The sequence below is a fragment of the Rhinoderma darwinii genome, chromosome 6, assembly GCF_050947455.1.
Source record: "Rhinoderma darwinii isolate aRhiDar2 chromosome 6, aRhiDar2.hap1, whole genome shotgun sequence".
NCBI lineage: Eukaryota > Metazoa > Chordata > Amphibia > Anura > Rhinodermatidae > Rhinoderma > Rhinoderma darwinii.
The window spans coordinates 23,957,282-24,018,229 of record NC_134692.1 but is presented as its reverse complement, the minus strand read 5'-3'; the positions used below and the strand labels follow the sequence as shown (position 1 = coordinate 24,018,229).

The 60,948-nt window shown below is 40.6% G+C and overlaps 1 protein-coding gene across 1 annotated transcript; it reads right to left on the bottom strand.

The window, feature by feature from the left end:
* Nucleotides 1-789: 789 nt before the first annotated feature.
* On the bottom strand, nt 790-27,805 carry GALNT5 (polypeptide N-acetylgalactosaminyltransferase 5). The gene is made up of 10 exons (XM_075831091.1): nt 25,934-27,805; nt 15,274-15,440; nt 13,505-13,624; nt 10,270-10,405; nt 9,598-9,717; nt 8,653-8,770; nt 6,611-6,934; nt 4,857-4,937; nt 3,604-3,765; nt 790-1,849 (listed from the first exon to the last, which is right to left on the bottom strand). The coding sequence occupies exons 1-10, from the start codon at nt 27,562-27,564 to the stop codon at nt 1,709-1,711; spliced, it is 3,000 nt and encodes a 999-aa protein (XP_075687206.1). The 5' UTR covers nt 27,565-27,805; the 3' UTR covers nt 790-1,708.
* Nucleotides 27,806-60,948: the final 33,143 nt, after the last annotated feature.

Sequence of the window (60,948 nt, the reverse complement as noted above, 5' to 3'; positions counted from 1 at the left end):
AAAGTTGCTACAAATGTAGACCATACAAAAAAAAAAAACAACCAAAATAAAATGTATTAGTAAATTCTGCAATACTTCATTTAAAAGAAAGAAAGAAATCTTGAGTTACAGTATGCATAACAGGACAGTACCTGCAGGTGGCGCCGTTTCCTTTTGCATTTTACATGATGGCCAAATACAGAATTTACAGAACGTGCTCTGTAACTCCTCCTGACGACTTTGAAAGCAATAATTTTAATTTTTTAAGACCATCGCAGTTAAAAACCCATATTTGACAAGAAATGTTAAACTTTGAGCACATAAGCTGCTTGCATGTGATATTGTCTGAATAAATCTTGTACTAAAATTCCATTGCAATTACTAAAATATCTTAACGAAGCTTAATTTTTTATTCTCTGGCCCGTTGAAAAGGCACATTAGGTAAATTGTAGTTAAGGTAATATTCTTACCGGGGGCTGTATTTGTGAGTTATCCCCTCCCTTCTGGTCCTCAGCTGTGTCATGTGACGAGTAATAAGACTCTCCAACTACCACAGCGTCTCGTGTGTGGACAGGAAGTCAGTTTCTCCATTTATTCCTATAAGACTCATATCGAGGCTGTGATAGGATGCAATAGAGAAACTGACTTCCTGTCCACACACGAGACGCTGTGGTAGTTGGAGAGTCTTATTACTGGTCACATGACACAGCTGAGGACCAGAAGGGAGGGGATAACTCACAAATACAGACACCGGTAAGAAGATTACCTTCACCACAATTTACATAATGTGCCTCTCCAATGGGCCAGAGAATACATTTTTTTTAGGGAGGGCTCCTTTAAAAGTAAAAAAAAATTAAATTAAGGGATAGGTGGCAGCTATGTAATAATAGAGGTCATTCAAACAGATGAATGTGCAAAAACTCAACAAAAGCGGTTTGTGGTAAGACAAAATCATGAAAAAGATATATCGATGACATAAAAACATGGCGGAAAGGCACAGAAAAGTAAAGCAATAAATCCAGTTTAAGGAAACGGCACACAAAAAACAAATAAACATTAGCTAAACATTGTAAAGGCTTTATGCTTTCATCTTCACTGTTACTGTATGGTTTTTACATCGTAGCAGTTGGTGGCTGTGATACATATTGGGCACCAGATCCTCTAGTGCGTCCAGGTGCTGACACAAAAATAGGACTAAGTCCAGCTGAAGGCAACCCCATTCGAAGCTGATTTTCATAAGTCTTGTCTATTTTCTTTCCTTACACATATCAGCTGGCATATGGGAATAGCAGGTGGAACTAATGCCTCATGTGAGCCAACAAAAATGAGAAAAACATTTTATATTTCCAAATAATTTTAGTTACTTTAAAAAAAACAAACAAAAACCCCAGCAACAAATCAATCAAAGACAAATAAATAATTTTGAGGTTCATACCAGGAACACATCAGAATTACCCAAAAATAAACTGTTCTTTGTAACAACAATGTCCATTATAGCTTAAACAACAAAATCAGTGAAAGTCCCAAAATTCCCATTCTTTTTGTGTTTTGGTCATTTTTCCAATTTTTCGGGAACCTTAATAAAAGTCTCTCCACAGTCCTGTTTACAGTCAGACCTAAGTTCTGTCTGTTTTAGAAATCGAAAAAAAACAAACAAGTTCTATGTAACCATGTCGCTCCATTCAGTGTTACGAAAATATAGAATATTCTTCAGAATGATTTTTCACCTTCATTGAGCAAAGTACGTCTCGAACTTCCACTTCTGAAGTTGATTTGTAGGGCTGCACACATTGATTCGCACTTGTCTATGAGAAGGTTCTACCTCCAGGCACATTGGATGCTTTGCATTTTCTAGAACTAAATGACTTGCCTGTAAGAAAAAAAAAATCTTATATCCAAGAGTCAAGGATTGGCAAAACCTGTAAAGTAGACGACAACATGGAGCAATTTGCCTATTAGAACCGAAGTTGGACATTGGAGGGAGGTCTTGCAAATGACTGGTCTATCAACAAGAATATATTAGACTGTGTGGTGTCAGTATTCTCTAACCACAAACTCAAAAGCCACCTTGGCTATGGTGGCCATTGTTTATGTCCCCTTAGCGGTTGTCATATACAGAAACGTATATGACGATAAATGGACCATGTGTCTGGTTCATGAGTCTCGGGTCAGGACCATATAACATACGGTAAGTATAATTGTCCAAATAATTTCCTATCGTTGTCCTTTGACTATGCAGGTGGTGTTTTGGGCACAGAAACATAGTCTGGTACATGTCTACAGATATCTCACGGACACCATTGTCCAGTCCTCAAGTCATCACATTCACTGCAAGAGCATTGGGACCAGTCCAGATTAGGTCATGGCACAGAGGTTTTCCAATGTGTTTGAATTTCCGTGTGTGATATTGGGTGATACTGCCATTAGCCGTCTATTTTCTGTCCATGCCCAGCCTTACTTGGATCGAAAATTGTGCCATGTAAGACCAATTTGTACAATAACGCTTGCTATAAGTATATACGAGGGTGAGTCGAAAATTATCCACACTCAGGTTATATTAAAACTTTTGTTGGCCGCACTGTCTTATCAGCGCTTTCCATACGAGGTCGCTGCCTCCCCAGTCACTGCCGTGCAGGTTTAAACGTGTTACGTCTGTTTATTTGTGACTACGGTGCGAAAAACAATGGCTGCCCCACTTGTGATTTGTATGAAATAAGAGCAGCGTGCAGTGTTTCGTTTTTTGTGGTCTGAGGGTGCGTCTAGTGCCAATATTTATGGAAGACTACAGTCAGTGTACAGTATGGATAAAGTGTTTTGTCGCGAAGAAGTGTGTATGAATGGATAGAAAAGTTCAAAGAAGGTCACACAAGTGTCAGCCATGAAGAAGGAGCCGGACGCCGTCCACGTCCACGACTGATGACAACATTGAGCGTGAACGCGAAGTAATTCTATTGGATAGACTGTCACATGTTTGGTCACCTGAAAGAAGCCCTACGAGGACGAAGATTCACGTCTAGTGAAGAGAAGACAGCAGTGCATTCGTGACTCGCAGCTCAGCCTAAAACATTTTCTTATGTGGGAATACGAGAGTTTGTTGAGAAATGGACAAAGTGTATTCAAAAGCAGGAGATTATGTCAAAAATTATCTATTTGTCTTTTCTGAAAGTTGATTAAAATAAATTCTACAGCCAGAGTGCGGATAATTTTGGACTCACCCTCATATATATATATAGAAAATTTGGGCAATCACAAGTAGCTGAGAGGATTAGCCTATGCACATGGCTCAAAAGAGAAAGACTGGTGGTTGAGCTGCTGCCAATGGCAAGTATAAACTGTGCTAAGTGAGATACCCGCTGAACAACTGGCAATGAACAGTGAATGCAGATGGCCTCTCAGGTGCACAGGACTATCAGGACTCCCAGCTGCAGATCTACAAGGTTGTGTTTGCTTTCTTAATCTTAATGACGCTTTTGTCAGGTTGATAATGACTCAGGGTGAAGCAGGGCTGGTTACCTGGCACAGGATCTGTAAAGAGTGGCTCACACAATGCAAATATCTTACCTGGGCGGACATATTGTATGTGAACTGCTTCCTTCTACAGAGTGTGAAACATTGTTTACTTACTAGCACAGGCTGGAACGCTGTCAGGGACCCGTGTAACCAGCGCAGGTTGCTGTTCAGGTTGTCGCATGGTAATACAGTCACTTTGTTTTTTACTTCGACGGACGAAATGCAAAGATCCTTTTGTTTAATTAATCTTAACCAGGTGAAGTTAAACTGCTGGTTCTGTGGTGAGAATAACAAGACATATTCCTTCACTACTCAGGTTAAAAAGGTCGCTATTTAAAGGAACTCTCAAGGAATACTGATACATTGTGTTATGTCTAGTGCAGGACCAGAGGGGGCGGAGCATGACAGGGATTCAAAGAACATCAAAAGAGAGAATCCCAGTGTCATGCTCCGCCCCTTCTGGACCTGCACTAGGCATAATACAATGTGTCTATTTAGCCTGGAGTGTGCCTTTAATAAATTAACCAGCAGAAATGGCTGCCACTTATATATATATGTGTATATATATATATATATATATGTTCATACAACTCATAAATCAATTATTACATTGGAGAGAATTTATTAACCAATTAACACCACTTTCTGGTTTAGAAAATGTTTTAGATTTTGGCGTACGCCATATTTGCGCTAAAATGTAGGCCTCTATACACTTTTCAAAAGTGCCTGTGGTTAACTGGAAGGTGGGGGGCACCACTGGAGCACCAGATTTTATTAGAATTGACATCATAGATTTCAATTTCTGTTATTAGAACAGCCCAAGATTCGCCAAATTTACTAAGAGGCGCGCGCCTTTTAAAAAATTTGGCGCATCTTCCTCCAATGCAAATCAATTTAAGACTGGCATATAAAATGACGATATTAATAAATATCTCCGATTGAGTTTTATTAAAATTCATCAGCAAATTCATCAGCAAATTCTAAGCACCCCCATAAATTAACTTTATACCCTAAATTAGACTATAAGCCTGTGCACCACGGGTTAAGATCTTAAAGTGACCCTCTACTGAGAAGGTCACTTTTCAGGAAATGTCAAGGGTTACAAAGTAGCGGTATTCAGATCTGCAAGCTATTATAGCAGTGGTCATGGCGGTGGATGTCCCCATAACTTCACACTGGGAAGTTGTAAGGTATGGCAGTCTGAATCCAACTCCAGGGACTGTTATTGATCTTCTATGGACAGTGTTCTGTCCCTACACCGCAATGATTTTAGTATTTACTAAAACAGACTTGTGCAGAGAAGTGTCCGGTTCCCTGTAAATTATTTATAATGATGTCATAGCGATGCAGATCCATAAATGACATACCTGCTTATTGGCATCACACGACTCAAGGACTACAGTTGAGTTTTGTAGAGATAGACATTTACCTAACGCAATGTTTTTTACCTGAAAGGAATATATTGAGATTTAATCAAGTGTAATAAATGAAGATAAAGAGCAAACATTACATATTAGAATTGTATACATTGTATACTTCCCCTATTGATTTGTTAAATTCTTGTTTACCTGCGCAGCAATACAAATTTTGATCTGATCGTCTTGAGGCTCATCAAGCTCAGACACTAATCTCCATTAATAATATGGAGGTTGTCAATGACCTGGTCCATTTACCAACTTCTATGCTCTATGTACTTACTTAAAGGTTATTGATCTTATCATAATCCCTTATTATATAGAAGCCGATCCGGAGATCAACTGATCGCAGAAGGCCTGGCTTCAAAACCCCCTGATGATCAGCTGTCATTGCTGTATCTGGCTATAGCTTTAATTTATAGTGGGCATGACAGGGGAAATATACTATTACATGCTGGCCATGAAAAAGAATGTCTATCCAAGCAATACATCAATGGTCAGGTGTGCCAGAATAAAAGCCGCTGTTTGAAGCAGCTCTCCACTCTGGCTCATAGAGGAGGGGTCTTCATTACATCTATGTAACTTAATAATATTTTGACAAATCTAGCCCTAAAGGTCTATTTTTTTGGTTTTTTAAACGTGCTTTGTTTTCAAGATTATTCATCGGTACGTATAAGGTTGATAAAGTGGTTGATATATTGTTATTTTATAATAGTCATTTTAAGCCATTTCTTTCGTGTTGGTTAGAGATTTACTACATATCACCCGAAACTGTAATTCAAAGAGAAAAAGCTCTGCAAAGATGTAGTCTATTTATTACCTTAGCTGTACTCTAGTTCCCCCTAGTGGTAATTACTTATATTACACCAAGAAAAACAACAACATGCTTATTTCATATAATTAAATTAAAACAGAATTCTAATAATGTGACACATAAGAGAGCAGGTAAATGCTGGATTATCAGCACTTTTATATGATCAACCTAATATAAATTAGAATGGCAATAAATTAGACACATTTAAGTGAATGTATGACAATATATTTAGCTTCATCTTCCCTATGGATGTGCAGTCGGCCGGAGGAGATGTGTCAGAAGGGGTGGTTACGCTTGTTAATTTACCGAATGTTACCAGAACTATTCCCAATTATAAGTGGAAATGCCAAATTTTATGCAGAAACAAGACCCATGATATAAGCAACATTGCACAATGGATCCTTGCAAGGTATGATAGCAGGTGATACTTATTCCAGGCTTTAAAGGCTTTTCACAATAACATTTATCAGCTATTCACAGGATAAGCAAAAAATATTTCATCGCTGGGGGACCACCACGATCACTAGGACAGGAGTCCTGAGTCCCCCATTACTCCTCACCCATCCAGCCGCGGTGAAGTGGAGTTTGCATGGAGTGCTGCTGTTCCATTTAAACTTTATGGGACTGACTGAAACAGCCCAGCGTGTGCATGCCCAGCCGCCACTCCATTCAAATGCCGTCTATGGCACTCGGGTGGGTAAGGAGGAATAGCGGAATTTGGAAACCCTGTTCTACTGATCAGTGGGGGTCTCAGCGATCAAACATTTATCTTGTGGATAGATGATAAATGTGTTTGGTGATAAAACCCCTTTTATTTTATAGGATCATATGCCGTATATGTGCCATAAAATCACAACACATATAAATATAATTTTCTATGATAGGCACTCACCACTCCTTTGGCTCTGGCCATCGGGGCATGCAGATCTGGGTAGACATTGTCTATGTACCATTTAAAGCTCTTGCATTGTAATCTCTTCCTCAGATCCTTTTGCTCTGTCAGGTCACCAATGTTTGTAAGTTCCTGTAGAAGATGGTAACCATGACCATAGAAAAGCTCCTTGTAATCGTCCAGCCAGACTTCTGCGACACGAGCCAGGTTCCTCTCTACAGTTTTCACCCGATCCTTGGGGAATGAGTACGGGTTGTCATTCCTAAAGATATGGCCGACTCTGGAGCACGGGATGATCTCTATTTCTCCACCACACATCCAAACCTAAAATACCAGAGAAGTCAAATATATTTAAAGAAATCTCCACCTACATAATTTTTTTTTACAAATATAAGTTTAATATGATCATTTGAAAAATTGTGGTTTAAAGGTGTTGACCCATCTGGGCACTGTATTTTCATAAGTCCTTCATTCGTGATGGATTTGCGGCAGATTCGGTATCGAAAAACTGCAATAGAGTACTATACATATGAATGGAGTTTCCGAAACCGTATACACATGTAGCTATATTTCAACTGCAGATTTCAGGGCATTCTGTGGGTTTTCATATCAGCAGCATGTACTGTAAATTGCGTTGCAGTGGATTTTGCTGCAGATTTACAGTGGCTTTGTGGTAAATGTCTGAACTCACACTTAGGAGTTCCGAGTGTAGCAATGACTTATATGCTGTGTATAGCTTCTAGGGGTTGAACTACTGGTGTATGGGCATAACTGTGGCATTGGCACTTGTTAGTTCAGATCACTATGGAGCACATATGTAATGACAGCTATTAGCGGCATCCAATAAAGTGTGTGGTACCAGCTACTTGAAGAAGAACAACTATTAAAACAGCCTTCTCAAAACCCTCCTCCTCTACATAGTTCCCACATCTCCCCTGCAGTGATGCTGTGTAGCTGTCACCCGCAGTCACCACAATGGGGAGACAAATAACTATTCATCTGTAACCTACAGGAGAAGGCACTATGATTATGGAGGTTGTTTCCTGGGAAGGAGATTCGGCCTGTACAAGAAGGGTATGTGTGAAGTTTTTCTAGTCAGTGCGCATGTGAGGAGAACTGTTCTAGAGATAGCCTGTGTGAGCTGTCTACAGATAACTTGTGTGCAGAGGAGCAGGCCAGTAAGTACCCTGAGTGGGAGCAAAGCTGGAGCTGAGTAGACAAGGCAGCCAGATAAAGGGGATCAAAGTGAAGATCTGCGCTGGTGTGAGGTCTCCAGAAAAACAGTAGTCGTCCATACAGAAAAGAGCGTAATAGAAAGGGAGGTAAAGGGAGCAGCGTCCCAGACTATATTGTGAGGCCTAAGATGTCCCGTTGGATAATTCTGATATTATACTCAGTTTTATTGAAAGAGACTGTTCTGATACCAAGAGGGATTTTCCAAGGCATTGCAGCATCCTGATTATCACTGCTGCTAGGAGTAACGGACTAACTAGATATATATATACATATACACATATATATTCAAGTTGTTGCACTACTAAAGCTTGTTTGCATTCACAATAAATGCCTAGTCATTTGTCGCATGTCCACCTACACCTAACATGGCTGCCTGCAGCTCCTCCTGGCGATAACGGCTGATTGGCAGGGGCTATTTTTTTTTTTAAAAGGGGAAATCTGGCAAAACTCCTTTAAATCTTGCTAAACCTCTTTTGGCTTTAAGTTAAGATTATCCAATTCCTAGTATCCAGATTGTCTGATTTGACTTGTAGCACAAAGCTGAATTGACACTGTCCCGTCCATAGAGAAGGGCGCAGCAATTTGGTAGCAGTCATGCTAAGTTTCCACCAGGCTATGATTCTATAGATTCATTTTCAGAATATTCTGAAACTAAAGTTGATTAGTAAGCATTGGTTCATTTATGCTCAGGCCTGCAAGATATGAAATTGCTTTTGCACCCCTTTAACATTATCACTGTGCTGTATCAAATGCTATAAAATAGTAACAAATGGTAAAAAAAATTTTTTATTGATAGTGAAAAATACCTTAAATGATATTTCCATGTTTTCTCCTCCCCAAACATCCAAGCCAGGGTCATATGTACCAAGTTCATAGAAATATTTTCTATCAATGGAAAATAGTCCCCCAGCCATAACTGGACATCTGAAACATTAATAAAAAGAAACAAATAAGAAATGATATTATTAAATAAAGGATTTTGGATACAGTTTTTATACTCCAGCTCCAAAGCAGCGATGCATTACTACATTCTGAAGCCTCAATTGACTATTTATTGATCAAGCCCCTTCCTTGCTAGGTAATAAGTTCTACTAAATGTTTAAAGGGTAACTAAGCTTTTAGAAAACTTCATAGTGACATGTCAGAAGTTTTGATCGGTGGGGGTCCGAGCAATGAGACCCCCACGATCGCTAAAACGAAGTGGCAGAAGGGCTAGGGTGAGCGCTGAGCCGCTTGGTTTCTGATCGGCTTTTCTCGGAAAGTCGAGGTAACTGTGTATGGACTCAATAGAAAGTCTATGAGCCCGTACAGCAACTGCTCACCTTTCAGAAAAAAGCTGATTAGAAACCAAACGGCTACTCTTTAACTTCATTTTCGTGCCTATAGGGGGCAGTATTTTTAGACATTACGGGATTTTCTAAAGAAAGAGGAGACTCTGTTAACTACAAGAGTTTTCTATTTTCTCCTGAATATTTCAGGGCTAAGACACAAACAGTTTTGTGATTTCACCCACCAGATGCCATCATTAAATTTTTAAGAATGATCCTACTGTTCCTGTGGGCACAGAGTAGGTGCCCTCTTGCCATTTTATAAGACTGCCCTAAATATGATATATTGTAAATGCTGCTCCTATTTGCACTGGGTAGTTAATGAAAGATTTTGTGAATTGTAATATGAGGATTGTCTTCCAAAAAGAACGAAAGGGAAATTTTTTGTGGGTGGAAATTAAGAAAAGAAAGACGAATATTCACCTTATTGGATCCATGTCTGATATGTTATTCTTCTGGAGAACTTCTGTAGGGATGGGCTTCCAGCCAAAGTTCATCGGCCACGTGAAAATACCTCTCTGGAAGTTGTCCACAGTCATATAGCTGGATGGAAGGTAACAGTATTGAGAATCATAAATGTGATACATTGGGGGACGTTTATCAAAATGGGTGAAAACAATAAGCAGAGCAGTTTCCCTAAACAACCCATCAGATTGCTTTTTTAATTTTCAAAAGGGTCTATGGGAATTGGGAAACTATTCCACCTCCCTGGACTCGGACCTGACCAAAACCCCATACAGCAGCCACATATAGAAAAGGTTGTTGCGCATGTGTAGACTATCTTCATATTTGTGTTGTGGCTTCTGTCTTCATAATTGAAACAACCTCACCCTGCTAGATCCATCGCACAATGGATACCGCCGGCATTTGACAGACCCCGTTGACTTATATGGGGGCCATTGCAAATGAAATGCAGCCAATTGTTTTCAATTTGTATATGAGAATCTGAACAGGTTATTGTCATAGGAATATATAGGTTTTTATTTTCTGCTGCTGAGGGAGAGAAATGCCATAAATAATAATAAAATCTGAAAATAAATTGTCCATATAATGTCACTTGAGTCATTGCTATATCCACACACAGTGGAACATTACCTCATGTCCTTATCATTAATGACTTCAATAACTGGGCAAGCTACTTTCTTTCTGTTTACTCGTACTTGTTCCAGGAGAGGTTCTAGCCATCCAACATTACACTCAACGTGTGAGTCTAAGAACGTCAACACATCCCCTAAAAGATAAGGGAGTACTTTACTACACGTGAATATTTTACAGGTTATGTTCACACACTCTATTAGTGCGTCATGTAATATAAAGACTCTGTGTACACCTTTTGTAAAAAATTGTATCCAATGCATTTAAAATTAAAAATGAAGCAACTTTGCAAATAGTTTTATTAAAAAACAAATTCTTATTATTTTGTGTCTACAGCTCCTATACAGACCTATGCGTTTCCATGGTAACAGACAACAAACTCTGTGTAGTCTGATCGGGCAGTCACATTGTCTTTGATTGGTCCCCTAATTCTTACTAACATACATTTGTTAGGCAAGAAAAAAAGTAGGGGACGGATGGAAGTGTGTATTGCTGTAGGATCAGACTACATAGGGTTTGTTTGTTGTCCGTTACCTTAGAATGATATAGGCCTGTACAGGAGATACAGACACAAAACAAGTAAAATCTTTTAATTAGAAGAATTTGCCAAATTGCTTAATTTTTTATTTGATCTTATACATAACCTTTCACCTAATATATAAAACACCAAGTTTGTATAACATCTGGCCACTACAGTAAATGACTATAGTGACCAAAAAGCACCCCTAATGCCCAGTAATGCCCCCTTTGTCTGCACTTAACCATAAAAAGATGTGTTTACAAAATTTGGTTATGGCCCCAATCATATGGACGTTCCAATTATTCATTATTTGTTCGTCTCTCTGAACTGGCCATTTATAAACATGAATATTTGGTTCAGGTGTGAACTATTTAAAAAAATATAAAAAAATAATATATCTATACATATATATGATACAATACAATAAGTACCTACTGTTCCCTACATTGTATGTTTTCAATCATAATGGTATCAGTGATCTAAAAAATTTTTTATGCAAGTGGGATATTGATTAGCTTTGGTCAAGTTCACATCTGTGTTGACTGCGTTAGGAGCCTACATTGCAGATCCGGTCAAAAATCACAGACACATTGACTGAAATTCGATGGAACACATTAAAGTCAATGGGTTTCGTCAGGTGCTATTCGAATTCGTCATTTGATGGATTCGGTATTTCTATTATTTATGTTATGTTGACCCTATGACGGATCAGAATAACGGAAATACAGATGCAGATGTGAACTTCGCTCAGATAATTTACACTGTGATTATTTCTATTACGCATATTAAGCTGGATTGTGGCAGAAAATTATATCCTGATGCTTTACTGTATCTGTGGTTTTATATGAAGCTATGTAAATATTTTTTTATTTCTCTGAGGCATCAAAAATAAAAGATTAAGCAGCTTTGCAAATATTCTTGATTACAAATATCCTTCTATGCAGATCTATGTCTCCATGGTTACAGACTACAAACAAACTCCGTAGTCACGTGTTATTCTCATCTGCCCCCTCTACTAACCTACAGACAGTAGAAAAGAAGGCAGATGGAAGAAAGTAACACATGACTGCAAGATCAGACTACACACAGGGTTTTATTTATATTATGCAACCATGGGAATACATACGTCTCAATAGAAGCGGAAGACACAAAACTGGACAATATTTTCTATTCAAGACTCTTTGCAAAGTTGCTTTATTTTTCATTTTCATTGCATCAAAATGATAAAAAATTGGTTGCAAAGGTGGACATATTTGATTTAGAGAGTAATAATGGTGCAATAAGAAGGTGCAAAAATTACTTGAATTCAGCTCTGCTACATATGACTCGATATAATAGAAATTTGTCAACTAAATTAGGGGAACATTGAGACCATTCTTCACTTAGGTATCAAAATGTTCACATGAACAAATCCTTATTCCAAATGTTTACACTACGGAAGAGTTTCTAAAAATAATCTAGATATTCTTCTAGTGTTCATCTAGTATAGAAATCCATCAAACGTTCTTGACAATCCCAGACATACTGCACTAGTCTCTTAGTCAAGTGTATTGTGCCAGGAATTTCCAGGCAAAGCTCTATCAATTCTCGAATGTACTACTAAGAACTGGTGAAGAATACAGTACACTTCCAGTAGTCACAGCTCATACTTTTAGTCTAGATTAGGAAATGACGATCCTATGTCTGTTCTGCTGCTTTTGTAGATCTTGCTATAAGTATTCGTCCCAAAGCAACGATCATGAATTATTGGGCCAAGTATTGGCAGATATTGAGTGCTTCTAAAGATTGGAGGTAATTAAATGTTGGAACATCTCTGGTGCTATCAGCAGAACTTGGGGTCTCCTGATATGATTTCACTTTGTGGCCCAAACTTCCAAAGTTCTCTTTGTCGCTGTTCTGAAGATCCCTTGTTGTCCTCCAGATGTTAGCAGAAACCTGCAAGTCTACCTGAGCGGCATTGTCATGAGCCACCAACCCATTTTAAAAATGCTTTATGAGGGAATTCTAAATTAATAGAGAGGAGTTCCCAATTCAGGACACCCATCCAGAGTGGAGAGTAGATGCAAAGAGCATCCCTTGCACTGGAGGACATTCCACGCCCATACACTACACAGGCAGCCCATTGATTTCTAAGGGTACTGTGCAATGCTTCTTTTCTCCTGTGGTGGCGCTGCAGGGAGATATGAACAATTGAACGCAGATTACAGCTGATCGCTGGTATATACAGCGCTAGGAAACCAGTGGAGGTTTCTGCTGAGATCTGATGGAGGACGGTGGAGGATCTCGGAAGCGGCTGGGGGAAAGTATGTGAAACTCGAGGGGGAATTTGAAATTCTTGGTCATGTGGGCAATTTTGAACTTCCAGCAAGAGATGATTTGTCGTACAGTTACATCATTGTTGTAGACATAAGTCCAATGAGTTCACAGAAGTTTTACTGGAGGCAATAAAAATATTTACATGAAGAGAACATGACCCCTATTAGTATTTTCCTCTCCAGTGTAAAAAAAGGTTAATATGGAAAACCTTTCCTCATCACAAAGATTTTCAACCTCTAAATGATTTATTTGCCGTTCTCCCCACCTTCTATAATATTATTTAAAAAGAGGAGAGCAGCCATGTTCCTTCTCATACAAGACAATATCCTGCTCCATGCATATAAACGCTTGATAATTCCTGAAAGTGTAAACCCTACTAAACATAAAAAGTGTGATTACCTGTAGCAATATCTGCGCCTGCAAGTCTGGCTCGAATTAACCCATGTCTTTCCTTTAGATGAAGTATCCGGACCTTGGGGAACTTCTTTATGTACTCATCTAACTTGTCTTTGAGGTAGGCTACAGGGGACAAAGGACAAAACAAAACATAAAAATCATCAGGTAATGAAGGGACAGTAACTTTTGTATTTTCTCTTCTCTGTATTTGTATATGAGAAGACTTTATAAAAAAAATTCTTTATTTTGGAATTCTACGTTTCATATAGTGACTTCTGATCGGAAAAGCTGGGCTGAAGTGTGTGTGTGTGTTGGTGGTGGTGGGTGGGGGGGTCTCCATGGTGCAAACAAGAAGAGCTTCGATTTGCCTTGTACTTAAACTATGTAATTATCTATCTATCTATCTATCTATCTATCTATCTATCTATCTATCTATCTATCTATCTATCTATCTATCTATCTATCTATCTATCATCTGTCTGTCTGTCTGTCTGTCTATCTATCTATCTATCATCTGTCTGTCTGTCTATCTATCTATCTATCTATCTATCTATCTATCTATCTATCTATCTATCTATCTATCTATCTATCTATCTATCTATCTATCTATCTATCTATCATCTGTCTGTCTGTCTATCTTTTAATGGAAAGGTAATGGAGAGGAGATAAGCATATATTGTGGCTGCGGCTGCCACTTGGAGGCATTCTGGCTGGCAATGAGGGGGGCTATGGCTGACACTTTAGGGGTATTCTGGCTGGCAATGTGAGGCTGTGGTTGATACTAGGGTGGGGACATTGTGGCTGGCATTGCATGGGCGACACACTATTGTGGCTGGCACTATAGTACACACCTATGCTGCTGCAGACCTTGATTTTGATGAAAAAGCAGTTCATGGTACTGGACAGTCAATGAATGTCATGAAGCTCTCACTTCTTATTAAAAAAAAAAGAGGTTCCACAGCAGCTGAGGTGTATTTTTTAGAATGAATATTGTAGACTATAAATTATTAAGAATATTAGAAGTTACCTCAGAGTTCTAAAAAAAAAGTACCTGGCCTGCGGTCTATGCTGTTACAGAACTACTCCCGGTGACTTCTAATATTTTTATAATTAACAAAAAGGGGTACATTATTCTATCTATATTGTAAGCCTGTGGCTCGGAAATTACAGGAGGGGGTGTGTTTCTCACCTGGCTGGCTAAGATGGGTGAGATGAGGAATCCAGGAAAGTTGGGTTTCTCAGCAAAACTTAGTTAGAGGCTTTTGTTAAGTCTGATTTCTGGGCCTGGATTTCTTTGGAATGGCAGGTAGGATTGGTAGAAGGACATACAATTCCCTCCCCGCTCCAGTACAGGGTTTTGCCCTATCCGAAATCAGAACAGAAGGGCTCACTGGGCTATTTAGTGCTGCAGTGAATGCAGTCCAGTGTCAGAGCCTGGGAATCCACACAAGGATAGTGTGAAAGCCTGATCCAAGGAGCACTGTACTCATGATCTACCATAGGTCAGGAAACCTGCTGTTTAGTTAGTGCCCAGGCGGGCATTGTGTTTGTTTTGTTTATATGCGGCAAGTTTTATATGCGGGATAAGCACTTGTTTATTTTCCCACTGCAATAAAGCCAAGTTGGGACTTTAAACTTGAACGGTATCGACATCCTCATTGCCAACCACCTCTCTCCAGACACACAGGTCTTGACAATGTATATATTATATATTACACTGTTGCGATCGCCTCCGGACCCCACACTATGATCTGACTTTGTAAAACACTGACCTTTGGTGCTGAAATCGTCCACAAGAATAATCTCTTTGAGCAGATGAGCTGGAGATCGGTTGAGGACACTGAAAACAGAGCGGATGAGGGTGGACCACACCTCGTCCACAAAACACATGATGATACTGGTGTTGGGTAGATCATCGTGGACCAGCTGATCTGAGCACCTGAAAAGGAATACAGAAATTTATATCACGATAAAAGGACTATGTGTCTGGTTTATGTCTCTTGGGTCATGACCATATAACATACAGTATAATTGCCCAAATCTTTTCCTATAACATATGTTCATTTACTATCTCTACCAAGCTGAAATAGCAATTCCACACAGAGTATTTCCTTTCGCCTATCTATCTATCTATCTATCTATCTATCTATCTATCTATCTATCTGTCTGTCTGTCTGTCTGTCTGTCTGTCTGTCTGTCTGTCTGTCTGTCTATCTATCTATCTATCTATCTATCTATAAATTTAGAAGATAATAGTCCTATTACATGGGCCGACATGATCCGTGTAAACGAGCGCCGATCAACGAGAAAGCTGGTTGATCTGTGCTCATTTGCCCCTTTCACAATTGCTTATGCATAGGGACAAGCGATAGTTACTCTGATGGCTTGATCCCATACATTTTCATAATGTCGGCAGTGCATCTCTCTGGGAGATTTGCTGCCAACAACAATGATTTTTTTATCCGGCATAAAAGAGCAAGTCAACCGATGAACTAGCGTTTGCTCGTTCATTGGCTGATCGTTGCCCTGTTTACACAGGGCAATAATCAAGAACGAGCATTCATATGAAGACTCGTTTGCCCAACCATTGGCCCGTGTAATAGGGCCTTAACACATCTGCATTTAGAGAACTTTACATCATGCCAAGAAAAAAGTCCATCAAAGGTGTTGTCTAAATAAGACTACCCCTTTTCAAAACAAAGTTGCTGAGTCTGGCTTCTCTAACCCACGGCGGAGTAACCCACATTTGGCCACTCATTTCCCCTGCAGCAGCAGAGGTAAAAAAATGGCCGACCATTCAATGCCCAATGGGCTGGGTCCACCAGAGTGGGAGCAGCTTTTACAGAATGTCTCTCTGTTCTGGCTGATAGAGCATGTGGATGTCAGAGAGTTCTATTAGGGGATATATACAGGGGTTGTTTTTATAAGACATCCCCTTTAAGATGTAAAAAAAAAAAAAAGAACCCCAGAGTCACTGGGCATCCAAAATCTAGACAACTTAACGATACAAACATTCTCATAAAAGGAAAAAACTATATCAGCCTCTATGGTGTGTATGGGTAAAAAACATACGGTATATAGTGAGGATAGCTGATTTCTGAGCACCAGTAACTACAGGGACTCCCATTAGTGTAAAGTTAAATAGCAGCCCTGTGTTAGACTTCTATATAAGCAGGAGTTGCCTCGCACAATAGGTGGGATTGGATGTGTCACTTCACCCTGGTCATCGTGACATCATACATTGTGGGTGATAAGGTGGCAGCTTGACTCAGGTATTTGTAGTGACACATTTGCACCTGTACGTGATTTGGCCGTGCAATGAGTCACACGGGGAGATACTGCTATAATTAGCTAGGTTAGACTATGATAATAACTGGCACAACTTGTGATATCCCTATGGTTTGACATAGTACTGCATGCACATATGCCACGTTATCTTAATCAACTGGGTTATCATAATGCTCAGTATTTAAGTAAAATTGTCTCTCATGCCTTTCTAATATGCATCAGTTTTGCCTCTCAACACAGGACAGGGCTTAAAGGGGCTTTCTGAGATTTTCAATTGATTTGGGTCCAACCCCCTTTTATGGTTTATCCAGGCAGAGCGTCGTACATAGGAGTGTGGCTGTGACTGGTACAGCAGCTCAGCCCAATCAAGTGAACATGCAAAGCTGCAGTACCAGGCACAGCCACACACTCCAGCAAGCGCCGCAGCCCCTTCATTCTGATGACTGGTAGGGGTCAGGCATACACCAATCATACAACGATGCCCTATCTTAAGGATAGGCCATCAACTGAAAAGCCTGGATAACCCCTTTAAGGGATCGACTGAAAAGCCTGGATAACCCCTTTAAGCAGGTCAACCATATAATGCTGCCAGCAATAATAAACCCAAATCCACACACTTAATGAATATACCCCTTTGCCTCTTGAATTTCCTTCTAGCCCGCCCCCACCGTTAAACCTATGTTTAGATTTAACCCGTTAGTGACCGCCAATACGCCTTTTAACGGCGGCCACTAACGGGCTTTATTCTGATGCATATGCCTTTTTACGGCACTGCATCAGGATAAAGTAAACCGAGCAGGGAGCCGTCAAATCTCCCTGCTCTCAGCTGCTAGAGGCAGCTGAGGGCTGGGGGCGTCCCTGCTCTGCCGGGTGAGATCGATATAAGTATCGATCTCACCCGTTTAACCCTTCAGATGCAGTGTGCAATAGCGTGCACCGCATCTGAGTGGTTTTGGAGCTCCCTCTCATCCCACCGGCACCCGGCGATATGATCGCAGAGTGTCTGTGTCTCCAATGGCAGGCGGGGGCCTAATAAAGGCCCCCAGGTCTGCCTGGAGCGAATGCCTGCTAGATCATGCCGGAGGCATGACCTAGCAGATGCCTGTCCGTTTTAAACGGACAGGCAGCAATACACTGCAATACAAAAGTATTGCAATGTATTACAATAGCGATCGGAGAATCGCATATTAAAGTCCCCTAATGGGACTAGTAAAAAAGTAAAAAAAAAGTTTAATAAAGTTAATTTAAAAAAAAAATTTGAAAAAAAATGAAAAACCAAACTTTTCCCCTTACAACATGTTTTACTATTAAAAAAAAAAAAGAAAGTAAAAAAGTTACACATATTTGGTATCGCCGCGTTCGTAACGACCCCGACTATAAATCTATTACATTATTTAACCCGCACGGTGAACGCCGTAAAAAATGTAATAAAAAACTATGGGAAAATTCCTGTTTTCTGTGAATCCTGACTTTAAAAAAATGTGATAAAAAGTGATCAAAAAGTCGCATCTACTCAAAAATGGTACCAATAAAAACTACAAGTCTTCCCGCAAAAAAAAAGCCCTCACACAACCGCATCGGCGAAAAAATAAAAACGTTACGGCTCTTCAAATATGGAGACACAAAAACAAATAATTTTGAAAAAAAAGCGTTTTTACTGTGTAAGTAGTAAAACATACAAAAACGATACAAATTTGGTATTGTTGCAACCCGCTGAATAAAGTTATTGTGTTATTTATATCACACGGTAAACGCCGTTGATTTAAGACGCGAAAAAGAGTGGCGAAATTTCAGGTTTTTTTCTATCCCCCCCAAAAAAAAGTTAATGAAAGTTAATCAATAAATAATATGTCCTCCAAAATAGTGCTATTAAAAAGTATAACTTGTCCCGCAAAAAACAAGACCTTATACAGCTATGTCGACGCAAAAATAAAAAGGTTATAGCTCTTGGAATGCAACGATGGAAAAACGTAAAAATGGCTTGGTCATTAAGGTCTAAAATAGGCTGGTCATTAAGGGGTTAACCCTTATGCCATGTGACTGTCGTAGTCAATCAATGCAAGTAGCAGTAGACGCCACATCACCCCAGTGTGCACTGATTGGCTGACATATAGTCATGTGACTTCACTATGGATGTCATGTCACTACTTTTGAATCAAAACTAATGGGGGATCAGAGGCCTGCGGCGGGGACTGGGACACAACTCAAAGTAATTAAATCGCAAAGCTTTTGACCTTTTTATTGCTGGCAGCTTTATGAGGTTTAACAGGAATCTTAGCAAACTACTTTAAGGGGGTGGGGAGGAGTGAGGGAACAGTCAGGGTCCTATTATAACACACAGCGGAGAACTTGTTGGAGGCAATTTTGGAACATGACCACCCCACAAGACCCACAAAAAGAGGTAAAATTGGGAACGGTTCATATTAAAAAGTTACACACATGCTAATTCCAGCTTCAGTGTAGGATTAAAAAAGAAATAAAAAGATGAAAAAAAAAAATACATAAAAATAAAATGTATTCAATGGTGTTTATAAATCTTGTCAAGCAAAGCATATACAGGGTTACATACTTTGTATAAAGGCAACAAAGGCTTTTGGAATTAAGTAACTAAATGATCCATTTCAGGACTGGTAAAGAATTAGGGCTCTGTTCTTTGGCTCAGATGTTTCATTCCTCCAACGCTGTTTTACAATGTTCCTTTTAGATAAAAGGTGGGTTACATTTCGCTTCATTGTATCTGCAACAACAGTTTCCATGTGAATTCTCCGACTTCCATGTATTTAAGACTGCACAATTTCTCAGCACAGACAGAAGTCTAATTATATTTGATGGCGTGGTATATAACAATATTTTATTTGCAGAAAACAATAATGTTATAGGGGGCCTTCTATCCAAAACACTTATTTGACATTTATATCTAAAACAGAAAAGTTAAATGGCCCATGTTTCCCTTGTAAAAGTCATTTAGGATTATGTAAATATCATCCGTTGTAGCGTTTAATTTACGACAGTCTGACACTAGTAGTTCAGATGTCCTCTTAGTACATTTTGTGGGCCAAATCACTCTCCTGAGTATAATTGTGGCAATTAAGATGTGGGCATTGATGTGGATGGTGCTTTTTCTCCACTAGACTGTAACTACGATAAGAACTGTTGGTGGCACACAAGAGTTGTCTTAGTTAAATGTTATTAAAGGGAAACGGTCACCAGCATTTCACCTATTGAACTCTACTCACCCCTCGCTGGTCGCTGCTGTCAAAAGTTCATTGCCGTTATCCCCTCTCCTAAACTCCTCCTCCGACTGTAAATAACGGTCTGCAAACATTTTGCGCCTTTTGTGGTAATAATCCGGCAGTCTCGTTCATTCCTCTTCTTATGCCTGCCCACCGCCGAAAACTGGCCAGCCCTGATTGCCGAAATCTCGTCTGAGTCGTATAATCTGTCACCCTTCCCTGCTTTGTCCGGCCGTCAAATCTAGTTACTGCGCATGGGTGTGAACATCGATGCACAAGCACGGTATTTAGTGTGTGTTGGGGGGAGGCGAGGAGCTGTCAATCAAAAGTAAGGAGGCGGGTAAACTCGGAAAGGCTTGAGGGATGAAGATTTGACTCTTTTCCAACGAAGATATGACTCTTTTATGCTCATTAGCATACGACGCGGGAACACTGAAAAACTGAATACTAAAGGTGCAGAGCTACTTAGAAAATAATTATAGGCTACATAAAAATTATTTTTCACGCACTACCACCAGGTATTGATGGTTTAATAGGTGAAATGCTGGTGACAGGTTCCCTTTAAACACACTGATGACCATTTTATTTACACAATCTTAAGTTGTTCTTCCTGAAGGTCCCAGCCAAATGTCTGAAAGTGGAAGCGAGGGATAAGAATTAACAGCATTTAAAGTGTATAGGTCTTGTAAAACGTTGGCGTGTATGTCATAGTGACAGTTCAAAAAATTTCATTAATAGAGGTCTGCACATGCTTTCAAGTCTATGGGAGTGCCGTCAACGCTTAGCTCAGAGAACTCCGAGTCAAAAGCTTATGGGGCGTGAAGCTTGGACGAACACTATGGATTCTTCAGATTCTTCAGTCTATCAACTCATATATTCGGCTACAGGTGTATGTGGGCCCTTGGGCAACAGAGTCATAGTTGGCCCACAGTCTACATCTTGGCTTGACAAGTATTCATTTATGTATACACATGTCTATATATTGCCCAAAAAGCCATGGACTGCCAAGCCACTTGGGTTTGCCTGGTGCTGATGATGGCCCTGAGCCTCAGGTCGAGATCCCAACCATTAATACTTTTTGACATTTCTGTATAAAATAACTCAAGGTACAAGATGTACTCTACAAAACATTTATTTTACAAATTAATATGGTAGTAAAAAGACTTACGTTTGCATTAGATTGTGAGGCCAAACATTCTTGTCACACCTCTGCCCTCATTTTAGTGCCAATTTAACCACTTAAGTAGTCGGAGACAGACAGGTTGCAAAGTCTTACAACCTCCTACTAAAGGTTGTCTCAAATGACTCAAATGGCACATATTTAAGAAGTATCCAAAACTCATAACAGCTGAATGTACTACAAGGTGTAAAGTCATATCCCCCGATATAAAGGGATTGAGGTTGAGTTTTGAATAAACATTGAAAGGCTTGTAGGTCCTCCGTGAGTATTTAATGTTGTGAGGAAGAGTCTTCCAGACTGTGAATAGCTCAAGAGAAATCTTAAACTTGCATGGTAATATGTGACGAACAAAGAATAGAAAAGATCATTTGCAGAACAGTAATTCATGAAGATTGGACAGGAGAGCATTTAAGTGGGGTTTTTTAGGCTTCAAGTCGGTGTCTGAATTTTGTTCTTTGTTTGATACAGCAGGTAGCCAGTACTTGAGGCGTGGGCAAAGACGTGTATGAGTTGATTCACACAGTTCCATATAGATTGATACAGGAAAAGTCTATTTAAAGGAAGTCTATTGAGATGTTACAATAGTCAAGGTAGGAAAAGATTAGGTCGTGAGTTAGTATTTTAGTAGTATCGTCTCTGAAAATGGAACTGCGAAACCTTAAAGGGATACTTCAGACAAAACTAAACTTTCCCATGTGTATCATTATGGTATTCCATGTGTCAGTCTCTCACCTGTGATTTTTCTTGCTGCTTCTATCTCTATATATCAGACTGGGATGGTTGCTTAGCAGCAGTATGAATCAGGCTTGGTGACACGCTTTCTCTACTTCAGTCTATGGAGATCTATGTGTCACCCATCACAGGCTTCAGCAGTTCCTGTACCACACAAGTATTATACAGGGGGGGGGGGCAGAAACTTCTATCATCAGCTACCACTAATACTTACACGGGTTCCTGTCACACAGGTATAATGTAGAAGAATATAGTGCAGCTTCCCTGATTGTATACTTATGGTTACTCAGTTGTTTAGGAGAATATAGAGAGAATGATAATCACAGTGTCCCCCAGCATGCAGAAATGGTATGGTCTTTAGCTGGTCATGTGATGCTGTGCTAAAGCATTATAGGATTGATAGCAAAGCAGAGGGGAAGAGAAAGCTGGAGAAATCTAAGAAACAAGATGGAGACATTTTTTTAAAGCACAGAGAAGGCAGCAGTTCATAAAGTAAGTACAGTATACATAAAATAAGTGTAGAGTGTGGTATACAGTCAGGTGGGTAATGCAGACATGGAAAGTTGTGTTTCCACTGGAGGTCTTCTTTACTAAGCGACATGCCGAGTCTACAAGAGGTCTAAATGAAAGAGTACAAATAAAAAGCACCTCCAACTAGCGAGCTCTGTAAATAAGGATATGCACTGATAGCACACAGATTGCTCTGAGCTCCATATCAATGATTATTTGTTCTTGGTTTTTCTCACACACTGTATGTGAGGAACTTGCCTCTCTACACTTGTATTATTTTCTGAATTCTATATACTCCATTAACTAGTAGAAAAGTCTGCCCTAAAAACAAATACTCCACAAATGACAATGAGAAATCAACTAGTAAGCAATCAGAGAAACTCGTAAAACAAGAAAAACAAAAAAAAACCTCTGCTGCTGAGATGGGGGAGGGTGGCAAAGCTTAAAAGCATTATGGGTCATTATTAAATTAAATTAAGCAGTAAGCTATTAGATTACAACGACTCTTAGCACAAACACCACAAGGTATACTAACTATCTGTAAAGCTAGCCATGATCGATCCGTCCAGAAAAGGCAATAAATAACAAGAATCGTTATATCTATGTGACTAAAATAATTGATTCTGATTGATGATTAAAAATAATATGGGGCAGAGAGATCTTCTAGTCTGGACAAAAGCCCATTCAGAGTCGGAGATGTTTTATTCTGGCGCTTTCCCAATAGCATCTTGGTGGGGTCCATCATGGACCTTGACAGGGGCATTTAGAGCAATTCATTTTTCAAATTGCCTCCATGTATATAATGGCCAATAAGTCATTGGTAATATTCAGAGTATATACCAGATGATCCAGTGGTGGGCCCAGGCTCTGACACAATAATGAGCCTCGCAGATCCAGCAGAAGACAACCACATTTGGAGCTGACTTTGGGGCTAATCACTTGCAACTAGAGTCTATTTCTTATGGTATATATATATATGGGGGACTCAATGGACCCCAGTCTTACACTGATTATATCTGTAAGCATCTAAACTTACAGGGCAAATGAATTTACATGCATGGCTTGGATTATTTTTATCTGGCCTACTAAAATGCGGAACTTAATTTATTGTAAAATGACCTCTAATTGTGTCCATATACATAAGCAAGCGATATATAAATAGACTTGACACCAAAATGACAGAACTAGGTCAATAAAGATTCTACGCTCTTTATACCTGCACGGATCTCATCTATAGCTCCAGGTGACGATCCATGCAGGTTACGTATATCACACAAAGCTTAAATATACTGTAAATGACTTGTGATTTGTAACGCAAAATAAATAAATAATTGTAAGAAATTAATGCGGTAAAAAAGCAAGTTCTGTTTCATTGCTATTTGTGTAAACTATGACCGCGCCGTTCAGACTATAATATGCAATAAAAATAAAAGGACATTTCCAGCATTTAAAGGAAGACATCGAGTGCTGATTTATAACATACAAAAGGGTTACACATTTAAAGGCCACATTGTGAGACTGTTCTACAGGAAGAAGGGCCTGGTCCAGTTTGTAAATAACTTTATGTTGGAAGGGTCCTTTGATGAAAAGCTGATCACAGGGTGTCCTTTTGCGCGGACCCCTAGAGGATAGTTTAGTGAGAAGAACCCAGCAGCAAGTGTTCAATTGTACCTGCAGCACCACTACAGGGGAAATAAATTATTACACAGTTCCCTTTGAAATCAATGGGTTGTCTGTGTAATGCACAATCCTCCAGTGCAAGAGACATTATTTGTAGCCACTTTCCACTCTGACATATAGATGGTAGTCCTGAATGGGGGACAACCTTCTAGTAACTCAGAATCCCCTACTAGGACTGTCACCAAATGTTCCCAGAAATAAATATAACTCATTAATGTCTAAATAGAATTTCTAACAAAACAGATAAAAACAAGGACATTTATGCAAAAACACCGAAAAAGGCCATACCTACAAATGGACACAGCCAGGTCTGAAACGCTGATGAAGACAAGTGAGCAGGTGCTTTAAATAATAATAGCCACTCCCACTAGTCTTGAGGGGAGTGGTATGTGGTGCATGGGATGTGTAGTAAGAAATAATAAATGAATAGTGTATGTGCAGGTGTAATAATGTAAGTGAAATATAGGGGGCAGTAATGAGTAAAGTGCCTAAAAAATAAATGAATAATGGGATGCAAGTGTGTGAAACATGGAGAGATAGTGTGTAAGTCATGAGGCGCAACGTGACTAGCCAGGTAGAAGCCTATTTGTGACGCCTTGATAATTCATAGAGCGGGCTACACTGCTTGCTAGGCCAAACAACAACACACCATGCTCTCCCAGCATCAAAGACCTGGCTGTGTCCAAAAGAAGCGAATATAAGTAATAATGAAAAATACATGGGGAATTTCTAACAACTTTACAGACGAAAGTGACGCTATCTGGTATTTCTTTTAATAGTGCTGAGCAGCAATACTGACACAGCACAAGAAATCGAGTGTCGCTGTTTCTGGGAGAGAGCAGCCATGTTTTTATATTTTTTTACAACCCCTTAAAAAGTAATGTATCATCAGAATATCTTGAAATATTCCAGTTTTTACACTGGCCACTAGAGAAGCTACTATAGGTTGAGTGAGAGTTCCTGTTTTTGCAGATCACTTTTCAGCTTTGCTGTATAGACTAGGACGGGTTCAGCAGAGGATGGGGATTTAATGACAGCTCTATTGTATTGCTGGGGGCCTAGATAAGGCTAGATAGAAACCCTATACACTACATACAGATACGGCTCTGTATGTAGCTTCTCTGTCAGTCCTTGGTCTCTGCTGGAAGGGCTGTACTCCATCACTTTTTGGAGACTGTAATAGTCTATAACATGACTGTCAATTATTTTCCATTCACTGCAGCTGCCATAAAGTACACACACCATGTTGTACTATCTTTACAGGCTATACTTGAAGGATGTGAGAGCCTACAACATGGGCTTAGCTGCAGTACAGACACGGGCACAATCATATGGATGTCGCTCTGCTGGGTACTGCAGTGGAGGGGCTGCAGCATTCTTGCCCCTTCTTTCTGCTGATTGGTGGGGATCACAACCGACCATACATCATAAGCATTGGTAGTCAATGTAAAATCCGCAAAAAAAACATTTAACTAATCAAGTATGCCACAGGCCTTGTTCACATGGTGCAGTGTTGATGCAGATTTTGCATGCATTTTTTAAGCCAAAACCAGAATCAGATCCCAGGACAGGAGAACCTTAAAAGCCTTCCTTTATATATTTCTTCGCTTAAGGTTCCGTTCCTCGTTTTGGCTTAATAAATACATGCAAAATATGCATCAAATCTGCACTGTGTGAACAAGGCCATAAGATTGTCTTAGTATTCCAGGTACCGTCAACACCTATTAAACCCTTGAATATTTTCCAATCAGCAAACAAAGAGGCAAGTAAAAGGATTTAAAAGTTTCAGATAATTGAAGCAATTCTTACCCTTTAGGTCTGGTGTCCTCGATGGCTCGATCAAGAGGGATAATGTCACTAAGATAGACATTGAAGTTTCCCTCTTTCCACCTTCTGCCTGCTTCTTTCTCCTTATCTTTAGGGACTGCCGCGGACCTCCCATACTGGCCTGGTGCCCTGGGGTTCCTCGGACTCATAGTTGAATCAATAGTTAGAACTTTGTGCACCCCTGTGCCCCCTGGTGCCTTCACTTTAATGACTTCACTTTCAACATAAATTTTACCTGGATGGTCGGAGCTTACGTTCGCCACTTTACTTGTGATATTCTCCTTTATATTAACAAGAACTTGATTATTCTCCAGTTTTCCTAAAAAACCTTCTTTAAAATTAAGCAGCAAGTTGCTTTTTTTCACATTTGACATGATATGGGTAATGTTAGACATGGGCTTCACAGAAGGGTTCCCTTTTTTAACGGTTACATTCAGTGATTCGGGTACCTTGGCATCACTTATGGATAAGTTACTATTAGCGGGTTCGACTTTATTTACACTGTCAGCAGACACATTTGAGGCGGGCAGTTTATCAATTTTGACCTGGTGTGGATTGCTGTCCGCGGCATCTTTAGGGGCCGGTACATCTTTGGGCTTTAAAGCATCTTTAGGGGCAGCTATATCATTGGCATCCACGACAATTTTAGATATCCTTGCATCTTTGGGATCAACTTCACCTTTAGGGGCTCCTACATCTTTAAGTTCAGGGGCCACTGCATCCTTAGGCTTTGCTGCATCTTTAGGTGCCCCTGCATCCTTCAGCTCCACTACATCCTTTGATTCAGCTCCATCTTTAGGTGCTACAACATCCTTTGGTTCCACTGCATCATTAGGTTCAGCTCCATCTTTATGGGTCCCTACAGCTTTATGTTCTACGGCATCTTTAGGGGCCACATCATCCTTACGTTCTACTGCATCTTTAAGGAGCCCTAGAACCTTGGACTCTGCTTTATATTTAGGGGTTACTATGTCCTTGGCCTCAACTAAACTCTGAAAGTCTCCAGCCCCTATCGGTTCGTCCCGATGATGCACATCCCCCACTTTTATAACAGGAGGTGTATTATTCAGTCTGACACTTAGCCGGTCTTCCGCTATGTGCAGGGGTTGTTTAGGAAATTGCCCCTTTGACAGCGGAACACTTGTGACATTTACAACATCCAACTTCTTTTGCTCCTCAGCCCCCAGTAAAGGAGCCAGTGATTTGGCTTGTGCTACCCCCAATGGAGATATGGTTTTATTAAATATCCTGGGCTTTATAGTCCTTTTTCTCGGCTTGATCATCACCTTAGAGTTATTGTAAAATGCATTAACTGGTCCAGCAAGTTTATCAGCTGGAGGGTAGAATATGCCTTTTAACTTAGGAGTGTCCTTGCCTTGGGGGTCTCTTGCCCTTCCCCACTTGCTGTCCACATTGCTCCTTCCTGGGGGATTCCAGGATTCAGATCCCACTTTATCCCTGCGGAGAAGTTCCTCTCTTAGCAACTTGCTATTAATCTCATTGAAAGAAAACCTCAGAGCTGCCATATCAAATATCAGCCAGATGATAGAGGCGATGAATATGAATGCCAGGGCTCTACCGCTGCCCCTAAAATACTTCCTTACCCTGTGCATCCTTGCAGTGCCTGGGACTTGTGGTACTTGTTGTCACACGGCAGTCTCTCCGTACAAGCACATGGGTTGCCTGCTCACTCCTGCCTGCGTGGCATTTCTTGGGTCCTTCCTTCTCTCTCTTCGCTCTTCCTGGCACATGGGCACCACTCTGGGATGATGATCTTCAGGGCAGCACATCTGCACTATAGTGGCTACATTGTATCACATCCAATATCCTGCTTATTGCAGACACTTCATTCTGTGAATGTTGCAGGGCAGACGTGTACTCTCTCCACCCATCCTTGTGTTGAAACTTGAGAAGCCGCCACATATGAGGAAATTGTGTCAGTGTATGAGCCAGCAGTGCAGCAGCCCTCACCTTGGAAGGCTTGTGTAACCCTTTCCTTGCTGGAAGAGCCCATATGGAGATCAGAGGAGAAAGATGGGGATGATTGCAAAAACAATTAGTGCAGTAGTTATTAACCCCTTAACTCCTCTCTCTAGAACTCACATAGAACTTTGACTCTCTTGCATTAAATCCAGATAGACCTGCGAAAATTGCATAGGATCTGTGTGACTAGTAAGAATTTTCCACTGCTTCTCTTAATGTTTAATTGTTTTAGCATGAACTTTGGAAAATATGTTGCTTTATAATAAATAAATAAGCAAACAAATTCATAAATAAATACTAAATAAATAAAATAAACTAAAAGAACAGTATACAGAGGTTCTTGATATATGTACAACTGTTTCTTGGTTATATAAGTTTCTGGTAACAACCAATATGGCTGACATGTCCTCCTGGGCTTGTCACTCAGCTGTTCCAGGCTCCTGAATGGCACATATAGGAAAGTATTTATGTATCTGCTACTGCATTGTTGCAGTAGGGTATATTCAGATGTTAGTTTATGGACTACTGCTGTACAAGATCACAGGCAGCACAACACCAGCACTAAAAGTCTAGCAAATCTGCCTGTTAATACATGAAGCCAATGGGCAAGATATACAATGTGACTGCAGCTAAGCGCTCATGAACAACATGCAGCTGTTTGCATAGACCCTGTACAGCAGGGGTCAGCACCCTTCAGCTGTTGTGAAACTATAAGGGTATGTTCACACGAGGGCGTCCGTAACGGCTGAAATTACGGGGATGTTTCAGCCTGAAAACATCCCCGTAATTTCAGCCGTAACGGCATGTGCAGGCGCTTGAACGCCGCGTCAATTACGGGCGTAATTAGCGCTGCTATTCATTGGAGTCAATGAATAACTGCTCCAATTACGGCCAAAGAAGTGACAGGTCACTTCTTTGACGCGGGCGTCTATTTACGCGCCGTCTTTTGACAGCGGCGCGTAAATTACGCCTCGTGTGAACAGACAAACGTCTGCCCATTGCTTTCAATGGGCAGATGTTTGTCAGCACTATTGAGGCGCTATTTTCGGACGTAATTCGGGGCAAAAACGCCTGAATTACGTCCGTAAATAGGCCGTGTGAACATACCCTAAGGCTGGATTCACACGAGCATGTTCGGTCCGTAAAGGATGGAACGTATTTCGGCCGCAAGTCCCGGACTGAACACACTGCAGGGAGCCGGGCTCCTAGCATCATAGTTATGTACGACGCTAGGAGTCCCTGCCTCTCCTTGGAACTACTGTCCCGTACTGAAAACATGATTACAGTACGGGACAGTTGTCCTGCAGCGAGGCAGGGACTCCTAGCGTCGTACATAACTATGATGCTAGGAGCCCGGCTCCCTGCAGTGTGTTCGGTCCAGCACTTGCGGACGAAATACGTTCCGTCCTTTACGGACCGAACATGCTCGTGTGAATCCAGCCTTAGAGTCAGTACACGGGTCACTCGGGTTTCCGAGGAAAGCCAATCAGAAATTAAGCATCACAGTGCTTACTTGAGCGCTTCTGCTGCCACGTTTTAGTGATCAGTGGGGGTCTCAGTGCTCAGACCCTCATCGATCAGAACTTCTGACATGTAAATTTTTTACAAAAAATAAGTTTAGTTACCCTTTAAGACTTCCTAATGTAAAATGTCTAATCCACGCAGTTAACTAAGCAACAACTCAAATACAGAATGTTTGGGCTGCTGCTTTTAGGAAGTGACGGGGGCTTACCAGAGGATTAACTTAAGGGGGTGCAGGAGTAGCACTCACACCTATGCCCTGGTACCTGAGGGGGCACAAAGGCACCTCTGCCACATACAAAGACACCAGTACTATAAATGGCGCATGGTAGGTGGGGGGGCCCAGGAGCTTCACCATAGTCCTCTGGAGCTTTCTGCATTCTGTTTTATTACTGAGCTTAGTGTAACAATATGCAGACAGACCTCTCTAGTGGCGGCAGCAGGTAGCGAACATGTTATCTTTTATATCTATATCTATGAAGGGGATTTGGAGCTCCGATTACTATAAAAATATAGTAAAAAAATTAATCAGCATAGATTTTGGAACCTGTTTACATAAAAAAAAATGGTATGGAGGTGTGGACATTTTCTTGAAACCAATGCAGCATATGAGAAGTGGTGGAGGGAGGGGTGGTATCTGCAGGGAGGTTTGTGTCCCACTACTAGAGTTTTTTGTTTTTTTTTAAATCATGGCTTGAATTTTTCCTTATACGCACTGTAATTATCATAATTCTTTTACGTTTTAAGAATTCAACATCATTTTCTTAAACTTGCTTCCTCAACAGAAGTTTTATTCCTTCCCCAGTGATCCTAATAAAATACCTGTCACTGATGTTCCCATTCATTGCATGGCAGTTGTCACAGATGTCTCCTTAATGCCAGGATCACACACACAGATTTTATGCAGTTATTTTGCTGCTTTTTGGATTTAACACACAGGAGTGAACACAAAATAGAAAAGAGGCATAAGTCTCTTATTTATACCTTTTAATTATTTTTGGATCCACTTCTGATCTTGGCTAAAAAAAACGGAGCCAAAACCTGCACCAAAAACTGCATCAAAACTGCATGAGTGTGTGATCCTAGCCTAAAATGCTTCAAAATGCAGGTTAGAATAAGAACCTTGTGTGAAGGAGGCCAAAAAGCGTTTTCAAGTTAAGGGAATCTCCAATCAGTGTCAAAGTCATTGAAGTACAGATGTTCTCGGAGAATCATTGGGGCCCCATATATCCGAAACTCAAAGAAATTCTGGCAATGGTGAAGAATTCTGATTGTAAGGTTCTGTGGAATATATTGGCACTGTAGAAATTAATATTAATATTATTTGCAGCATGCAGACATATAATAGGCTATATTTCCTCTCTAGGATGTACAGAACTGTGCATGTTTAAGTGGCTCACTGTCCTAGGAACTCATACAAATCCAAACGTCTGTGGATTCATCATGCTGGCTTACAATACATCAGGCATTTCACATGTATTCATCTGCTGACCTTAAACAGCTCTGCACCCCCTGGTGGACACCGCTGTGTAGTACTGTATATTTTGCGCTGTGATGCTCTACTTATGCTGTTCGTCACAAGATTGCGTTTTATTCAGCTTTTATACGTGAATTACAATGTAATCATGAATATAATTTTTCTGCAGCGAAATCTTTTCCAACCCTGTGTTGCAGCAATTCTTGTCCCACACCGCACAAAATAAAATTCACACAATGTAGTAAATAGATGGTCAGGTCAATTTCCTGTAATTATTATAAGAGACCACAACTCCAATAAGACAGGTTGTAATTGTCTCATGTTAGGGAAAAATTTATCCCCAACACCTATATATCAAAACAAATCCCTGGATCAACAACGTGTAATATTGTGTCATATAAGAAAGGTATCCAGACTTCTCTTAAAGTCATTCAAGAAATCAACCAAACATCCTGAGGCAAAGAGTTTCATAGTCTTACTGCTCTTACAGTAAAAAACCCTTCCATGCTGATGGAAGAAAGATGGGATGAGGCTGGTCACTTGATAGGATGTTATCACAGTTTTTATTTGGAACTAGAACTGTAAACACCCACAAATTAGAAATCTTTGACAAAATACATTTATCTGACCCCACCCCATTCCTGGTTTAGGGTAAGGCCACACGGAGCGGCCAGTGGGCGGCCATTAATAATTAGAGCCTTAATTGCTGCCCAATTTTGCAGGTAAACAGACGTTTTTCCCCTGCGACCAGGCCCGGAAGGGAAGGGGGCCTGACCAAGATCTCCTCAGGCTGCCACATCAGGCCTGGCACACTAGGACTGTGCCGCTTCGTATACAAGGTCCTGACACCTGGCAGCAACAGGGCATTGGATGCAACACAGCACACAACATCCAGCATCAGGAACTTGCGTGTCGAAGTCTGATGTGGCACCCTTAGGGGATCGGGGCCAGGGCCCCTGCGGACAAGAGAAGACAGGAGCGGTGAGTAAATGCCCTTTTTTTATGCCCAATCTGGGAAGGGGCGATCAGGAGAGCGTATGGAGCACAGCACAGATTTTGACTCTCTCTAGTTATATCCTGACTTTACCCGTAAAACCGTGTGGCCATTAGCCATCAATTTGAAGATCAAATGTTAGTAAGCTTCATGTCGGCGGTGTTATTCGGCCCACACTGCAGTCTCTCCGTGCAGCCTTACCTTTACACTACACTCTCTGTTGGCAGCTGAAAATTGAATTTGTCAACAGGCGAACTGCTGTGAACACCAAGGCTGAGTTCACACGGGTCGAATACACTGCGTAAAAGCACGCAGCGTATCTGTCCTGTGCGGCGCAGGGAATTCTGGGTGGAAATCCGCACCAAACTGTGGTGACGTTTTTTCGCCCGGAACGTCGTCTGCGGAAAACTGCATCACTGCCTCCTGGGATGACGTTTCATCCCAGCAGACTGCTGCAGCCTGTGATTGGCTGCAGCGGTGGTCACATGGGATAAAGTGTCATCCAGGCTGGCCTCTTGGGATGATGTTTCATCCCATGTGACCGCCACTACAGCCTGTGATTGGCAGCAGCGGTCACATGGGATGAAACGTCATCGCAGGAGGCCAGCCTGGAGGAAGAAACACAGACTCCTGGGTAAGTATATGATTTATTTTTGCTGCGAATCCGCCGCAAAAAAGCGCAACAACTTCTATTTGTTGCGGGTTTTACCTCCCCATTGAATTCTACAGGGAAAACCTGCAACAAATAAGCAGCGTTTACGCAAATACAATTGACATTTAGAATAAATTTCTGCAGGTCAATTTCTGAGCGTTTTTTCCCGCTCAGTATTTATGCAGCGTGTGGATGAGATTTGTTTTATTTGTTTTATCTCATCCACTTTGCTGAACTGTATTTGCTGCGGATTTTCCGCAACGAATTCCATTGCAGAAAATCCGCAGTATTTACGCAATGTGTGAACTGACCGTAAAGGTGAGAATTTATGAAACGAGTTCTACAATTATCACATTAATATAGGACGAAATGATGGATTTGCTCTCAGCATCTGCAGTTCACAGACTTTGTCATTGAATACCTGCATATAGTAAATTTGCTGCGTAATCACGGACATGGCTGGCTTAATGCAGAAGCTGATGAGGCAGCCTCAGGTCAATTTCTCAAATAAATGCACATAAATAATGGATCTATTTTATCCCAAATTACAAGCACATCCTTAGTAACAGCTGCATATTATAACAAGGGATAAATTATTCAGTATGAAAATAACTAGAACATTTTTTTATACTTTTTGTGTATGATCATGAGATGAAAAAATGTAAACCTGTCTATGTCTGATACACAATGTCTCCCTCAAGCCTCCCTGTTAGTACATATCATTTACAACCTTTCTTGTTCTTGTACAGTTTTTCCTTTGTCTTGACATTTTATTTTATCCTTAAAGTGAATATCCACCCGTGAACACCATTTTGGTTTTTTAAATATGGCAAGAATTCTGTGCTGATTAATTTCTTAATATATCTTTATAATGTTTGTAGTTTTGTTTTTATGATCCTGAGCATCAAATCCAGTGAATAGACATCAAGTTACAAAAATAAGATTTGATCTGCCTGCAGCCACCACTAGAGGGAGCTCCAGAGCATATACTTTCTTTATTTATACATTGAATTCAATTAGAACACAGTATGTCCTACGCTCCTAAGCTCCCCCTAGTGGTGGCTGGAGCCAGCCTGAATTTTATCATTTAACTATGGCTTTGTCAAAGGAAACCGGATCTGAACATCAGTATCAGAAAATGGAACTCTGACCCTATAAAGATAGTATGTATTATTATATATTATGAAATTAATCAAAAAAGAATGTTGGACCTAGAAATTACATGGTTATAAAAGGTAGACACTAATTGGGTGGTGACGTCACTCACCAGTGTCTGCCTGCCCAGTCCACTATAGACAGGAAAAAAACAGAGCCACCATGGGCTGTGTTTGGTTCATCTTCATTCAAGTAAATGGGACTGAACTGCATTACCAGAAACAGAGCTGCGCATCACTAGGGCAGTAGGTTTGAAACTGGGGAGCCCCCCCCCCTATGACATGAGTGCCGACAGGAAAGAAACTCATCTTAAAGGGTTGTGCAGGTAGGCACAACACTAGCAATGACTTAAATTACATAGGACTGAAGGCTGCACCTGATCCATTTACACAGCGATGCTGGTCATGACCCATGTCAATCAAGGTAGAGGTGCAAAGAGAATAAACAGAGTCTTAGCTGGGAGCAATGAAGAAGAGACCGACTTACAGATTAGGAGATTCTTGCCTTTTGGTAGGACTTGGTAGGTCTCTTCTCGAAAGGCGCCGCGTGCCTTATTACATCTTTCTTGCATATTCAGTGCATTTGTATGAACACTTTGTGAATGACATGACATGTAACACTGATATTGCTCTGCTTTTAGCTCCTTTCTTAATAACTTTACCCATGTTTGTTTAAGAGGTACAGCCCGGGTTGGAGGAAGAATTTAAATACAATTAAGTTGATTTATTGATTTATTCATTTAATACAGTAGTGCAAATCCAGTGTAAGTATGGTGGCCAGGTCAGTCATTGAAAGTCCTATTCGAGTGAACTACTATAAGCCATAATGCACCAGATAAACATTGTGATAATGTGATAAACATTATGTTGTGTATTCTGCAAACTTACATTAGTCTTTATTATTAGCTATTACTATGTCAGTGTGTATTTGGTGTAACTAAATACAGTATCCTATAGTTCAGTTGGCCAAATGGGACCCCATAAGACTAAACACAGAGATTGAATTAAATAAGATAATTTTCAAACTGACTGGAAGAAATATGATCTTCTCAAGACATAGCATGTGTTTTTTGGAAAGTTCTTTTCTTTACATATATCAATGCAAGAGTGATAGGCTCTTTGTTTACAGTACAATTCTTTTAGTCCGGCCCCTGCGGAGCCATTGTAGAGCAAGACAAGACCACCCCTTTTTTAAAAACGGAACCTGCTCCAGAAATAAGGGAAAAGTTGCGGCCGGTCAAACATTTTCCCTTCAGAGAATTCGGACCGGCAATGAACTACACGGTCAACCAATCATTTGAATAGGCGACCATATAATACATAGCCCAGGCTGGGTATGCCAGAGCTCTGGCTTATAGAGAGGAGTTGCGAGGAGGGAGCTTTATAACAGTTTTGTGCCCTAATAAGACATATGGACAGTGGCTCTCTACTTTTATAGAACCCCACTTAACCCCATGAGCTATCTCCGTCAAAACTCGTGCCTGCTTGTTCTGATCATTTGTAGGGGTCCTAGAGCACGTCTGATTGGCATGTCCAATGTTATTAGAATGGGAAAACCCATTTTAAGTCAGTAAGTATAACATATGCAATGTAGTAAAGCTTCCGTCAATAACTATGCCCCTGTAATATTATTAATTGTCTGTATCCTGGGAAGAAATGAATGCCAATGGAGGTGAGCAGTGAGTGTAAGGTCAGGCAGCTCGAAATACACATCTCTGGTAGTAAACTGCCTTGTTTACATTGGGTAAAGGTTTTACTGCAGAGCAAAGGCCACAAGTTATACTAAATGCTGTTCTAAGCATCTGGCCCTACCTGCAACATATCTGAAGGCAACTCTCATTTTTCTGCAGTTCACTCCGCGCCTACAGCTCTCTTGCTGTAATTGATTTCAGGCAGGTGTCTTGCTTTTGGTATTTATGCCATATGTGTTATCATTTATCAACAGCATGAGATGAGATAGTTAAACATGACGCCCGATGTTCTTATCTAAACAAACAGTAGGAATTCTGCTCAGCGATTCCTCACAAGTGAAATATGTTATAAAATATGAATTTAATATTCCCAGTTCACTTCAGTTATTTATTCTTAAATCCATACGTTATAGACATTAGATCTATCTACAATATACTTATAAATTATTTTATTGCACTCTTTTGACTTTACACTTTACATATATTTAGTGAAGGATAAAGCCAGACCTACACTTTTTGCTTAGATTAAAACACAGTTTCCAATGTCATGGTATAAGCTGCTATGGGGCCCATGGAGAGTACGAGTGCTTTACATGATTACGGGGTCAGCCTGAGCTACTGTTTTGAGCTACTCAATAGCAGTTTAGAGATTTGCTTTACATAAAGCCACATGGACAATGGAAACCACAGTCAGGAGACAACTACTGACTTCTATGGGAGAGTGCTGTGGGCATGCTCTGTGACCTGTGCAGAGGTCATTGTACAGGGAGGGGGAGGAGGAGAGCTGTGTCCATCACCAATTGTGAATGGTGGATCCTGTGTTATCTATATAGAGGTGTTACCTGTCATTGTAATCCTCCCTGTGGTGATAATGAGATGATGCTGAGAAGGGATCTCTACAGAGCAGAAAGGGTCAGCCTTTAGGGGGCTCAGTTGCCACTGTGAAAACTGCAAGATTTCAGGATTTTTTTTAGAATATAGATAAAGACGTGGAAAAGATAAAAAATAAAATCACAATTTTTGTAATAAAATTAATTTAAACAATTGGTTATTTTCTGATAATACATTCCCTTTGAGCAAACATTCGCCATTGTCATAAGATTCGCCAATGGCTGATTAGCTCTTGAAATTGTTCATTCCAATACCTATACTATAGTCTCAGCAGCACACTGAAGCAGCATTGCTCAGGCTCTGTTCACACCATGTTCCATTTATGGACCAGGCGATTGCAAAAGAGTGACCTCTAGGCTGGATGGTATGCGTCAGTATACCTTGTTTAAACTAAATTGGAAAGCATAAAGTGTAACTAAACTATTAAAAACTTTTGACATGTCATAGTGATTTAATTCAGTGGGGGTGTGAGCACTGAGACACCCAATCGCTAAAATAAAGCGGCAGCAGTGTTCGGGTTAGTGCTGTGCCGCTTCGTTTCTGATTGGCTTTCCTCAGAATGTCGACCAAGCGCTGTACGGACTCATAGACTTTCTATTTAGGCCGTACACTGCTTCGAGGAAAGCCGATCAGAAACGAGGCAGCACAGCGCTCACCCGAGTGCTTCCGCTGCTTCGTTTCAGCGATCCATAGAAGTTTCAGTGTTTGGACCCCCACCAATCAAGACTTCTAACATGTCACTATGGCATGTCAAAAGTTTAAAAAAAGTTTATTTACCCTGTAACTACACACAACTATATAAAAGCATTCTGAAAAGCACAAAAAAACCCGCGTGATATACGTATTTTTACATTGGGAGTCAATGACAGATGTACAAAGCCACACAGGGTTTTCACAGTTGCACAGTTAGGTCCAGTATTATTTGGACAGTGACACAAGTTTTGGCATTTTAGCTGTTTACCAAAACATATTGAATATACAATTATATCATCAATATTGGCTTAAAGTGCAGACTCTCTGCTTTCATTTGAAGGTATTCACATCCTAATTTGAGGAAGGATTTAGGTAATTACAGCTATCTCATATGTAGCTGCCTCTTTTTCAACGGACCAAAGGTAATTGGACAATTATCTCAAAAGCTATTTAATGGGCTGCAAGAGCTATTCCCTCATGAATCCATCATCAATTAAGAAGGTAAAAGATCTGGAGTTGATTCCAGGTGCGGCATTTGCATTTGGAATCTGTTGCTGTGAACCCACAACACGAGGTCAGAGGAGCTCTCAATGCAAGTGAAACAGACCATTGTTAGGCTGAAAAATATGAAGGAATCCATCAGAGCACAATGTTAGGAGTGGCCAAATCAAGAGTTTGGTACATTCTTGAAGAAAAAGAGCGCACTGGTGATCTCGTGAACTCCAAAAGGCCTGGACGTCCACGGAAGACAACAGTGGTGGATGATCGCAGAATCCTTTCCATGATGAAGAGAAACCCCTTCACAACATCTACCCAAGTGAAGAACATTCTCCTGGAAGTAGGTGTATCAGTATCTAAGGCCCTATGCACACGAATGTATTTTTGCGGCCGCAATTCGCCCTCAAATCTGCAGATGAATTGCGGCCCCATTCATTTCAATGGGCCCATGTACACGACCATGGTTTCCACGGTCCGTGCATGGCCCAGGAGCCTGGACCGCAAAAAGAACGGACATGTCTTATTACGGCCATGTTTTGCGGTCTGGGCTCATAAAAATGAATGCGCATGTGCACGACCCGAGATTTGCGGGTGGCTCGCGGGTGACACTCCGCGGCCGTCCAAGCCGCAAATCATGTCCGTGCACACCACTACGGTCGTGTGCATGAGGCCTAAGTCCACCATAAAGAGAGACTTCATGAGAGCAAATACAGAGGGTTCACCACAAGGTGCAAACCATTAATCAGCCTCAAAAATAGAAAGGCCAGATTAGACTTTGCCAAACAACATCAAAAGAAGCCGCCAAGTTCTGGAACAGCATGAAACTAAGATCAACCTGTACCAGAATGATGGGAGGAAGAAAGTACGGAGAAGGCTTGGAACGGCTCATGATCCAAAGCCACCACATCCTCTGTAAAACATGGTGGAGGCAGTGTGATGGCATGGTGGGGGCAGTGTGATGGCATGGGGGGCAGTGTGATGGCATGGTGGAGGCAGTGTGATGGCATGGTGGGGGCAGTGTGATGGCATGGTGGGGGCAGTGTGATGGCATGGTGGGGGCAGTGTGATGGCATGGGCATGCATGGCTGCCAAAGGCACTGGGTCACTAGTTTTTATTGATGATGTGACTGAAGACAGAAGCAGCCGGATGAATTCTGAAGTGTTCAGGGATTTATTTTCTGCTCAGATTCAACCAAATGCAGCAGGTTGATTGACAGGACAGATGGACAATGACCCAAAACATACGCAAAAGCAACCCAGGAGTTTATAAGGCAAAGAAGTGGAATATTCTGCAATGGCCGAGTCAATCACCAGATCTCAACCCGATCGAGCTGCATTTCACTTGCTTAAGACAAAACTTAAGGCAGAAAGACCCACAAACAAGCAACAAATGAAGACGCCGGGCAAAGCATCACAAAGGAGGAAACCAGCGTGTGGTGATGTCCCTGGGTAACAGACATCAGCCAGTCATTGCCTGCAAAGGATTCTCTACAAAGTATTAAAAAAAATGTTTATTTATGATAATGTTAATTTGTCAAATTACTTTTGAGCCCCTGAAATGAGGCTGTGTAGAAAAATGGTTGCAATTCCAAAACGTTTCACAGGATATTTTTATTCAACCCCTTGAATTAAACCTGGAAGTCTAAACTTCAATTGCATCTCATTTATTTCATTTCAAATCCAATGTGGTGGCAGCAGAGCCCAAATCATGAAGATTGTGTCACTGTCCAAATAATTCTGGACCTGACTGTATGTGTCTGGGTTATAAGTATGAAGTGGGTGGCGGTCCAGTAGGGTCCAAAAGGAGTGTGTGGGAATCATATTACTGCTCTGTACAACTCGGAGGTTGGAGTGAGCCGTAATATACTTATTTGCATGAGCCCAAGCAGCGCACATCTCATGCTCATGTAAAATACCACAGCAGCAGAAGCACAATGACAAGACCCTATTAGACCCCGGCTAAACAATGTTTAATGTCCAATTAATCTATAGCCCGCAGTACAGTACTAGCTTACAGCTTCCTCAACCATTGTATTAGTCTCTGCAGCAAATACATGAATGATTCTTTCTGAATAATCATATAATCACATCCTTAGAAAATGCTCATCAGCACTTCAAATTAAAAAAGCAGCGGGTCCTTATCATTTGCATAGAGGTCATGTTTTGTTAATATGTATCTTGTAGAAACAGACAGCATGTAAAAAGGAATGGTAAAATCTGACACAGTGACATTTTTACATTTCAAATTATGCAGAAAGTGATCATTAAATTAATTAGCGAATTAATTAGCAAAAAGAAGAGTAAAAAAAAAAAAAAAGAGTCTAGTTAGCCCTATGTAATCTTTAAGTAAGCAGGTCATTTTCTATAATTGTGAACTGTAATTTGTTGCATAACATTATTCTTTGCTAATTTCTTGTAGCATAATGGAATGTTTATTAACAGTTTTATTAATTACGTGTTCATTGATTACCATCTTAATAGAAACGTCTTAATAAGTTCACTTTTGAAGCGTGATATCAAACCTTGTAAGTACAATATAAGGCCAATAGTATGTGGACACCCCTCCTAATTATGGAGTTCAGATTTTTCAGACACACCCATTGCAATCTGCTGCATAAAATCAAGCACACAGTCATGCATCTCCATAGACAAACATTGGTAGTAGTATGGGTCATACTGAAGAGCTCAGTGACTTTACATGTGCCACTGTGATAGGACGTCACCTCTGTGACAAGTCAGTTTGTCAAATTTACGATCTTGTAGATCAGCCCTGGTCTCCTGTAAGGGTATGTGCACACACACTAATTACGTCCGTAATTGACGGACGTATTTCGGCCGCAAGTACCGGACCGAACACACTGCAGGGAGCCGGGCTCCTAGCATCATAGTTATGTACGATGCTAGGAGTCCCTGCCTCGCTGCAGGACAACTGTCCCATACTGTAATCATGTTTTCAGTACGGGACAGTTGTCCTGCAGCGAGGCAGGGACTCCTAGCATCGTACATAAGTATGATGCTAGGAGTCCGGCTCCCTGCACTGTGTTCGGTCCGGTACTTGCGGCCGAAATACGTCCGTCAATTACGGACGTAATTAGTCTGTGTGCACATACCCTCAGTGCTATTATTGTGAAGTGGAAGCGTCCTGGAGTAATAACAGCTCAGCCACGAAGCGGTTGATCACGCAGACTCGGAGAGCAGGACTGCTGAGTGTTGAAGCACGTGGTGCCTGAAAATCGCCTTTCCTCTGTTGCATCATTTACTACAGAGATACAAACTGCCTCTGGAAGTGACATCAGCACAGGAACTGTACGTCCGGAGCTTCATTAAATTGGTTTTCAAACTTTCCATGGTCGAGCAGCTGCACACAACACACAAATTTAAAGGGGTTTTTCCATCTTGGACATCTATGGCATGTCCACAGGATATGCCATAAATGTTCGATAGATGTGGGTCCCAGAGGGACCCGCACCTATCTCTAGAATGGGGCCCCCAAAACCCCATTCTACCTTCCTCGGCTCCTGACGCTTCCTGGTCACTTCCTGATTACATGGTCGGAAGTTGCTCGAAACAACCCAGCTCGCTGAGCTGAGTTTCCGTAACTCTTATAGAAGTGAATGGGAGTTATGGTAACAGTGTAGCATGGCAAACTACTCTGTTTCCATAGATCCCAAGTTCCGGAAACAGCGCAGCTCAGCTTTTTCTGCAACTCCCGACCACCTCATCAGGAAGTGGCTGGGAAGCAGCGGGAGCCAAGCAAGGTAGAATGGGGGTCAGGTGGCTTTGTTCTAGAGATAGATGCTGGTCCCACGAAGTGGGACCCGCATCTATCAGACATTTATAACATATCCATTGGATATGCAATAAATGTCCACGATGGAAAAACCCCTTCAAGACCATTTTGCCCAATGTCAAGCGTCGTCTGGAGTGGTCCTTTCCTGTTCCAGCATGACTGTGCCCTGTGCACACAGCGAGATCCATAAAGACATGGGGTGAGGAGTTTGGTGTGGAGGAACTTCAGTGTCTGCACAGAGCCCTAAACTCAACCCCATTGAATAACTATGGGATGAATTCGAACACCGATTGTGAGCCAGACCTTCTTGTCCAACATCACTGCCTGTAATCACAAATTCTCTTTTGGATGAATGGGCACAAATTACCACAGACACTCCAAAAGCTTCTGGAAAGGCTTAATAGAAGAGTGGAGGCAGTTATAGCCGCAAAAGGGGGTCCAACTCCATATTAACATCCATGGTTTAACTCCATATTAACATCCATGGTTTTGGAACGGGATGACAAACACATATACATAGGTGTGAAGGTCAGGTGGCCACATACTTTTCGTCATTTAGTGTACATTGGGATAAAGAATACTTATAATTTTCACCTTCTACTTCAGAAAATCCACAGTTACATAGGTACAGACTACAAACTTGCTTCATTTTTTTTCATTTTAGATGCATTAGAGCAATAGAAAAAAATGGCTGCAAAGGGGGACAAAATAAGTTTTAGGGTTACACGTAGTGGGTAAAGGCCCATAGTGAAATAAAAATAGGGCCCTCTCCCTGAAAATTGATACTATTACTGGGTCATACACCAGCAGAAGTTGGACTGGTACACAATTTTACTACTGTACATCCCATATCCTGCCTAATTGGAATTTGAAATAAATCCCTTCCGACCTCCCTTCCCATGGCCCTTGTGACAACTGTCTCTATGGCATGTACAGTACTGAGTATCCCATTTGCAGACTAAATCATGACATTAACTGCAGCCTGGGGACACATACGTAAGAGCAATCACAGTAAAGTTGTGGATATCCCCTATAACTTATGGGAGCAATGCCAATATTACTTTTATATTAGGGATCTGCTACTTGAAGGAGACCTACTAAAAAACATAAAAAAGGCACGTCAGTGTACATTAAAAGTGTGAAAACAGTTTGTTAATATTTTATTCCTCTGCTGATATATGATCGATCGTGTTTACAGGCCCAAAGCCTGATGAGGTACTCCTGGGAGATTCAGGCGTCAACAATGTCCCGGAGGTCCAAATCCCCAAATACATCAATATCTACATCCTACCTAGTGGAAGAGTGGCAGTAACGTGTATATGTGTGGGAATAACAATATATTTGGTGATCTGGATCCATGGCAGGTCTATATGACAACACTGGCAGAAATCGGAAGAGGCAATATTGTTATCAGAATCTTTCTTCAGGTTTTGGGCCTGTAAATTCGCACGACCAAATCTCAGCATAGGCCAACATATTCCATAGCACTGCACATGGAATATACTCTCACATATCCGTCCCTGTCATGTAGGGTTTATTGTTTAATTATCAATCAATAAAGACCTGACCCTACAAAGTCTATTTCTGTATAGGCAGTACTATATCTCATAGACAGAGGAAAAATTCCTTAAAGTGTACCATTTCACTCCCCCAAAATAAAAATGTGAGGTAACATACAACAGAGAAATGTGTCTACCATGCTGTAGAATGTGCTATCTTGATACATTTGGCGCAATTGTAGACTGTGATATACGTAATACACGGGTCTATGCAATACTCACTGATAGATTAATACTTCATTACCCTTTATTCAGCTGCACTCGGCCATGTGCTGTCATCCAATTTTTCACTTTGTACAATGTTTTTTTCGATAATAAAAAATAATTTCAGGCCGAGGTCTGTTCATTTGCATAATGGGTGTGGTTTGATGTGTCATGGGAGGAGCAATGCGCGACATCTAATGATCTATTGATTAGTGTTAGGCCTTGTTCACACGGCGCTCAAAAAAAGTGACATCTAAACGCATCAAAAACGCTAGCATTTTTTACAGCCGTTTGACGCGTTTTTTGACACTTTTTTAGGACTCCCATTGACTATGGACATTAGGCGTATATTCAGCGCTAAGAATTGACCGGCTGCTTCTTTTCTTACACGATGCATTTTTTAAACACGCGAGCGTAAAAAAACCGCGCCATATGCACTACAATGCGTGTTCCCATTGATGTCAATCTGAAGCTTAAAGCATGCGTTTTTGACGCGTTTTTCAGCGCATAAAACTCGGCGAAAACACGCCGTGTGAACAAGGCCTTACTGGCACAGAGCAGAACTTCTTGCAGGGATTGATAGCATATCTCAAAAAATACTACACCCTTTAGTCAGAGACGGCGGATACCTCTTCTCAATGTGCCCCTTTGGGTGCAGGGCTGTGGTACAGGTTATAGTAGAATGCCTGGTACTTAGTTATTTATTTCTGTTACTTATATAGCGGCAACATATTACACAGCGCTGTACCGAAGTCCTCTTTTACTGTCCCCATTGGAGCTCACAATCTAAATTCCCTATCGATATCTTTTTGGGGTGTTAGTGTATGGATCGACTCTTTATGTAGTCTTACTTTTTCTATGTTTTCTTGGAAGTATGGGGCTTGGATTTGCTAGTAATGTTCTTCACTTATGTAACATACTCGCCAACAGTCCCAATTTTTGCAGGACTGTATTGTGAACCAGCCTGAAACGTCAGTGGAGTTTTTAGAAATTTGCATTAAAAGGGCTGTTATTATTCATTTTTGGGATATTACCAGACAGATAACAGTGGAGGATTGAGATTTAGGGTATGTTCACATGAGGGCGTCCGTAACGGCTGAAATTACGGGGATGTTTCAGCCTGAAAACATCCCCGTAATTTCAGCCGTAACGGCATGTGCAGGCACTTGAACGCCGCGTCAATTACGGACGTAATTGGCGCTGCTATTCATTGGAGTCAATGAGTAACGGCTCCAATTACGGCCAAAGAAGTGACAGGTCACTTCTTTGACACGGGCGTCTATTTACGCGCCGTCATTTGACAGCGGCGCGTAAATTACGCCTCGTGTGAACAGACAAACGTCTGCCCATTGCTTTCAATGGGCAGATGTTTGTCAGCGCTATTTTCAGACGTAATTCGGGGCAAAAACGCCCGAATTACGTCCGTAAATAGGCCGTGTGAACATACCCTTACAGTGGATCTGTCAGCTTAATATGCTTCTCTATGTAAGGGCAGCATATTACAGGTAGACAAAACAGCACACAAAAAAAAAAAGGTGCTATGATTGGCTAATAGGAGACCTGAAAGAATAGACCGGACTCATGCAGCATTTTTAAGTCCGGTGCATCCATGGGGTAACTGTTTCCCCATCCATCTCAGCGGTGACTGACGGGCTGCTGTGAATACATGTATATACAGCAGCCTGTCACTCACCGGCCTGAAGGTGACATGGGGGAGGCAGGGACAGGCTATGAGCATAAGCTTTAACATTTGTTGTGCCTTCTGGCTAATAGAACACTTTTTTTTTTTTTAATAAAACTACTTACAGTTGGAGCTTCTTTTTGAAAGAATTTAGGACCTAAAAACATCCTACTTTTCGAAGATTCCGAGAGTTTGTTGTCTGTGCATCAAACAGGGACTTATATTAGAACTAGATTTTAATCAGTGTTTTTCAGGCACAAAAACTAGCAAATCTGATAAACACCCGACCCAGGACACGTCCTGTCAAGTGAAACCTTCAGGAATAATGACTGTAAAGAGTGGAAAAAATATTCTTATAGTCTTATCACAGTGTGGCCACTGGGTGTCACTACTGTGCCACATATATATTTATTTCCACCGCTAGCTCTTGTGGCCAGGCTTCATGCACACTGACGCTTATTTAACTAGCTGTGCTTTTCTTCATGTAAATTTGGAGCGCTCTCCTTTTTTGATATGTTTATTGCTTAAAGGGTTATTCCCATCTCAGACATTTATGGCATATCCATAAATGTCAGATTGAGGACCCAGCTCTGGGACCCACACCTATATAAAGAACTCGGGGAGGGGGGTTCACCCATTTCCTGTCCCACCTTACCAGGATCCAATTCTCGATAAAGGTGCGAGCCTGAGAGCTGCAGAAGCCACATCCGTCAGACATTTATGGCGTATCCTGTGGATATGCCATCAATGGTCGAGATGGGAATTCCCCTTGAGACTTTTTGAATAATTGAAAGTGGCAAAGTCAATCCCCCACCCATTATTTTTCCTATTTTGACATTTGTTGAAGTGCTCCGCTATTGAAAATTCAAGAGGCAGATTTGTTCAAATTGGCTTTTCATACACCAGTCTTAATATAAAGATAGCTGGTGTAAGATCCGCCTAATTTCTTGGCATAAATTATAGTCGATTTGTTGGGCCACAGCAGACAACGCCACTTTCATTAAGCCGAACTCACTTTTCAGAAAAGTGGCAGAAGCAGCATAAGAAAAGAACGAAAGTTGCAAAATTTTTGTGCAAAAGCTCAGTTTTTGGCATAGATTGCCTAATAAATCTGCTCTCAAGTTCCAGTGCTTTATGCCCGATATGCTAGTAGATTACCTCACTACATAATACAATATACTTAAAAGCATTCATAACCAAAAAGAGCAATGTGAACAGGGGTAAAACATTCACAATGTGAATGAAGCATACATTTAAAGGGTTTTTCTGGGACGTTAAATGGAGAGGCCATCAATGTATGATTGTGGGGGTCCTAGGCATTAGACCCCACAAATCAAATATATTGATGGCCTATCAATTTAAAGTCCTGGAAAAACAGCTGAACTAAAAATCTGAAAAATGAATTCAGGCACAGCGCCAAACATTATGGGTGTGGCTGGCCCTGGTACTACAGCTCAGCTCTGTTCGCTGGAATAGGCCCCTTTGTTCTGCTGGTAGTGGGAATCGAGAGGGTCAGACCCCCACCGACTATACAGTGATGGCATCTCTAGGGATAGGTAATCAAAAGTCTCGGAAAAAATCCCTTAAATTTATCACTGTTTTATTCTACATCAATATATTTTTATCTTATTCTGTATAGTTACAATTTTATAAGCAAAGGTTTTATGGATGTTTAGCCCCTTAACATACCACGTACATGTACGTGACAGCCGTTAAGGAGAAGTATGGCTCACTGGCTGAGCTCGTTCCATGCTTAGCGGGTAACGGCTGTGTCATACAGTCGACATCTCACTGCAACCGGCGGAATCAAAGATCACTTTGATTCCGCCCGTTTAACTCCTTAGATGTCGTGGTCAATCGCGACCGTGGCAATTAAAGCATTAGAATGAGGGGGCAACCATCTCCGATGTACCATTGGCCACCCCGTGGAGCGATAGCGTGGTCCCGATGGCAGTCATGGCAGCCTGGAGCCCCTCAGGTCCGCCATCTTTGGACTCCAATGAAGCCCTCCAGCAGGGCTTCATTTGACACTAAGGGTATGTTCACACGGCTTATTTACGGACGTAATTCGGGCGTTTTACGCCTCGATTTACGTCCGAAAATGCGCCTCGATTGTGTTGGCAAACATCTGCCCATTCATTAGAATCGGTCTTACTATGTTCTGTGCACACGGTCAAAAAATACGCCCACGTCAAAGAAGTGCCTGTCACTTCTTCAGACGTAATTGGAGCCGTTTTCCATTGACTTGATGGAAAAGCAGCTCCAATTACGTCCGTAATGGACGCAGCGAAAAAGCGCCTCAACATGCCATTACGGCTGAAATTACAGAGCTGTTTTCTCCTGAAAACAGCCCCTGTAATTTCAGCCGTTACGGACGCTGCCGTGTGAACATACCCTAAGAAACACAATATACTGCAATACATTAGCATTTCAGTATATCAAATAAGCAAACCAACGATCTCTGGTTCAAGACCCCTAGGTGGACTTCTAAAAAAATTAATAAAATCCGTTAAAAAATTAATGTTCCAAAAAATAAGTTTGAAAAAAAACTTTCCATTTTTTCCCTAAAGTAATGTTAAAAAAAAATAAAGTTAACATAACTGGTATTGCCGCGTCTGTAAAAGTCTGAACTATTATAAGGTAAATGGTGAATGGCGTAAAAAAATAAAATAAAATGAAAACACCCAAATTGATGAATTTTGGGGAACTTTGCTCCCCCGAAAAATTTTATTCAAAAAACGATCAAAAAATTGGATGCAACGTACAATGGTACCAATAAAAACTACAGCTCGCCCTGCAAAAAAATAAGCCCTCCCATCGCTCAGTTGAAGGAAAAATAAAAAAGTTATGGCTCTCAGGCCTCATGCACACGGCCGTGCTCGTAATCGCGGTTTGCTTTTTCGGCCCGTGCTCCTATACAAAGTATGGGAGCACGGACCGCAAAAAGTAAAACATAGGACATGTCCTATCTTTTGTGGAGGCTTTCTACGGCCTGGACGCCTTCCCGCAAATAAACGGGAAGGTGTCCGTGCTCAATAGAAGTGAATTGGTCTGGACTGCAATTATGGACAAATTCTATGGTCATGGAACTCATGTGCATGGGGCCTCAGAATATGCAGACACAAAACAATCTGTTTTTTAACAAATAGTTTTAAAAAATAAAAGTGGTAAAACATAGAAAAAAATATTTTTTTTTCAGTTTCCCCAGTACATTAATTGTTGCCATGAAAAACTACAACTTGTCTTGCAAAAACACAAGCCCTGATATGGCGGTCAACTGTTGAGGGGTGAACTAGATTGTCTGTCTGTACGTGTATGGGCTTGTCCACACGTAACAGAATTGCGGCAAAAAATTTCTGCAGCAATTCCGTTGAAAGGAGCAGACCTTCCGCTGCAGAAAAAACACACTATTGCCCGCAGAAAATGGTGCGTATTTTGCGGAGTTCTTCTCAACGCTGGGAGATGGTGACATCTCCTCAGAAAAACACAGGAATTGACATGCTGAGGTACAAAAAACATGCACTGCAGGTAAGTTTCGGGTTGGAATTTTTACGCAGTATGCGGATGAGATTTGTTAAATCTCACCCACTTTGCGGCTACTGTATTCTGTGGCATATTTTCAATCCGCAATTCCAGACAGAAAATACGCAGCAATTCCGCTACATGTGGACAAGTCCGATCTCTCGATCTCCTTCACATCCCAGCCAGCAAACCTTTGATCTCTGTCTACTATTATTTCTACAGACAAGCAGCTTCACCATTCCCCACTAACAACCAGCATTACCTGCATGCGACTAAACCTGAACAGAGGGTGTGATAGGTTTATATAGGATGCACTTGATGAATGACAGGTGAGGCAGAGCTGCAGCCAAACAATGTATTGTATATGTATCTTCCTTTTGTATGATTTGGTTATGTGTATAGGGATTGTAAGCTGCTTTTCATTTTAAAAGGAGACAGGCGATATGTTTTACATAATATGTATGTGTTGAAATTTAAACCCAAACGTGTGTGTCCCTTTAAGACTGTAGAATTCTGGGAAGGTAGATATTGTGTATTTAAGTGCACCCAGAGGAGGGTGGGACGTGTTTAGTTAAGAGCACATGAACTGAGGAGTGGAATGTTGCTTGGTACTAAGCTAGCTGCAATTTAACCCCTAATTTCCGTGCATTTTGCGGTTTTGCTTTTTTTTTTTTTTTTTTGCTCAAAATAAATACGAGCATCGTTTGCCAAATCCTGAGTGAGGACTGTTTGTGACGGCAAGAATACCCACGCCTCAACATTGACGAAAAAAAAAAAAAGTTATGGTTTTTGGAAAGCGCAGAAGAAAAAACTAAACTGAAAAAAAAACGAAAATTACTCTTGTCTTTAAGGGGTTAAAATATACGTGCAAAGTCATAGTATATAATATTATATTAAAAAAATTAAAATAAAAAGGGACAGCTGCAGTGGGTGGGACTGTTCTGATTGACAACACTGCTCTAAAACGACTACTCCTGCTATGCCACGTTCCTGTGCTGGGAGATCATTGCAAACAGACGTTAAAAACAGATCACCTATAAATATAACTCAAGAGTTCTCCTCCATTGTCAAAATGAAAAGATCTATTAACTATTCCTTAATTATATCTGTTCTTTGGAAAGATGAGTGACCACCAATATAACTGCCACGCTGCTTTCCCCGACTCCTGAACTGCAAACCTGTCTAGGTCTTCAGCTCTGCAGGACTGGGATTGTATCACTGCATAACTAAGCAGATTTCCCACTCAGCAGTCCGGGAAAGATGAATGACAATCTCTACCGGAGCCGTACTATTTGTCACTCAGCTTTCTCGGGAGCAGATATGACTAATATTAGTCAATGACTTTAATGTAAAGCGGACCCGCCAGTTTCACTGACATGTCTGTTTTAGTAGATACTTGTATTCCCCATAATATAAGAATTCTGGAGCTTTTTTTTAAGAACTCTATGTTGGGCCATTCCTCTGTTATTCCTCTAGATATTTATGAATAAATTGACATCTGGGTGTTACCAGTTGGGGGTGTGTCCTCACACAGACTGACACTGTCCAATCAGTGCTGACAGAATTAGACTATGTAGGGACACGCCCCTGAGAAAGTGGGATTGATGACACCCAGGAGACTATTTATTCATACATTTCCAGGAGGAATAACAAAGGAATGGCAAAATGCAGAGTTCTAAGAAAAGATGCTACAAAATTGTTATTTCATGGGTAGTAGAATTATTTATTAAAACAGACATGTCAGGAGAGGTTCCAGGTCCTCTTTAAGTTTTTTTTTCTTATTTTAGATGTATAGGTTCTTAAAGTAAGGGTCCTCTTACTTGGCCCGATGTGGACCATGTTAACGAGCACCGATCAACGAGACAGCTCGTTGATCGGCGCTTATTTGCTCCTTTCACTGGCTACTGCGATCACTTGTCCACATACAATTCTGTCATGTCGGCAGCTCGTCTGCTTGTTTACACAGGGAGATGTGCTGCCGACAACGATAATATTTTGTGCTGCATAAATGACACAATCAGCCGATGAACAAGCGTTTGCTCATTCATCGGCTGATCGTCGCCCTGTTAACACAGGGCGACGATCGGGAATGAGTGTTCTGTGAACGCTTGTTTGCCCAATAATTGGCCCACGTTAAAGGGCCTTAATCCCCCAATCTGTAACCTCTAAGGGTCTGACCTCAGATTGTAAATTTGTCGAATGGAGACAAAGCTCCTTGTTTATTTGTGAAGTGACCTAGTCACACAGAGAGCAGAGGCGACATTTATAGCTCTTGTGCCATTTATATTATGTCTTCTTATGTGGCTGAGGGGTCTTTGGACCATCTCAGACACCAGCACCGGGGTACAATGGCCACCACCTGTACACTCCCTACACCCCAACAAATAGACCAACTGTATGTGAGGAGCTCCGCTGCCCTCACAATCTATAGTGGGGTGACTGTGACAGACTGAGCCTCAGTTAGTAAATTTCCATAGTCTTACCTCTTTTATATGTTCATAAATATCCTCTTTCGAGCCAGAGAGCCGGGTCGTGGCTGGGAATAGCATTAGCGCAGTAATATAGTAACTCCAGCAGGCAATGAATACAAGATCAACTAACGCAATCATTTGACATGTCGCCTCATGCCGGCTAAGAAGTGGACCTGTTAATAATGTAAATGCAATTCATCTTGGGCAAGAGAGTATTTATTACATATCTGGAGGCAACACTTGTGTACTTGGATATATTATTTAATTATAACTAAAATCAAAATGATAAACTTAGATATACATAAATGTAGCAGAGCTGAATGTGTCATTTCATTCATTGGGACTGCATTATTTGTGTGCTATGATAACTTTCTATGGTAAGATAATGTAGGTTTACCTGCAGTCCCAGGTAAAAGCACAGATAAAAAAATGTGATACCAAAATTAATAAAAATAATCGGTTCTGAAAGCTGTTTTGTGATGTGTCAGTGATGTATTCATTTATTTATTTTAAAACTAAATAAATAGGATACATAGTCTACAACATAAATAAGTACTAATCTATCTATCTATCTATCTATCTATCTATCTATCTATCTATCTATCTATCTATCTATCTATCTATCTATCTATCTATCCATCCATCCATCCATCCATCCATCTATCTATCTATCTATCTATCTATCTATCTATCTATCTATCTATCTATCTATCTATCTATCTATCTATCTATCTATCTATCTATCTATCTATCTATCTCTCATATCTATCTATCTATCCATCTACAGCACACAAGAAAATGGCGACAGCACACTGCGAACACTAATGCTACCTAAGCCACTAAATATAAATATATATGCATTACTGTTAAATCTACTTACAATAGGGAGGTTCTATTAGCGCACATTTTGATCAAATTGTGTGAGCCCACCTGCCACAACAAGGCGACCTCTATGAGGTGGGAACCTATGCTGCACATACATCCAGAACTGGGACTAAACCTACATATTCTTGGGGATCTATCTATCTATCTATCTATCTATCTATCTATCTATCTATCTATCTATCTATCTATCTATCTATCTATCTATCTATCTATCTATCTATCTATCTATCTATCTATCTATCTATCTATCTATCTATCTATCATCTCTATACTAACATCTTTGGATATTGACAGTCATTACAGCATAAAGGTCTGAAAATAAGAAAGAAGGAAAATATATTTAATAACATTGTTTAGAGAGTTAAAGAGGATTTGCATCCAAATTGGACCTCGGTTCTTGTGATGAGACTACCCCTTTGAGGAATTTTTTGACTTGTAGTTCCAGAGCAGGTGAACTACTTGTTGACTCTGCCTTGCCATAAAAAAAATCCTACCTACCTATTGGCACGTAACTGTAGGCGGTGCAGACGTAACAGTCACACCTGAACCTTAGAGTCTGAGGGTGCTCAAAGACACCATGGTAGGTGGGGGCACAGGAGCTTGAAGTTACACCTCTGCCCGCCTAGTTCATCTAGGTAATGAATGAAGAACGTCCATGCAGCTTCGTAAGTATAGAAGCGTTCATATAAATAAATATCATCCTGTGCCCTCACCTGTACTGCCAGTGAGCCCACCAGAAGGGTATGTCTTATTCTGCTTGCAAATTAAAGAATAATTAAGGTAATTATATGTGTAATATGCTAATAGTACAACAAATTGGCCTCTTTCACAACAAGATTTATTTCTGTAAAAGTAAATGAATCAAACAGCGCCCTTTTCAACATTTCATAATGAGTCAGACATTTCTTAACAGACCAAATGTCTTTAATAAAACATTTAACTGGCACTAATAGAAATGTCCTTTACAATATAAATGTGTCCTTTATGTGACTTTACTGACCTGTTTCTTATGTTTATTACTTTTCCTTTAGCTGAGAACGTCTGTATCTGGCGCAGCTTCATATTCTTATTTCGGAAGTCGTGATTTATAAACTTGCCACAACTTTTAACCCGTCCTCGCCCCATGACAAAAATGTGCGTCCCGGGCATCTGTCAGTTGTTCATTTTCGCCATCATGATCTCGTGGATACTGCTAATATAGAAAAAGATACACAAAAAATAACCCCCACATATTTGTTATCCCCATGAGTGTAACAACCTAAAAATTTGAAATGTATACACTTAAGCAGCACTGAAAAAACTAAAAATCTGCTATAAAAAATATATGACACACGCCTGGAAGGTCCCAGGATCAAAGTACCTTAATAATCAATGCAAAGTCCAAGATCAGGCAGCACTCAGTGAAAAAAAAGTAGTTTGTTTATTCCAAAGGTAGTGACGTTTTAGCTCGCCATGAGCTTTTTTCGTTGTACTGCTTGAAAAAAAGCTCATGGCGAGCTGAAACGTCGCTATTTTTAGAATAAACAAACCACTTTTTTCACTGAGTGCTGCCTGACCTTGGACTTTGCAGTTGTCATTTTATTGATACATTTCTAGGAGGAATAACAGAGGAATGGCAGAATGAAGAGTTCTAAGGAAATATGTTCCAGAATTGAAAAGTATTTACTAAAACCGTCATGTCAAGAGAAGTGACAGGTCCACTTTAATGGATAAATGTCAACTTTTGGTACTTTATGAATTGTCATTGATTCACATAGAGAGGTTTTTTTTCTCTTCTTTTATTTGTCTCGGCTCTTCTTGTTTTCTATGTATATTGTTAAAATTTCTAATGAAAATTTTAACTAAAAACAATAAGATTTTTTGCCCTACTAATAAAGCATTCAGGGTTATAATCTATTAGCTAGAGCAGAGGGCGTCTACAAAGAGCATTTCTGGCTCTGGAGGACCCATCACGCTTGTGCGTTACAATAACAGCCAGTTGATGTCAATAGGAACTGTGTAATGCAACATTTCCCCTGTGGGGGTGCTACAGGAAAATGTAACATTTGTTGTCTGTCCTAGCAGTGGAAAACCCCTTAAATTTGGGGACATTTCTAACAAAAAGGCATTGTCCAAAGCGGACAACCCATGATAGGATCCACAACGCTCTGGATGTCTGCAGCTTATGTTGACTTCACTTTGAGATCTGCTCTAGGCATATTTACAGATGTGCTATATAATCTCCATTTTTTAATCATTAAATAAGTTTTCTAAGAATTTACATGAATTAATATTCTTAAGATAAGCCATCAATGTGTAATCATTGGTGTCTGACCCACATGATCGCCACTGATCAGCATAACAAAGAGGGTGCTTTTAAAACAATTTACTACAGTTTTGTACCAGAGAGTGAGAAATGCTTACGTACATGTGGCTGTGTTTGGTACTGTAGCTAAATCCAATTCTAAAGAATGGGCATGAGCTCTGGATATGTTTAAGTACCGGGCAAAGACGGTACTATTAGGCAAGGTTCTTCAGACACCCATTTTCTCTATATTTTTTCCTAATTTTTTTCCTGTTATCTTACTATTTTTTATATGTGGATTGTATTATCAATATCGTTTTTAGCTATTTTACCAGCACATGAGAATGTCAAATACAAGGCAGCCATAAAACGCTTGGGTAGTTGTTTGTGTAAATGTCAGTGTTTCTTTAAGGGTAACATAATGCTGTGACCACTTTAGGAATAACTTCTGTTAGGAGCACCAGGGATGTAGCTACACAAGTACAGAGGCAGCAGTCATACCTGGACCTTGCTTCCTGAGTCAGCACAAAGGTCCGTCTGCCCCAGAATAAATCGCCAGTATTATAAATTGATAGACTGGTTATCCACAGCACTCACTTGATCGGAAAACAGCTACTCCATTTCAAACTTGCTTGATAAAGACTCCTGCGGGGTCGAAACGTAACACTATTGATATTGGGATGTGTTAATAAACACTTTTTTACTTTTGCCATACGGATGCTGTACTCAAGTTTTTTTACTACAGTATTAGGCTGGATTTACACGAGGGTGTGCGCGCAAAAGGCACTTAACAGCTCCGTGTGTCATCACCATATGATGCGCGGCTGCGTGATTTTCACGCAGCCACCATTATTATGACACTCTGTTTGTATGTTTGTAAACAGAAAAGCACGTGGTGCTTTTCTGTTTTCATTCATACTTTTTACTGCTTATGCGCGAATCACGCGCGTCACACGGAAGTGTTTCCGTGTGCTGCGCGTGATTTTCGCGCACCCATTGACTTCAATGGGTGTGTGATGCGCAAACAACGCCCAAATCTAGGACATGTCGTGAGTTTTACGCAGCGGACACACGCTGCGTGAAACTCACGGACAGTCTGCACGGCCCCATAGACTAACATAGGTCCGTGCGAGGCGCGTGAAAATCACGCGCGTTGCATGGACGTATTACACGTTCGTCTAAATAAGCCCTTATAAATTGCACATGGTAGGTTGAGGGTCCTGTTGCAGATTTTATATTGGGGCCCGGGAGCTGCAATTTCCACCTCTTAGAAGAACTCATTGTTTGAAAAATGTAAAAAATGTAAGAGTGAGAGTTGCAGTAGGGTGCACAAACGTAGACTGGAGAATCTACATACCCATTGATTTGAATATACCTGCTATTTCCAAGCCGGCACTGGGACCCTAAAGAACAAAACTACATTTTCTGTGTAACTTTTTAGCCGAAATGTAGATGAGGCAACAAACATCTAGTTGGATCATATGTTCTACATCACAGAGTTGCCATTTCAGAGTTTGCCCTAACAATTTGCTCTACACGTTCCATTTTAATCTTAATGATAAGGCAATAATTCACTTTTTGAGAATTCATTTAATTTTTAAATAATTGTGCCATATTTTAATGCAAAAAAATGTTAAATTGTCCGGCTTTGAGATTCATGAACAAGGTTCTTGAAGGTTAATAATTGCCGTCTATATATTACTCAACTACATGCACATATTGGGGTGAAATGTAGATATTTTATTTGCTTTATATTGTGTATAATCAATACTATAAAAAACATGACCTCCTTACGACATGCTTGATAGAACAGCATGTTATATGTGCCCCACTGTGATTTAAGGTTATTGACCCCCTAAAGAGTGTTTTACACAGAACGATTATAGGGCAGACGAATGTTAATATAACGCTCGTTGCCGATAATTGCTCTGTGTAAACAGGGGAACGATCAGCAGATGAACGAGCAAACGCTGGATCATCTGCTGGTCGTATCGTTTTAAAAAAGTAAAATATTATCGTTGTCGGCAGCACATGCGTAAACAGGGAGACGCGCTGCCGAGATGGTAATAATGTATGGGGACGAGCACTTCTTTACCAGGAAGCCCCAATCAGTTTTTGAGTCAAATAATCAGGACTATACCATAAAATGTAGACAATTCAGAGACAATTTGTCAAGGGCATTGAAAATATGGAAACATTGCTCATACAGTGACGGGTTGCACATATGTAGGGGTCATATTCCTTTTTGAGATTAGCTGTAAGTTATTGTACATTTTGCATTTTTATTACATGTGAGCGCTCACGTTTCAATATTGTTACTGCGTTGAGTTTTGATTATCAATGATAATGATAAATGCATTTATTACTATACACTGTGATAGGCCCGAATCTTCTAAGAGATTGGTACAGAATATTAGGTAAACTATGATTATCCCACAAGCAAGTACAAGAAGATACACACAGGGCTCCATGCTGACATGGTGTCACCTATGAGTTGCGGAAAAATTTCAGGATTGCAGAGATGCGTCCTAAATATTTACCTAGTGTGAGCAAGGTAACGAAATCCATTATGCCTGCCGTGGAGTCTTTGCCTAATCGTCCTAGTATCAGTGAGTTAAATTGTCAGTATTTATAGATTTTGTAGAGCTACAGAAAGAGCAGAGTGTGGTTCACCAAATGTAGATGTCTGGTTCAGAGTTTTGGAGTAACTCTGCAAAATTACTCAATTTCTTTACTTATCTTACAGATTACCGTTAGAGACGGGTATTGATACCAGATGAGAGTCTATCAAAAGTGCTACTACTTCATTTGTATAAAAATTTCAGCTATGACCTCAACAAGGGTTGTCCAGGATTAGAAAAAAATGGCTGCTTTTTTCCAGAAACAACGCCACACATGTCCATTAGTTGCGTCCGGCATCACAGCTTAGCTCTATTGAAGTGAATGGGGCTTAACTGCAAAACCAGAAACGACCTGTTGACAGGGGTAGCACTGTTTTAGTTATCCTGTACAACCACTTTAACCCCAAACCTAACCATTGTCACTCTCACAGAGCTCTTGAAACAAAAAAGATGGCTCTCCATGGTCAAAACAAGTCTAGTTTGACGGCAGTGTTGCCTCCATGTCACAAGCAGGTACAACGAAAGCAACGCTACAATGTGAAGACCCCACCCAAATCTCAGCTTCCTGACGCTCTGCAAGTGTGACATACGAGAAAGAAATTTCCTCTGCTTTTCTGCAATTATAACTGAAATTTTAGGTTTTAAGTAGCTGCTCTTAATGGCCTTTTCAAAACAGCTGATCGGCGGGGGTCTCGAAAGTCAACCCCTGACCCATCAGCTATTGATGGCCAATCCTGAGGACAGGGCATCAATTTTTAGTGGCTGGAAAACCCCTTTAAGTTTAGGAGAGTTGTTAATGTAACTCTGAATGGAGAAGCTTACGATCAGTACAAGTTAGCTATAGCAATATTTTTATAGAGTAAAGCCTCATTTACACATACATGTGCTTGTTCTGTATTTTGTTCAGACATCCGATATTCTGCGCGGAAATTTTCCCGCATGCATTATGTCTTTTTCAATAGGCATCATGTTTAAAGAGGCTCTGTCACCAGATTATAAATGCCCTATCTCCTACATAATGTGACCGGCGCTGTAATGTAGATAACAGTGGTTTTTATTTGGAAAAACTCTCATTTTTGAGCAAGTTATGAGCAATTTTAGATTTATGCTAATTCGTTTCTTAATAGACAACTGGGCATTTTTTACCTTTTTACCAAGTGGGCGTTGTAAAGAGGAGTGTATGACGCTGACCAATCAGTGACCAATCAGTGTCATACACTTCTCTCCATTCATGTCCATTTGTACTCAGCACAGCGTGATCTCACGAGATCACGCTGTGCTGTCACGAGATCACGCTGTGCTGTCACATACACCCACATTAACTTTATTGAAGTGTCTTGAGAGTGAATAGACATCACCTCCAGCCAGGACACGATGTCTATTCACACTCCCGACACTTCGGTAAAGTGTGTGTGGAACTTAATGATAGCACAGCGTGATCTTGCGAGACCACGCTGTGCTGAGTACAAATGGACATGAATGGAGAGAAGTGTATGACGCTGATTGGTCAGCGTCATACACTTCTCTTTACAATGCCCACTTGGTAAAAAGTGCAACATACAGTACTAAGCTATGGAAATGTTGCAGTACCCCCACGATTAATAGTGCAAGGCCGTTATCCTTTGCCCCTGTAAGGAATAAGCAAAAATCTATAACTTTCTGACTCTACAGGCACATTCAAGAGAAGAAGTGAAGGGCCCTAAGGGATGAGCAGGATAGGCTAGAGGAATTATGAAAGGCCCAATTCCATACTATAAAGACTAAGTAACAAACTATAACTTTCTGTGTGTGCCCGACAGGCACATACAAGAAAAGCTGTGAAGGGACCTAAGGGATTTGCAGGAAAGGGCCAGAGCGTCCTTGAAGACCCAATCCCATACTATGAAGAAAAAGTTTCAGACTAAACTTTCTGTGCTCTACAGGCACATGCAAGAGAGAAAGTGAAGGGCCCTAGGGAATAGGCAGATTAGGGCCAGAGGGGCCATGAAAGATTCAATCCCATACTATAAAGAACAAGAAACAATCTGTAATGTTCTGTGCACTACAGGCAAACACAAGAGGAGTAGTGAAGGGCCCTAAGGGATGAGCAGGATAGGGCCAGAGGGGCCGTAAAGAGCCAATCCCATACTATAAAGAATAAGTAAAAGACTATAACTTTCTGCGCTCTACAGGCAATTACACGTGAAGGCCCCTAAAAGACCGAATCCCATATTATAAAGAATAAGCAACAATCTATAACTTTCTGCACTCTAAAGGCACAAACAAGAGAAGAAGGGAAATGCCCTAAGGGATGGACAAGATAGGTCAAGATGGGCCAAGAAAGGCCCAGCACATGGTTCAGACTACGGGGGAAAAATGCTGTAGAAAGGCTGTTAGTCGAATTGTTGAACGACCGGATTAAAATGTATCTTTTTTTCACTAAGACGTAAGTGCTATCCAGAAACACTTTGTTTATTTTACTTTTACTACTGCGCCAGTTGGACGGAGCCCTTTTTGGACCTGCACCGCGCATACTATTGCCCTGGCCCTGGATGCTGTCCGCCCTTCCTTTTTGTATGCTACAGTGAAAAAGGGTGAAGAATGGATAGATCTAGAAAAAGAAGACAGAGAAAATTAACTAGCTGAACTTTTTATAGGAATACTGTAAATTGCTGCTGAAAGGGAACCTACACTTTAAATGAAGCATTTACCCTTTGTAAATAATACGCAAAATTTCACAAGATTTTTATGTAAGTTGTCATTGTCTTTACGTTTAAAAAAAGCAAGATATCGAAGAGCCGGGATGTGTGGATAATATTTTTCGCCTCAGGTTTAGTTTTTAGATTCTCATAATATATTTCTGTACGACTCTTCATTGACATTTGGTGAGATTAAATTAGACAAATTAGTATCAATCCTCTAATTTGTTTTCTATACCTTTACCAAATGCATCTGCAAATATGTACTTTCAACCCACTGAAAAATGTCAGAGAATCATGTGTTGAGTGAACAGATCGTCTAAAATGCCCCATTAATGACTTGCAAACCAGATGGTTGAAAAAATGTTCAGCTCGACGGAGCATAAATTAATAGACAATGCTACAAAGTGCGCTAATGAAATACCTACAATTAAAGTAATATTGCCAAATTAAGACCTGGCAAAATCCAGGGGGGCGGGGCTTGGCACTATAGAAGTCAGCGGGTTAGTGGCAGGGCAGAAGAGAAGGAACTTACAGAAATGTTGGAATCTGAAGTCTGTGCTTACATGCAACATATACCATGATATTTTGGAACCAGAATTTTAAAGAGACATCCCACTTAAAATGAAAAAATTCACACATGACAAAATTTTGGTTTAGGTAGTGAAAAATTGCTACACTGGGGTTTTGGATTCGGATATTTGTGTCTTTTCCTTCCTGTTTTTATGGATTTTCTTCAGATACTTCTACTAAACTGAAAAAACCCCAATACATTTTGTTGGTTATTGGGCTAATAATTTGGTTATACATGTACAAGTATTTTTGTACTTTAAACGCATCTTAATCAAAATGGCTGCGAGGCCGATGTCGTTTTTTACTCTCTTCAGGGGTTTTCTTTTTTTTTTTCCTCTGTCCTAGGTATGCTACATTGTGTAGACTGGGATTACCTCTAAATCTAACCTAGCCTTAAATATTTATATTGAGGTTTTTGTTTTTTTGAAGAGCGGACAAAAGTTTACTAGTTCTAAAATGGCATTAATCATATATTGTGAAAACAAGGACTCTCTGACGTCCATTCAGCAACCAAGATCAACGTCCCTGGCTGCATACAGGAGGAGATTGAAGGAAGAGTTGGCCACGTATATGCACAGCTCTCCCTATTGAAGTCTATGGGAGTAACGAAAACCGCCAAGACTATGCTTTTTTTTGGCTATGCTATAAACGACTAATAAGGGAAACCCCTTTGAAGAAGACCTGTCAACTCTACTGTCTCTCTGGAGCATCTTTTCTGAACTTTGCGTTGTGCCGTTCCTCCGTTATTCCTTTGGGAAAATGAATGAGTAAATTGACAACTGAGTGGTACTGTTCCACTTGTCAATAGAGTGCATCCTTACACAGCCTTACACTGTTAGCTCTTATTGAACAGTGTCAGACTGTGTAGGGACTCGCTTTATTGACAAAGCGATTTGAACACCCAGTTGTCAATTGATTCACACATTTCCAAGTGGAATAACAGAGGAATGACAAAACAGAGTTCTAAGAAAAGATACTCCAGTGTTTTTCATTTTATGGGGAATACAAATATTTACTTAAGCAAACACGTCAGGAGAGCTGACATGTCCTTAGTATAAAATCATAAACCAGATCAAGTCTAGATGACCCTCCGGTGCTTTCAAAGCCCTATATGACCTTTATAATACCTCAGGGATTAAACCACATAACGCTTATATAATATGCAAATATTTAAT

Excerpts from the sequence above, each read along its gene's own strand:
- GALNT5 (XM_075831091.1), bottom strand. The coding sequence starts at position 27,564 with ATGCACAGGGTAAGGAAGTATTTTAGGGGCAGCGGTAGAGCCCTGGCA. Across the intron at positions 10,406-13,504 it reads AGGCGCAGATATTGCTACAG|GGGATGTGTTGACGTTCTTA; the intron begins GTAATCACACTT and ends CTTATCTTTTAG. Across the intron at positions 9,718-10,269 it reads ATTAATGATAAGGACATGAG|CTATATGACTGTGGACAACT; the intron begins GTAATGTTCCAC and ends CCTTCCATCCAG.